Here is a 72089-nt window from a genome sequence, read left to right as displayed (position 1 = left end):
CCTAAGCCAGGATTCAGACACGGCAAGGACATCAGGGTTGGCAGAGTGTGCTAAAGCGGTGAGTAAGACAAACTTAGGGAGGAGGCTTCTGATGTTGACATGCATGAGGCCAAGGCTTTTTCGATCACAGAAGTCAACAAATGAGGGTGCCTGGGGACATGCAGGGCCTGGGTTTACCTCCACATCACCCGAGGAACAGAGTAGTAGGATGAGGGTGCGGCTAAAGGCTATCAAAACTGGTCGCCTAGAGCGTTGGGGACAAGGAATAAAAGGAGCAGATTTATGGGCGTGGTAGAATAGATTCTGGGCATAATGTGCAGACAGGGGTATGGTGGGGCACGGGTACAGCGGAGGCAAGCCCAGGCACTGGGTGATGATAAGAGAGGTTGTATCTCTGGACATGCTGGTCTCAATGGGTGAGGTCACCGCATGTGTGGGAGGTGGGACAAAGGAGGTATCAGAGGTACGGAGAGTGGAACTACGGGGTCCATTGCAAACCAAAACAATGATAACTAGCCTGAACAACAGTATACAAGGCATATTGATATTTGAGAGAGACATACAGTAAGGCATGAAGTGATTGCAGGTCTTGATTGGGAGAGCTAGCTAAAACAACAGGTGAGATAACAGCAGCTAGTCAGCTAACACAGCAACAGCAGGTAAAAATGGCGACGACTAGGCAGAGAGGGTCGGATTAACTACACACAGAGCCTGAGTTAAAACACAGAGCCGACAGATAAACACAAATAAACAGAATGGAGTACCGTGAATTAATGGACAGTCCGGCAGGCATCAGCTATGTAGCCAAGTGATCATAGTGTCCAGGGGGCAGCCGTAGATGGAGCAGGGAAGCCGCCACTAAGCTAGCACGCAGCGTTTAAAGTTAGTAGCCCGGGGGGTGGTCTGCTCAGACGGAGGGGGTCTGCTCAGACGGAGGCCGGCTGAGGGCACAGCGGATGGGGTATTCGTCTGCAGACCAGACGTGGTCGTGTCGACTGAGAATCCAAGCCGGATGGCGATGGCGAAAGAGAGGTTGTGATTGTAGAATTGTGTTTGCTAACTGGTGCTAGCTTCGTGGCAGTGGCGCTAGCTGAGCTAGCTGCGCTAGCTGCAAGCTAGCTGTGAGGATCAGAAGTAGTGGCTCAGGGATTACGGCAGGAATCCGGCGTTGTTGTCGAGAGACAGTCCGATGCTGGTAAATTGGTGAGTAATATCCAGGCTAATAACAGGGCTGGTGTCTGTGCAGAAGGTAAAAGCTGCTAGCAGCGGCTAAAAATGGCTAAATAGCTTGTAGCTGATTAGCTGGTTAGCTACTGGGGGTTCTTGAATGTGTTCCAAAGTTAAAAAATAATAGCGATTCCGTATCACATTGGGTGAGGTAGGTTACCGGAAGGTATAATCGAATTAAAAATCGATTTTTATTTAAATATATACAAGAAATACGAAAAATACAAACGTACACGAGAGGACTAAACAAACACGTCTACATTGCTACGCCATCTTGGAACCAAGTTATAGCGCATCTGTTAGCGTTACTTTTGGCCATACAAATGTGCACATTTTTGAGGGACAAGTGAGGAGTAAGTGTAACACATGCAGTCAGTGACATTAGTTATCAAGATTGGCCTATACATTAATTTAGGATTTGGGTCCACCATTGGTCTAAATCTATCGAATTGAATGACAAGCCCACAAGCAGTTATTTAGGAATAAGTAGAAGGACTTTGAAGAGTTAAGACCTCCTTGGCAATGTCATAGAAAAATGTATTCCCAAGACAATGCTCATAAAAACAATAATATGTTCACAATGTTTAGATTGGCTCAGATAGAGAAAGGAGTCAAACTGTCGCTAGATAAATTACATTAATGAGAACCAAACAGACTTGAATCTATCCCTCTAATGACCTTGTAGTAACACCACCATACAGGTGTGTACCGTACACAGCTGTAGCAGAGGCTAGCTAGTTGTGCAGCGGAGGCTAGCTACTTGTGTAGCGGAGGCTAGCTACTTGTGTAGCGGAGACTAACTAGTGGTGTAGCTGAGGCAAGCTAGTAAGTGGTCTTACTGCCTTTTGCATCAACTTACTGAGATCAACCTCAACAGAACAGCAGCTTGACTGTTGTGGTTCTGAGATATTGTGCTGAAGGCAGTTAGCTGGAGTACATTGTGTTGATGTGATTCAGTATTGTGTTGTAGAATTTGCTGAAGTCGTTGTGTTCTTGTGGTTCATTGTTGTGGTGTATAGTTGGCTGGAGTCATTGGGCCTATTGCAACCATTATGGGTCACCATATCACCACGTGGTGATCTCAACGTGCTCCATTACCCCAAGGTGAAGACAAAGCGCTCCGTTCAAGTTCGGTAAACACAAATGTTGTACTATATGTGCTGTAGTGGTAACTGAAGCCCTAAAACTGTCATTGATTTCAAATGTTAGAGAATCTCCTATATTGTGTTCCCTACATACCGACCCAGAGCGGATTTTCAAACATAACCTTTTAAAATATGCATGCCATTTAATTCTTATGGCTGCAGGGGCAGTATTGAGTAGCTTGGATGAAAGGTGCACAGATGTGCCCATAGTAAACTGCCTGCTCCTCAGTCCCAGTTGCTAATATATGCATATTATTATTCGTATTGGATAGAAAACACGCTGAAGTTTCTAAAACTGTTTGAATGATGTCTGTGAGTATAACAGAACTCATATGGCAGGGGAAAACCTGAGAAAAAATCCAAACAGGAAGTGGGAATTCTGAGGCTGGTCGATTTTCAACCAAGACCCTATTGAATTCACAGTGAGATATGGATGAGTTTGCACTTCCTACGGCTTCCGCTAGATGTCAACAGTCTGTAGAACCTTGTCTGATGCCTCTACTGTGAAGTGGGGCCGAAGGAGACAGGAATTAGTCAGGTCTATCACGACCTGACCATGCGCGTTCACATGAGAGGGAGCTATGTTCCATCGCACATCTGAAGTCAATGTAATTCTCCGGTTGGAACGTTATTCAAGATTTATGTTAAAAACATTCTAAAGATTGATTCAATACATCGTTTGACATGTTTCTACTGACTGTTACGGAACTTTTGGACATTTCGTCTGCTTTTAGTGAACGCGCTTCCTGACGTTGGATTTGTTTACCAAACACGCTAACAAAAATAGCTATTTGGACATAAATTATGGACATTACTAAACAAAATGAACATTTCTTGTGGAAGTGGGAGTCCTGGGAGTGCATTCCGACGAAGATCAGCAAAGGTAAGTGAAGATTTATAATGCTTTTTATGAGTTTTGTTGACTGCACAATTTGGCGGGTAACTGTATGGCTTGCTTTTGTGGCTGAACGCTGTTCTCAGATTATTGAATATTGTGCTTTTGCCGTAAAGCTTTTTTTGTTGTTGTTTAAAAAAAAATCTGACACAGCGGTTGCATTAAGAACAAGTGTATCTTTAATTCTATGTAAAACATGTATCTTTCATCAAAGTTTATGATGAGTATTTATGTTATTTGACGTGGCTCTCTGCAATTTCTCCGGATATTTTGGAGGCATTTCTGAACATGGCGCCAATGTAAACTGAGGTTTTTGGATATAAATATTAACTTTATCGAACAAAACATATATGTATTGTGTAATATGAAGTCCTATGAGTGTCATCTGATGAAGATCATCAAAGGTTAGTGATTCATTTTATCTCTATTTCTGCTTTTTGTGACTCCTGTCTTTGGCTGGAAAAATGACTGTGTTTGTCTGTGATTTTGCGGTGACCTAACATAATCGTTTGTGGTGCTTTCGCTGAAAAGCCTATTTGAAATCGGACACTTTGGTGGGATTAACAACAAGATTACCTTTAAAATGGTATAAGATACATGTATGTTTGAGGAAGTTTAATTATGAGATTTCTGTTGTTTGAATTTGACGTCCTGCACTTTCACTGGCTGTTGTCATATCATCCCGTTAACGGGATTGTAGCCATAAGAAGTTAATTAAAACATGTATACCTACCTGCAGTGACCTATTATAAAATACATTTTTTTAAATGTGACTATTTTCTCACCCAGCTATACACAATACCCCACAATGTCAAAGTGAAAAAATGTTTTTAGAAATTTTAGCAAATTTGTTGAAAATGAAATACAGAACTATCTCATTAACAAAAGTATTCACACCCATGAGTCAATACTTTGTAGAAGCACCTCTGGCAGCATTTACAGCTATGTCTTTCTGGGTAACTTAAAAGCTTTCCACATCTGGGTTGTGCAATATTTGCCCATTATTCTTTTCAGAATTCTTCAAGATCTGTCAAATTGGTTTTTAATCATTGCTAGACAACCATTTTCAGATATTGCCACAGATTTTCAAGTAGATTTAGTCAAAACTGTAACTCAGCCACTCAGGAACATTCACTGTATTTTTGGTAAGCAAATCCAGTGTAGATTTGGCCTTGTGTTTTAGGTTATTGCCCTGCTGAAAGGTGAATTTATCTCCCAGCATCTGGTGGAAAGCAGATTGAACCAGGTTTTCCTCTAGGACTCAGCCTGTGCTTAGCTCAATTCCGTTTCTTTTTTATCCTGAAAACCCCTCAGTCCTTAACGATTATAAGCATACCCAGAACATGATGCAGCCGCCACTATTCTTGAAAATATGGAGTGGTACTCAGTAACGTGTTTGGCCCAAACATAACACTTTGTATTCAGGACAAAAAGTGAATTGCTTTGCCACATTTTTTGCAGTATTACCTTTGTGCCTTATTGCAAACAGGACGTATGTTTTGGAATACTTTTAATCTGTACAGGCATCCTTCCTTTCACTTTGTCATTTTGATATGACATTATGACATTGATATGACAACAGCCAGTGAAAGTGCAGGACGCCAAATTCAAACAACAGAAATCTCATAATTAAACTTCCTCAAACATACATGTATCTTATATCATTTTAAAGGTAATCTTGTTGTTAATCCCACCAAAGTGTCCGATTTCAAATAGGCTTTTCAGCGAAAGCACCACAAACGACAAAGGGGTTGAATACTTTTCAGCTTTTCATTTTAAATTAGTAAAACTATAATTCCACTTTGACATTATGGGGAATTGTGTGTATGCCAGTTACCAAAAATCTAAATGTAATTCATTTTGAATTCAGGCTGTAGCACAACAAAATGTGGAAAAAGTCAACGTGTCTGAAAACGTTTTGTACTTAACCTGAAAAGCCTTGAACAGGAATACCTACCCAAATTTACCTGAGGTACAATCAGCCATCCACTATTTTTCTAGTTCCAATAAAGATATTAAATCCCTCCCTCCCCCAACCCAACCCCTCCATCTTTTTTATTTTGCTTCTTTACTTTTAATTAACCAATAAAGTTTGTTTTAATTAAAATAAAGTTTCAGAAGAGAAAAGGAAACTTTAACACCTCTCCCTCTTTAACACCTCTCCCTCTTATCTAAAAGGGGTAGGCAAAAGAATGGTCGTGGACAGGCAAACGGTCAAAACCAGTTCAGAGTTCCAGAGGTACAGAATGGCAGGCAGGGTCGAGGTCAGGGCAGGCAGAATGGTCAGGCAGGCGGGAATGAAGTCCAGAAAAACAGGCAAAGGTCAAAACCGGGAGGACTAGTAAAAGAGAATAGAAAAGTAGGCGCACGGGAAAAACACGCTGGTTGACTTGAACATACAAGACGAACTGGCACAGAGACAGGAAACACAGGGATAAATACACTGGGGAAGTTAACACCTCTACGGACCCCCCCTCCCGGATCCAGGATCATCCTCATCAGCTGACTAGCATAGCCTAGCCTAGCGCCACAGGGATATCATATAATATAATTTCATGAAATCACAAGTCCAATACAGCAAATGAAAGATAAACATCTTGTGAATCCAGCCAACATTTCCGATTTTTAAAATGTTTTACAGCGAAAACACAATATATATTTATGTTAGCTCACCACAATAGCCAAACACACAACGCCATTTTTTCACCGCAAAGATAGCTTTCACAAAACCCACAAATAGAGATAAAATTAATCACTAACCTTTGAACAACTTCATCAGATGACAGTCTTATGACATCATGTTATACAATACATTGATGTTTTGTTCGAAAATGTGCATATTTATAGGTATAAATCGTAGTTTTACATTGCAGCCATAGTCACAAATGGCACCAAAACAGCCAGAATAATTACAGAGAGCAACGTGAAATACATAAATACTCATCATAAAACTTTTATGAAAAATACATGTTGTACAGCAAATGAAAGATAAACATCTTGTGAATCCAGCCAATATTTCCGATTTTTTAAGTGTTTTAACAGCGAAAACACAACATATATTTATGTTAGCTCACCACAATAGCCCAAAACACAACGCCATTTTTTCACCGTAAAGATAGCTTTCACAAAACCCACAAATAGAGATAAAATGAATCACTAACCTTTGAACAACTTCATCAGATGACAGTCTTATGACATCATGTTATTGTAATGCCCGGGGTGTAGTGGAGGAAGGAGTCAGACGCAGGAGACAGAGAGTTCAGAGTAGCGTTCTAATTTAATACCACAAACAGGTGAACACGACGCCACTCTAAAATGAATGCTCCACCACATAAACGAGAACACGAAATACCATGAGACAACGTACACGAACCGTGACACACAAGCATGTACAACCTGTACACAAAACAATCCCGCACACCCAGCAGGCCGGGCTGCTGGGTAATAAAGCCCCATTAATCACCCTAACCACAAACAGGTGTAACCACTAAACAAAAAAGGAGGGGGAGGAAAAGTCAGTAGCAGCTAGTAGGCCGGTGACGACGACCGCCGAGCGCCACCCGAACAGGAAGGGGAGCCACCTTCGGTAGGAGTCGTTACAGTACCCCCCCCCCCCCTGACGCGCGGCTCCCGCAGCGCGCCGACACCGGCCTCGAGGACGACCTGGAGGGCGAGGCGCAGGGCGATCCGGATGGAGGCGATGGTAATCCCTCAACATTGATGGATCCAAAATGTCCCCCACCGGTACCCAGCACCTCTCCTCCGGCCCGTACCCCTCCCAGTCCACGAGGTACTGCAGGCCCCTCACCCGGCGTCTCGAGTGGGGAGCCACCTTCGGTAGGAGTCGTTACAGTTATACAATACATTTATGTTTTGTTCGAAAATGTGCATATTTATAGCTACAAATCTGGGTTTTACAACGCAGCCATCGTCACAAATAGCACCAAAATTTCCAGAGAAATTTTGGAGAGTCACGTAATCTAACAGAAAAACTCATCATAAACTTTGCTGAAAAATACATGTTGGACAAATAATTAAAGATACACTGGTTCTTAATGCAACCGCTGTGTTAGATTTAAAAAAATAACTTTTAATAAATAATAAGCCATTCTCCGCCATGTTGGAGTCCACATATTCAACAAAAATACGAAATAACATCATATATATTCTCTTACCTTTGATGAACTTTCATCAGAATGCAGTGCCAGGAGTCCTAGTTCCACAATAAATCGTTGTTTTGTTTTAGAATGTCCATTTCTTCTGTCGAATTAGCAACTTTGGCTAGCATAATGGTGCTCACGTGTCCATGAACGTTTGGCGCATGGAACGAAAAATTCCAAAAGTCATAATAAAAGTCGAATAAACTGGTCAAACTCAGTTGAAAATCCATCTTTATGATGTTTTTCTCATATGTATCCAATAACGTCCCAGACGGAGCATTTCTTCGTGTCTACCTAACGCATTGCAGAAAATGATATGGTGCTCCCAGGTGCGCAGCAAAATACTGCCAATATGGCTGACCTGTCACTCCAAAAGCTCTCATTCGGTCCCACATCAGGCCAGACACCTCATTCAACATTCAACTGCCTGTTGACATCTAGTGGAAGGCGTATGAAGTGCATACATATCCATAAATACAAGGCAATTGAATAGGCGAGGCCTGTCACAGAGACCCATTTCAGAATTTTCACTTCCTGTTTGGAACTTTGCCTGCCAAATGAGTTCTGTTTTACTCACAGATATAATTCAAACAGTTTTAGAAACTTCAGAGTGTTTTCTATCCAATAGTAATAATAATATGCATATCATATGATCTAGAACAGAGTACGAGACCGTTTAATATGGGCACTATTTTTTCCCAAAGTGGAAATGGAGCCCCCTATTAAGAAGAAGATAAGCGACACCTGGAGGGGGTGGAGATAATCACAAGGACAGGTGAAACAGATCAGTGCTTGACAGTACACCACCCCCCTAGGGACGCCATCTGGTGTCCTACCTGGGCGCATACCTGGCTGAACGGGGTGTCGGCAGTGAAAATTGGTGATGAGGGCCAGGTTCAGGATGTCTTTAGCCGGAGCCCAGCACCTCTCCTCCGGGCCATAACCCTCCCAGTCAACCAGATACTGGAAACATGGTCAAACCCTCAGAAGGCGTCTCACCGTATACGCTGGCTGGCCATCGATGACACGGGGTGGAGGATGGGCCTAGAAGCAGAAGACAGAGGACAGTGAGGCAAGTGTTTAATCCTGGAAGCATGAAAAGTAGGGTGTACATAGAGGGTACGGGGCAACAGCAGATGGACAGCAGTGGGACTAATGACTCTAAAAATGGGGAAAGGACCAATGAAATGGGGGGAAAGTTTTCGGGATTCTACCCGGAGGGGTAGGTCCCGAGTGGACAGCCATAACCTCTGCCCGACAGCGAGGAACCAGAGTCCGGTGGATGTTCGCTTGTCGACAATACCTCGAGGTGGTCTTGAGATGAGTCGCCCTAGCTCTTTTCCAGGTATATTGCCAGCGGCAGACGAACATCTGGGCTGAAGCTACGTTGACCTCAAGTTTTTGCTCTGGGAAGAGCGGGGGCTGACACCCAATGGAGCATTCGAAAGGGGATAGTCCAGTAGTCGAGCAAGGGAGAGTGTTCCTGGCATATTCCACCCAGACCGGTTGCTTACTCCAGGTGGTGGGGTTACTGGCAACAAGACACCAGAGTGCCATCTCCATATCTTGATTGGCTCGCTCCGACTGGCCGTTAGATTGGGGATGAAACCCAGAGGACAGGCTGGCTGACGACCCAATAAGAGTGCAGAACGCCTTCCAGAATTGAGAAGAGAAATGAGGACCCCGGTACGTCAACCGGGAGTCCGTGGATACGGATGACGTGCTGCACCATAAGCTGGGCCGTCTCCTTGGCTGAAGGTAACTTAGGAAGAGGAATGAAATGGGCGGCCTTGGAGAATCTGTCCACCACTGTCAGAATGGTGGTGTTGCCATCTGACGGAGGAAGCCCAGTGACAGAATCCAGAGAAATATGGGACCAGGGGCGATGAGGGACAGGAAGTGGCTGTAGGAGGCCAGATGGAGCATGCCATGGAGTCTTGCTTTGCGTGCATACCATGCATGCAGCGACAAAGGCCGAGACATCAGGAACCATGGTAGTCCACCAGAAGCATTGGCGGAGGAAAGCCAGGGTCTGACAAGTACCAGGATGAAAGGTAAGCCTGGAGGAGTGAGCCCATTCCAGGACCTTAGACCGGACCGCATCAGGCACAAACAGACAGTTATCCGGGTCCCCCCAGGGTCCGACTGGGAACGCTGAGCCTTGCAGACTAGAGCCTCAATTCCCCAAACAACAGAAGTCGTCAAACAAGAGGCAGGGAGGATGGTCTCAGATTCAGAGGGAGTTGCAGAGGAACTGCATACACGGGAGAGTGCATCCGGCTTCACGTTTCTGGACCTTGGGCGGTAGGAGATAGTGATATTGAACCTAATAAATAACAGAGCCTGCCTGGAATTAAGGCACTTGGCTGTGCGGAGATATTCCAGATTCTTGTGGTCGGTCCAGACCAAAAACGGATGTTCAGCTCCCTCCAGCCAGTGTCTCCACTCCTCCAGTGCCATCTTGACCGCCAGAAGTTCTCGGTTACCCACGTCGTAGTTTCTTTCTGCAGAGTTGAGTCGATGGGACAGGAAGGCACAGGGATGAAGGTTTTAGTCCTGGGACAGGATGGCCCCCACTCCAACATCCGAAGCATCCATTTCCACCACAAATTGACGGAACGGGTCTGGATGGATGAGAATGGGTGCTGTTGTGAACCGATGCTTCAGGTCCACAAAGGCTTTGTTGACAGCTGGAGACCATGTAAACGGTACTTTGAAAGAGGTGAGTGCAGAGAGGGGGGCCGCCAGGATGCTGTAAGCGACACCTGGAGGGGTGGAGACAATCACAAGGTCAGGTGAAACAGATCAGGGCGTGACACCTCATCCTCGACTCAACAGACACAATGAGAAGTGGGGTAGAAAAGGACAGGAAGCCCTGAGCTGTTTACTTACTCACTACGTGTCACGCCCTGATCTGTTTCACCTGTCCCTGTGATTGTCTCCACCCCCTCTAGTTGTCGCTGATTTTCCCCAGTGTATGTATCCCTGCTTTTCCTGTCTCTCTGTGCCAGTTCGTCTTGTATGTTTAGTCAAGTCAACCAGCGTGTTTTTCCCATACTCCTTTTGCTATTCTCCTTTTCGTAGTCCTCCCGGTTTTGACTCTTGCCCGTTTCTGAACTCGGTGCCCGCCTGCCTGACCAGTCTGCCTGCCTTGACACAAAGCCTGTCTGCCACTCTGTACCTCCTGGACTCTGATCTGGTTTTGACCTTTTGCCTGTCCACGACCATTCTCTTGCCTACCCCTTTGGATTTTTAAACATTGTAAGACTCCAACCATCTGCCTCCTGTGTCTGCATCTGGGTCTCGCCTTGTGCCTTGATACTACGTGTTATAGAAGAGTGCAGAAGATTTGAACTATCCTAAAGGTTATGGAACATTTGCCCTTTGAGTATTTTGTCCAGTAGGTTTCCTCTAGGAGAAAGCCCCCACTGCTATGTAAAAGATAATCAAATGAAAACACCATAGCAAATATTACAGTAATGTCTGCAAAAACACTACAGTAATACTACTGTTTTTTTAATACAGTATTTATACTATAGTAAACTGTAAATACTACAGTATACTACAGTCATGTCGACAACACAACAGTGAATACTACAGTAAAGTCAGCAAAAACACTACAGCTAATACGAAACGTCCTCTCAATGTCAACTGCGTTTATTTTCAGCAAACTTAATTTGCGTAAATATTTGTATGAACATAACAAGATTCAACAACTGAGACATAAACTGAACAAGTTCCACAGACATGTGACTAACATAAATGGAATAATGTGTCCCTGAACAAAGGGGGGGTCGAAATCAAAGTAACAGTCAGTATCTGGTGTGGCCACCAGCTGCATTAAGTACTGCAGTGTATCTCCTCCTCATAGACTGCACCAGATTTGCCAGTTCTTGCTGTGAGATGTTACCCCACTCTTCCACCAAGGCACCTGCAAGTTCCCGGTCATTTCTGGGGGGAATGGCCCTAGCCCTCACCCTCCGATCCAACAGGTCCCAGACGTGCTCAATGGGATTGAGATCCGGGCTCTTTGCTGGCCATGGCAGAACACTGACATTCCTTTCTTGCAGGAAATCACGCACAGAACGAGCAGTATGGCTGGTGGCATTGTCATGCTGGAGGGTCATGTCAGGATGGGCCTGCAGGAAGGGTATCACATGAAGGAGGAGGATGTCTTCCCTGTAACACACAGCATTGAGATTGCCAGCGATGACAACAAGCTCAGTCCAATGATGCTATGACACACCGCCCCAGACCATGACGGACCCTCCATCTCCAAATCGATCCCACTCCAGAGTACAAGCCTCGGTGTAACGCTCATTCCTTCGACGATAAACGCGAATCTGACCATCACCCCTGGTGAGACAAAACCTCTACCTGTCAGTGAAGAGCACTTTTTGCCAGTCATGTCTGGGCCAGCGACGGTGGGTTTGTGCCCATAGGCGACGCTGTTGCCGGTGATGTCCTCAGTCCAGCCCTCAGTCCAGCCTCTCTCAGCCTATTGCAGACAGTCTGAGCACTGATGGAGGGATTGTGCGTTCCTGGTGTAACTAGGGCAGTTGTTGTTGCCATCCTGTACCTGTCCTGCAGGTGTGATGTTTGGATATACCGATCCTGTGCAGGTGTTGTTACACGTGGTCTGCCACTGGGAGGATGATCAGCTGTCCGTCCTGTCTCCCTGTAACGCCGTCTTAGGCGTCTCACAGTACGGACATTGCAATTTATTGCCCTGGCCACATCTGCAGTCCTCATGCCTCCTTGCAGCATGCCTAAGGCATGTTCACGCAGATGAGCAGGGACTCTGGGCATCTTTCTTTTGGTGTTTTTCAGAGTCAGTAGAAAGGCCTCTTTAGTGTTCTAAGTTTTCATAACTGTGACCATAATTGCCTACTGTCTGTAAGCTGTTAGTGTCTTAATGACCGTTCCATAGGTGCATGATCATTAATTGTTTATGGTTCATTGAACAAGCATGGGAAACAGTGTTTAAACCTTTTACAATGAAGATCTGTGAAGTTATTTGGATTTTTACGAATTATCTTTGAAAAACAGTGTCCAGAAAAAGGGACGTTTCTTTTTTTGCTGAGTTTATAATATTTATGCCATAGTATACTATAGTATTTTTCATGTCAGAATCCCCTCAAACCTGGGTACAACAGACACAGACAGAACAGGGCCTCTTGGTCTGATATGAGGTCTTACTGCACAGGGGATGATATCTTTGAAACCTGCTCTGTCTACATCAGACACTCAGGTTCTCAGAGAATACATTTATCTCAGCTCTACACAGGCCAGGAAATCCTTACCGTCTCCAGAGGAACTCAAGGAAGAGGAGGAACCCCAGAGTTCCTCTGAGAGGAGAGGCAGGAGTAGAGGGAGAGGAGGAGGAGAGGAGAGACTCTGGAGAAGCTCTAAGAGGACAGGAGGAGATGGGGGAAAAATTATGTAACAGGATACAGCAGTAATGATTTGTGCAAACTGTTGGATCCACTTCAGGGAAGACATATCTTTGAAAAAAGTTGCTTTCCTCTCTAAGGTGCAAAATAGTTCTCAGTGGATGGTTACTGAACATATGTCATATACAGTATGGATATCACTTACTGTAGGTGCAGACTTGCCGAACAGCACATTTCAAAATATTGCTGGCCCTTAGGCTATATAGTGTATATATGGGCCCTATTCAGTCGCAATCTATTATCAGGTTTCCAGGGTAAGATAAAAGCCTATTTTTAGCACTGCAAGAGAACATATTTCAATTCCAAATGAGCACAGTGTAAATATTTGTCTTCCCAGAGACAACCGAAGTACAGTGTTTCACCAGTAAGAAGTTGTGGTTGAATATGCCCTGTGTTGTCTCTACTGTTACTGCACCCAGACCTCCTTTCATCGTCTAATGTCTATTCTTAAAAATTCTCTGTATACAACCCAAATGGTCTAAATGCACTGGAATACTGAATGAACCCCTTTAAACGAAAGGCAATATAATAAATATAATTATTGTCTGTCTGTCTGTCTTTTGTTTAGGTCTCTGGTCAAAAGTAATGCATTATACAGTATAGGGAATACATACCATATCTGTGTCAAGATGACAAAGTGTGTTTTAGCCTAAACATGACAGAGGGATGCTTTTATGACCTGACCTGGGAAACAAGAGATGATGACCTACATAGAACCATCCCTGTTCAAAGGACAGTATAATAAACAACACATTTTACTTTCTCATTCTCACACTCCTCCACGTGCCTCGAATGGGCTCGATTTTTTATCAACATGTTTCCATTTCTTAGTGCTTAACAGAAGAATGTATGTCCGCATCACAGTGTGGCTCCACAGTACACAGAGTTTAGATTTACTACAGCTTCAATGTGTCTATTTTTTAAAACTCCACCAGGAGGAATCCCTTCCTCGTCCATAGACTGTTTCCTACTACAGCCAGCTATATAGCACAGCTACAAGTATCATGACACAAGGTGAGACCCAGATGCAGACACAGGAGGCAAATGGTTGGAGTCTTACAATGTTTAATAATCCAAAAGGGGTAGGCAAGAGAATGGTCATGGACAGGCAAAAGGTCAAAACCAGATCAGAGTCCAGGAGGTACAGAGTGGCAGACAGCCTCGTGGTCAGGCAGGCAGACTGGTCAGGCAGGCAGGTTCAGAGTCCAGAAACAGGCAAAGGTCAAAACCAGGAGGACTAGAAAAAGGAGAATAGCAAAAAGCAGGAGAATGGGAAAAACACTGGTTGACTTGGAAAACACACAAGATGAACTGGGACAGAGACAGGAAACACAGGGATAAATACACTGGGGGAAATCAGCGACACCTGGAGGGGGTGGAGACAATCACAGGGACAGGTGAAACAGATCAGGGCGTGACAACAGGCAGCCATGGACTCCATGTTAGCTTCCTGAGGACTTGCCTGCTCAGCTGAAGCCTGGTTTGAGGCTTTATCATAATATACATTACAACTCTACCAGGAGGAATCACTTCCCCTCAGACTCATTGTCGTTCCTACTATAGCAGGCTATATGACACAGCGAGAGCTAGTCACGGAGTCTACAAGTGCGTCCCAAATGGCACTACTTTTCACCCGAGCCCTATCAGCCCTGGCCAAAAGTAGTGCACTAAATAGGGGAATAGGGTGCCATTTGGGACAAAACCATCATTAACGTCTTGAGGGCTCGTCCTGCTGAGCTGAGATCTGGTTTGAGGTATGTGAGGAAGGCTTGGGTCAGAGCTGAGGGCCCTGGTCTCCTCTACTCATCTAGGCTCAAATGACACCATATTCACTACATAGTGCACTACATTTGACTAGAGCCCTGGTCAAAAATAGTACACAATATAGGGAATAGGGTGCCATTTGGGATGCAGACCTACAGTCTTAATTACATTACTATCCTCCTCATCACCACCTGTCATCACCTGGATCGCCGTGGAAACATTTCACTCAGAGCCACCTGACATCATGCTGTTATTATAATATCATGTCATAACTTTACATTTACCAAATATTTTTAGGGAACACTTGTTTCTATTGAGTCACTTCAACAGCATTACCACAAATGAGAAACAATAATACAAAATGTAAAATCCTCCCTCCCACCCCCTATTAGCCTGGTCCCAGATCTGTTTGTGCTTTTTCTTACTCCATTGTCATTCCCAAGCCAAACATGTTTGGCATAACACTTTCATAATAAGAATTTGGTAAGGAAGCTAACAACCCATCCTTTGATTGATCTGAAGTTGAATTCTAGTTTAAGTTTTGTTTACACTGTAATGTGTTATGTAGGCTGCAAGTATGTACAGGTAAGGGTTTGGACAGGATGGATGAGAGCCTGGTGAGATTCTCCTCATAAAGCATAATTTTCTTGACTGATGTATTGTCAAGTCCTATCAACAATATTTAATTGCAAAAGGATTAAGCCATACCATTGTTGAAATAGTTTCTGATAAAGACTAAATGCCACACACACAATCAAAGCAGTTTGTTTGACACTTGTCAATACATAACAATATTTATGGTGTAGTCTTCAGGGAGTAAAATTACCAGACAGATTCAACCCAGATAATTGGATCACTGCATGGGCTTCAAACATAAGATCATGATGAAAATGATTATAAGGTTTTTATGTGTATATTTGTTAGTAACAGTTTGAATTCCTTGTATGACTTATCAAAACAATTGCAATGTATTGCTAATCATACACATACTGCTATAAAGCACTATAATACATGATTTATTTCATAGTACATTACGGACTCCTTTGAAACAACAGCTTGGATCGAGATTTTGGATTGAGGCTAATATCCAACACAAAGTGAAGGGAAATCATAAAACCCATTGTGAACAGAGATGTGTACAAGAAGCCAACAAGTTTCTAAAAAAGGAACAAGAAAAGTTTTTTTTTAAAACAACGGATACACCATTGTTTTCAAGAATATAAGTTTTATAGAAATTGACATCATCTGTTATTTACATAAAAATATCCATGTACGTTTGCAAAACTACAAGTAATTTACCAAAGTTCCCGGAATCTTCAGTAATTTTGATAATTAACAGGTAATCTATGGCAATCTATGGTAACTGGATTCATATAGTATTATTTTTATATCTGTGTCCATATTGTCCATGAGTTTCTAGTGGATAGACCATATGGTTAAAGAGAAAATTGCCTAATTAATGAAAAAAGCATCTAATCAACAATGGCATTATTTCAATTAAATCTGAAACTATTTACTTTTTCACAACTTAGTGCCAAAACATTTACAACAAAGACATATTGACATAGTAACATAAATAATATTGTACAAAAAAAAGAAGTATATTTAATTCTGAAACCCTCATATTAAACACCAATGGTATTCACTAAGTTGATGGTTTATATTTAGGATAATGTTTTACAGCTTTGTCATTCCATTTTGATTTAATAATCAAACTATTTGATTAGGTTATATGCAGTATTTAACGTGTTATAAGGCCACACAGAGGGCCAGAGATGATTACAGACACCTGTGATAATCTGAAGTACCCAAAAAGGCCATATAACATTTTGAAAGTTACTAGTAATATACCCTCCTTTTGCAATCCTACATCCATGATAACTTAATAAATATTCCAACATGATCTACAATAGTGTTTTATGAAATACAGCATGGATAGGAATATTGCATCTTCAGTAAGAACAATGATGCGTGTTGGACACATGGGATGGATCAATTCATTCAACTACCCAAGAGAATGAACAACACTCCAATAAGGTTTCAAAATAGCAAATTCACAAGCTTTGTTAGAGTTTTGTAGAATTATGTTATTATGTTAAACAACCAAAAAGTACTTTGACGCAAATCATTGATTTATACAAACAGTTATGCCCTTTTTTTGGAAAAAAATAACATTAGAAAAGACATTATGATTATTCAGTGCCAGTATACAGTACTGTACATCTCTGGAGGCACCTCATGCATACAGTGGTAGGTATACAGGTCTACAGCAGGAGCTGATGATTGAACCCCAGTGAGTCTAGTCCCTATAGGCTATAGTCGCTGAAACCTCCACTGAGCTCTTTTCTTCTGAGCTCCTCAGAGGAAATCTGAGTTGGATCTGTCTTCCACTCTACATCCATCAAAGCATTTGAACAGCCGTAAAAAAAAAAAATTGCAACACACGCTTTCCAGAGTTAAAAACTATTTCCAGACCAACGTTACGTAACTCTTTGGTCTCCATTATTATTGGAGCGTCACCTGGATTTAAATGAATCATGTGTCCATGCACGCTGGCTGACATTGAAATAAGATGGATGTGTCTGTGATATCATACTGTAGGATTATTGCATCTCTGAACTTCACTTTCAACCACTGCCTGTTCAGAATGCTTTGGGACAAGATACTGACAACAGTACTGTCTCCAAGTGGATACAAGTTACATACTGTGAACAGATTCCCATAGGGGAAGTATTGCAAATCAACGACAGTATAACTAAAAAGTGGCGCTTTCAAATATTTTGTTTGATCCAATAATTTTCTTGTGTGACATTGATTAAGACTTAACAATGTTTCAAGTTAAAAACACATAAATCTGTAACCTGTCCAGAAGCAGAAACTTATCTTGATAAGTAAACAGAAGTAGATATGTCTCAAATACTTTGAGAAACATGAACATTGGTCTAACAGGGAAAAATAAAGAAAAACACACGGCCTATAGTAAACCACATTTTAAGCCACGTAGCATAAGTTAAAAAAAAAAACATTTCTGGCACCAGCTTACCTATTAAAGGGCCGCAGCTGAGCTGAGGAGGATTATTTATTGGGTTCCATTTATGTTGCACTTGCGATGCCTTTTGGCTTCCTGTCAGTGCACGAAAGATTGTGCAACTGTTGAATCAGTTCCTCTGTGTGACACCATGCACCAATGGAATGGTAATGGAAAACTCTCTGTCTTAACAGATGATAGGTTGGGGCTGGGAGAGTACTATAGCAGCTGGGAGAGACTAGGAGAGTACTGACTCTGAGGGAGTCCATTCAGTTATGTCAAGCTTGAGAACAACTGTTATTGCAATTACCTAATGATAGACATGCTCTGTGCCATGGCTCTTATAGGAAGATACTCTCTCTGAACAATACAATGCTATTTCTCTGTAAAAAAAAAGAAGATCAACAGACATTCAGCATGGTTATAGAGAAGGGCACTCAACATGTACTACCCTGACACAAATGACTGATGATTGGTTTAAAGAAATTGATAATAAGAAGATTGTGGGAGCTGTACTGTTAGATTTCAGTGTAGCCTTTGATATTTATTTCAATTACATTTTTTTTACCCCTTTTCTTGGTATCCAATTCGTATTTACAGTCTTGTCCCATCGCTGCAACTCCCGTACGGCCTTGGGAGAGGCGAAGGTCGAGAGCTGTGTCCTCCGAAACACAACCCAGCCAAGCTGCACTGCTTCCTGACACACTGCTCGCATAATCCGGAAACCAGCCGCACCAATTTGTTGGAGGAAACACCGTACACCTGGCGACCGTGTCAGCGTGCATTGCACCCGGCACGCCACAGGAGTCACTAGTACACGATGGGACAAGAACATCCCTGCCGGCCAAACCCTCCCCTAACCCGGACGACGCTCGGCCAATTATGTGCCGCCCCATAGGTCTCCCGGTCGTGGCTGGCTGCACCAGAGCCTGGACTCGAACCAGGATCTCTAGTGGCACAGCTAGCACTGTGATGGAGTGCCTTAGATCACTGCGCCACTCGGGAGGCCACCTTTGATATTTTTGACCATAACCTGTTGTTGAGAAAACGTATGTGTTATGGCTTTTCAACATCTGCCATATTGTGGATTCAGAGCTAACTATCTAATAGAACTCAAATGGTTTTCTTTTATGGAAGCTCCTCTAATGTCAAATATGTCAAGTGTGGTGTACCGCAGGGCAGCTCTCTAGGCCCTCTACTCTTTTCTATTTTTTACCAATGACCTGCCACTGGAATTAAACAAAGCATGTGTGTCCATGTATGCTGATGATCCAACCATATACGCATCAGCATCCACAGCTAATGAAGTCACTGAAACCCTTAACAAAGAGTTGCGGTCTGTTTTGGAATGGGTGGCCAGTAATAAATTGGTCCTGAACATCTCTAAAACTAAGAGCATGGTACAAATAATTATCTAAGTTCTAGACCTCAGCTGAATCTGGTACTGAATGTGGCTGTTGAAAAGTTGAGGAGACTAAATTACTTGGTGTTAACTTAGATTGTAAACTGTCATGGTCAAAACATATACATTACGAGTCAAATGTTTAGACACACCTACTCATTCCAGGGTTTTTCTTTATTTTTACTAATTTACTAATTTCTACATTGTAGATTAAAAATATGAAATAACACATGGAATCAAGGAGTAACCAAAAAAGTTTTCAACAAATGAAAATATATTTTATATTTGAGATATTTGTGAATACAATGCTCTTAGTTTTAGAGATGCACAATGCAGAAAGTAATAAAAATCCCGAAAAACCCTTGAATGATTAGGTGTGTCCAAACTTTTGACTGGTACTGTAGATTTAATGGTTGTAAAGATGGGGAGAGGGCTGTCCGTAGTAAAGAGATGCTCTGCTTTTTTGACACCACACTCCCAAAAACAAGTCCTGCAGGTTCTACTTTTGTCTTATCTTGATTATTGTCCCGTCTTGTGGTCGAGTGCTGCAAAGAAATACCTAGTTAAGCTGCAGATGGCCCAGAACAGAGTGGCACATCTTGCTCTTCATTGTAATCAGAGGGCTGATATAATAATCCTATGCATGCCAGTCTCTCTTGGCTAAGAGTTGAGGAGAGACTTACTGCATCACTTCTTCTTTTTATAAGAAAGATTGTGTTGAAAATCCAAAAATGTTTGCATAGTCAATTTACACACAGCTCTGACACACACACTTACCCCACCAGACATGCCACTAGGGGTCTTTTCATAGTCCCCAAATCCAGAACAAATTCAAGAAAGCGTACAGTATTATGTAGAGCAATTATTGCATGGAACTCCGTTCCATCTCATATTGCTCAAATGAACAGCAAACCTGGTTTAAAAAAAACAGATAAAGTAACACCTCACGGCACCACGCCTTTCCCCTATTTGACCCAGATCGTTTTTGTGTATGTATTGATATGTAGGCTATGTGCGCCTTTTTTAAAAATGTATGTACTTCTGTCCTTGAGCTGTTCTTGTCTATTAATGTTCGGTATTATGTCATGTTTCATGTTTTGTGTGGAACCCAGGAAGAGTAGCTGCTGCTTTTGCAACAGCTAATGGGGATCCTAATAAAATACCAAACATGACTACATGGGTTCTCTCTGCATCTAACAGGCATGTTACACTTGATGTGTAACTTTTGCAGAGCCTTACACTTGAGAACACTTGATGTGTAACTTTTGCAGAGCCTTACACTTGAGAACACTTGATGAAGTGGCTCAAGCTCTGCTCACGGCAGAAAAAGCTATACGTGTCCAGTGAAAGCGCCTAAAAACCTACTGTTTTTGGGACACCCCAGAGTAGTTCCCCTGTAGTACTACTACATGGGTTGAGTCATTGTGCTGTAGGTAAGACTCATAAATGGCCCTACCTACCTCAGTAAAAGCCCACAGTCAGTAAAACCCTGCTCAGATTCCAGAACTGTAATGTTGCAACCAGCTGACTAATCACATTCACACTGAGGATGCAAAGCCAAGGCATTCAACGAGGCAGGCAGCGCACCCGTAACATCTTTATAAACTGATACACACTCTGGATCGTAAAATAGCAAGGCTGGTATTTGGGACGCAGCACGAGGCTTTCTCTGTGATGAGCTGACACGGGGGATGTGTGAGTAGGAAAAAGCAGGTTAAGTTTCTCTGTAAGAGGCCCATCTCATAACTATGTCAGTGGGGGGCTCAGTGGACAGCAGGTTACAATGCAACATAGTGATTTCTTATATATATATCGTATATTTGTTACACTAAGAATTTCTGCCAGCATTTTTTATCTTACAGACATTGCTCTGGATTTAGCCTAGCTGAGTTGACATGTGAAGGCAGGAACAGCTGCTGGTGACACAAACTATTCCTTGTTGAAGGAATACCACCCAAATGAGGAACTCTGACTGAGGTGATGGTTTAGATAAGGAACAAAAACAGTATACTCATACATTGTATCGTGAAAGCATATGATAGTGAGGTTTAGGAGGAAAACTGAGTCCCAGGATGATTGTTGCCTACTACTACTCACTCAGAGTCCACCCATTCTTGTTTTCTGTTGTTCCTTCGAACCGGATGTGAGGGTTTTGCACACTCTGGTCGAAGAGCTCAAACATCACTGAATCTGGACCGCAGATGCCCCATTGAGGAAGACCCTGATGAGAAAGTGTGTGCTTGTTGATAAGAACAAAACATGCCAGCTGCCCGACTCAAAGACAGACCCTAAACCTCACCGAATTGTGACAGAACTATAGACTCACAGCAGGAATCATTCCAAGTCAAGAAAGGCAGCGAACACTGCAGATTTCAGGTCTAAAATACAGACACTTCATAGTGAAAAACTGGCATTGAGTTTTGACAACAATGGAGGTTTTATAAGTTACAGTCTCTTTACAAAGACCTATACGTATAAAAGTCAGTTCAGTCCTGAAAACATCTTTCTGTATGACAACTAACATCCACCCATACAGTTCTAAACACACATTTTCCCTTCCCATATCTCCAAGGCTTCATTCAACCACGCCTATAAAAGCCTTTTTAGTTGGTAATAATGAGACATTCCCCACTAACTGCTCATAAAGAGAATATAATGCCTGAGGGTATGTGTGTCATTGAACTCAATGAAGGGTTGCGTCCCAAATGTTACTCTATTCCCTATTTAGAGCACTACTTTTGACCCAGGCCCACTATGTAGGGAATAGGGTGTAATTCGGGACACAGCTATACTTTTGCCGAAAGGGGATTTAATTGTATTATTGCCGTGTGGTAAGAAGGTGCATGCCTTTTCAACAAGGAAAAGGTCAGGACGAAGGTTGGCATTAATGGTACATCAGACTGGCAGCATGGAACCGAATGCGTCTGTCACGTTCCTGACCTGTTTTCCTTGTTTTTGTATGTGTTTAGTTGGTCAGGGCGTGAGTTGGGGTGGGCATTCTATGTTATGTGTTTCTATGTTGGGTTAAATGTGTTGCCTGATATGGTTCTCAATTAGAGGCAGGTGTTTGACGTTTCCTCTGATTGAGAACCATATTAAGGTAGGCTGTTCTCACTGTTTGTTTGTGGGTGATTGTCGCTGTGTCTGTGTTTTGTTGCACCACACGGTACTGTCTCGTTCGTTCATTCGTTTTTCCTGTTCGTGCGTTCTTCGTTTTATGTAGTTCACAAGTTCAGGTCTGTGTAACGTCGTTTGTTGTTTTGAAAATTATCAAGTGTTTTTCGTGTCAGTGTTCGTCTTGTTTAATTAAATCATTATGTATTCATCACCCGCTGCGCCTTGGTCCGCTCATTCACCACAAGACGACCGTTACAGAATCACCCACCAACGAAGGATCAAGCAGCGGGTTAACGGGCAGCAGCAACAGCGCAAGAAGGAGGAATGGACATGGGAGGAAGTTTTGGACGGCAAGGGTTGCTACACATGGGAGAAGATCCTGGCTGGAAGAGATCGCCTCCCATGGGAACAGCTGGAGGCAGTTAGGAGAGCAGAGGCAACCGGAGAGAGGAACCGGCGTTATGAGGGTACGCAGCTAGCACGGAAGCCTGTGAGTCAAGCCCAAAAATTTCTTGGGGGGGGCTACAAGGGAGTGTGGCGAAGTCAGGTAGGAGACCTGCGCCAACTCCCCGAGCTTACCGTGGAGAGCGAGAGTACGGGCAGACACCGTGTTATGCGGTAAAGCGCACGGTGTCTCCTGTACGTGTGCTTAGCCCGGTGCGGGTTATTCCACCTCCCCGCACTGGCAGGGCTAGATTGAGTATTGAGCCGGATGTCATGAAGCCGGCCCAACGCATCTGGCCACCAGTGCGTCTCCTCGGGCCGGCATACATGACACCAGCCTTACGCATGGTGTCCCTGGTTGGCCTACATAGCCCAGTGCGGGTTATTCCACCTCCCCGCACTGGTCGGGCTACGGGGAGCATACAACCAGGTAAGGTTGGGCAGGCTCAGTCCTCAAGGGAGCCAGTACGCCTGCATGGTCCGGTATATCCGGCGCCACCTCCCCGCCCCAGCCCAGTACCACCAGTACTTACACCACGCACCAGGCTTCCTGTGCGTCTCCAGAGCCCTGTTCCTCCTCCACGCACTAGCCCTGTGGTGCGTGTCTCCAGCCCATTACCACCAGTGCCGGCACCACGCACCAAGCCTCCTGTGCGTCTCCAGAGCCCTGTTCCTCCTCCACGCACTAGCCCTATGGTGCGTGTCTCCAGCCCATTACCACCAGTGCCTACACCACGCACCAAGCCTCCTGTGCGCCTCCAGAGTCCTGTGCGTCCTGTTGCTGCTCCCCGCACTAGCCTGAAGGTGCGTGTCCTTAGCCCGGTACCTCCAGTTCCGGCACCACGCACCAGGCCTACAGTGCGCCTCAGCCGGCCAGAGTCTGCCGTCTGCCCAGCGGCGCCTGAACTGCCCGTCTGCCCAACGCCGTCTGAGCTGTCCGTCTGCCAAGCGCCGCCTGAACTGCCCGTCTGTCCTGATCCTTCAAAGCCGCCCGTCTGTACTGAGCCTGCAAAGCCGCCCGTCTGTACTGAGCCTGCAAAGCCGCCCGTCTGTCCTGAGCCTTCAAAGCCGCCCGTCTGTCCTGAGCCTTCAGAGCCGTCCGCCAGACAGGAGCCGCTAGAGCCGTCCGCCAGACAGGAGCCGCTAGAGCCGTCCGCCAGACAGGAGCCGCCAGAGCCGTCCGCCAGACAGGAGCAGCCAGAGCTGTCCGCCAGACAGGAGCAGCCAGAGCCTTCCGCCAGACAGGAGCAGCCAGAGCCTTCCGCCAGACAGGAGCAGCCAGAGCCTTCCGCCAGACAGGAGCAGCCAGAGCCTTCCGCCAGACAGGAGCAGCCAGAGCCTTCCGCCAGACAGGAGCAGCCAGAGCCGCCAGCCAGCCATGAGCAGCCAGAGCCGCCAGCCAGCCATGAGCAGCCAGAGCCGCCAGCCAGCCATGAGCAGCCAGAGCCGTCAGCCAGCCATGAGCAGCCAGAGCCGTCAGCCAGCCATGAGCAGCCAGAGCCGCCAGCCAGCCATGAGCAGCCAGAGCCGCCAGCCAGCCATGAGCAGCCAGAGCCGCCAGCCAGCCATGAGCAGCCAGAGCCAGCCAGCCAGGATCCGCCAGAGCCAGCCAGCCAGGATCCGCCAGAGCCAGCCAGCCAGGATCCGCCAGCCAGCCAGGATCCGCCAGCCAGCCAGGATCCGCCAGCCAGCCAGGATCCGCCAGAGCCAGCCAGCCAGGATCCGCCAGAGCCAGCCAGCCAGGATCCGCCAGAGCCAGCCAGCCAGGATCCGCCAGAGCCAGCCAGCCAGGATCCGCCAGAGCCTGCCAGCCAGGATCCGCCAGAGCCAGCCAGCCAGGATCCGCCAGCCAGTCCGGTGCTGCCCCTCAGTCCGGAGCTGCCCCTCAGTCCGGAGCTGCCCCTCAGTCCGGAGCTGCCCCTCAGTCCGGTGTTGCCCCTCATTCCGGTGTTGCCCCTTAGTCCGGTGCTGCCCCTTAATCCAGTGGGGTTAATTTGGAGGGTGGCCATTTGGAGGAAGATACAGAAGCGGGGTTTGACTATGGTGGGGTGGGGACCACGTCCGGAGCCGGAGCCGCCACCGTGGACAGATGCCCACCCAGACCCTCCCCTAGACTTTAGGTGGTGCGCTCGGAGTTCGCACCTTGAGGGGGGGGGGGGGGGTTCTGTCACGTTCCTGACCTGTTTTCCTTGTTTTTGTATGTGTTTAGTTGGTCAGGGCGTGAGTTGGGGTGGGCATTCTATGTTATGTGTTTCTATGTTGGGTTAAATGTGTTGCCTGATATGGTTCTCAATTAGAGGCAGGTGTTTGACGTTTCCTCTGATTGAGAACCATATTAAGGTAGGCTGTTCTCACTGTTTGTTTGTGGGTGATTGTCGCTGTGTCTGTGTTTTGTTGCACCACACAGTACTGTCTCGTTCGTTCATTCGTTTTTCCTGTTCGTGCGTTCTTCGTTTTATGTAGTTCACAAGTTCAGGTCTGTGTAACGTCGTTTGTTGTTTTGAAAATTATCAAGTGTTTTTCGTGTCAGTGTTCGTCTTGTTTAATTAAATCATTATGTATTCATCACCCGCTGCGCCTTGGTCCGCTCATTCACCACAAGACGACCGTTACAGCGTCACAAAGAAGTGGCACCCTATTCTCTATATAGTGCTGATCTTTGACCTGAGCCCTATGGGCCCCCGTCAAAAGTAGCGCACTATATTGGGAATAGGGTGCCATTCTGGATGCACATTGAATGTAGGTAATTTGCCCCTTGAAAATCACTGTGTTGCTGTTTGTCAGATTTTGGTATTGTCTGTTGGTGATCTCCCCCATCTCTTCCACAGTCTCATAAAATATAAACTGAATGATAGAAAGATCAGGGCTAAGCATTTTCTGTACTTCCAAAACCACATGGAAAAGCAATAGGAATCACTTTTACATGGTTTCTACGTACATGTACTTTATTACAATACAGAGAATGCTGTAAACACTTCTGAATAGGCTTCTGACTGGAAATGACATTTAATTGTCAGTATTGTGAAGCATGGAACACTTTGTCAGCCTCTTTGTGGTCAGATCTCGCCAATTCCCCGATTCCCATCAGGAAAAATAAAAAGAATAATATGTCCATAACTTCTATAAATGTTAATACCATAATATAGAATGATGAACAGAACACAGCAGACTCAAACAGGCCGACGGCAGCCTATTGAATTGATGTTTCAAAATACTGGTCTTTCTCGGAAAGCAGTGGCTGAATTTTAGTCAAAGGGTTTTCACCACGTGAAGTAGGGGTGCTGGCAGTCTATGGAGTACATGTGTACATGTGTACTAATAAATTGCTAACGGGGTGCTAGGCTTATTCCTGAGAGGGCTTCAGCACTGGCAAACCCCTCCCTGGAGCTGCCAATGTCAGCTATCCATTAAAACACTTATGGTGTCAGAGGAAGCGTCGCCCAGAGGATTTCAGCCATGGCAGTTAAAACCACTTCTAGTCCCATACTTCAAACTCACTCTGGTCTGAACAAGTTACTCTAGCGATCTGCAACATGATTGGTTAAACAAACATTTATTTGCATTTATCGTGTGCAGGTTTATTTTGATTGACAAGAGCTACAATTATTTGATACAAAGCTTTCCTTTGCCACAGCATGCAGTCACCCCTTTTGAGAGTGATGCCCTCTAGCGTTGAATAGATTTGCATAAACCAGGCTCAGTTCATAATTCTGTTCACAAACATGTCTGTAATTTCATAGGACACATTCAACATCAATCCTTCAGACCTTCAGGATATTTACAGTGCCTTCAGAAAGTATTCATACCTCTTCAAATGTTTTTGTGTTACAGCCTGAATTGAAAATGGATTCAAAAAATCATCTTTTAGCAAATTTACTGAAAATTAAATACAGAAATATCACATTTACATAAGTATTCACACCCCTGTGTCAATACTTTGTAGGTGCACCTTTGGCGGCAATTACAGCTTCGTCTTAGGAAAGGCAGTCGTCTTAGGAAATTCTATCTAGATCTACGTATCAGCTTTTCACATCTGGATTTGGGGATTTTCTCCCATTCTTCCCTGCAGATTTTCTCAATCTCTGTTAAATCAGCTGGGGAGCTGCAGGGAACAGCAAGTATTCAAGTCTTTCCAAAGATTTTCAATGAGATTCAAGTCGGCTTTGGCTGGGCCACTAAAGGACTTTCATATTCTTGTTCTGAAGACATTCCAGTGATGCTTTGGCTGTATACTTAGGGTCATTGTCCTGTTAGAATGTAAATCTTCGCCCCCAGTCTAAAGGTTGTTTGCACTCTGAAGAAGGTTCTCATCAAGGATTTTGTTCTCTCATTGCTATCTCTTTCCTTACCAGTCTCTCAGTCCCTGCCACCGAAAAACATGCTCACAGCATGATTCTGCCACTACCATTGTCACGCCCTGGCCTTAGTTATCTTTGTTCTCTTTATTATTTTAGTTAGGTCAGGGTGTGACATGGGGGATGCACGTGTTTTTGTTATTGTCTAGGGGTTTTTGTATTTCTATGGGTGTTTGCTAGTCTAGGCGTGATGTATGTCTATGGTTGCCTAGATTGGTTCTCAATTAGAGGCAGCTGTCTATCGTTGCCTCTGATTGGGAACCATATTTAGGCAGCCATATTCATTGGGTAGTTTGTGGGTTATTGTCTATGTGTAGTGTTTGTGTCAGCACTAGTCTTCATTAGCTTCACGTTCGTCGTTTATTGTTTTGTATAGTTTGTCAAGTGTTCTTCATTTTCATCTTCGTTAAATAAATCAAGTATGTATTCATTTCACGCTGCGCCTTGGTCCTCCTCTCTTCAACGTTATGACGAGCGTGACAGAATAACCCACCAAAATCGGACCAAGCAGCGTGAAAGAGAGGAACAGCGCGTTGTGGAAAAATTGACTTGGGAGGAGATTCTGGACGGTAAGGGACCATGGGCACAGGCTGGTGAATATCGCCGCCCTAAAGCTGAGCTGGAGGCAGCGAAAGCGGAGAGGCGGCGGTATGAGGAGGCTGCACGTAAGCGCGGCTGGTAGCCAGAGAGGCAGCCCCAAAAATTTCTTTGGGGGGGCACATGGGGAATGGTGTTAAGCCAGGTAGGAGACCTGAGCCAACTCCCCGTGCTTACCGTGGAGAGCGTCGTATCGGGCAGGCGCCGTGTTATGCGGTGGAGCGCACGGTGTCCCTGGTGCGTGTGCATAGCCCGGTGACGTACATTCCAGCACCTCGTATCGGCCGGGCTAGAGTGGGCATCGAGCCAGGTGCCATGAAACCGGCTCTACGCATCTGGTCACCAGTGCGTCTCCTTGGGCCAGGGTACATGGCACCAGCCCTAGGCTATTCCACCTCGCCGCACTGGCCTGGCTAAGGGGAGCGTTCAGCCAGGTAAGGTTGGGCAGGCTCGGTGCTCGAGACCTGAAGTGCGTCTCCACGGTCCGGTTTATCCGGTGCCTTCTCCACGCACCAGTCCGCCTGTGACAGCTCCTCGCACCAGCCCAGTACCACCAGTGCCTACACCACGCACCAGGCGTCCTGTGCGTCTCCAGAGCCCTGTACGCCCTGTTTCTCCTCCCCGCACTCGCCCGGAGGTGTGTGTCCCCAGCCCGGTACCACCAGTTCCGGCACCACGCTTATAGTGCGCCTCCACAGCCCAGTACATCCTGTTCCGTCTCCCCGCACTAGCCTTGAGGTGCGTGTCCCCAGTCCGGTACCACCAGTTCCGGCACCACGCACCAGGCCTACAGTGCGCCTCGGCAAGCCTGAGCTGCCCGTCTGCCCAGCGCCGTCTGAGCTGCCCGTCTGCCCAGCGCCGTCTGAGCTGCCCGTCTGTCCAGCGCCGCCTGAGCTGCCTGTCTGTCCAGCGCCGCCTGAGCTGCCCGTCTGTCCAGCGCCGCCTGAGCTGCCCATCTGTCCAGCGCCGCCTGAGCTGCCTGTCTGTCCAGCGCCGCCTGAGCTGCCCGTCTGTCCAGCGCCGCCTGAGCTGCCCGTCTGTCCAGCGCCGCCTGAGCTGAAATAGACTCACACTGAATCAAACATGCAAGTGCTGAAAACAACATAGTGGAAAATTCATCGATTTATCTCTACACCATTTGAATCATAGGCTGCATCCCAAATGCCATCCTATTCCCTTTGCTGTGCACACATTTTGACCAGGACCCATAAGGTTTTAGTCAAAAGTAGGGCACTATATAGGGAATAGAATGACATTTGGGATGCAATCAGTGTCTCAGTGGGTGTGCATCTAAAGATCCTAGTGTCAGGGCTCTAGTCTGGCATAGCAGTACACTCTTAGTTCCAACAGAGTTCTGTGGCAGTCCTCTAGAATAACCATTTTTGGTTCCAAGTACAGTAGAAGCCTTTTTGATTCCAGGAAGAGCTATTTTGGGTTCCATGTAGAACCCTATGTGGAAAGGGTTCTACCTCAGAGGAGGCTGGTGGATGGAGCTATAGGAGGACAGGCTCATTGTATTGCCTGGAATGGAATAAATGGAACGGAGGCAAATAGGGTTTACAGTTGTTTGGATGTGACCCAAAGGGTTTCTACCTGGAACCAAAAGGGTTCTACATGGAACCAAAAGGTTTTTTTCAAAGGCTTCTCCTATGGGGACAGCCGAAGAACCCTTTTTGGTTTTAGTACCTTTTTTTCTAAGAGTATATGAACAGTGTTAGGGCTCTTGTTAAACCCAGCAGTAATGACTATTACTGACTTCCTCCTCATGTGTTGTGTCCTGCTAGCACACTAAATCAGAGGCCTGTGGAAAGCCTGGACGGACTAGGGACAGGCGACGGGTGCAGGGGCGTAGAGGATGGGGAGAGGAGATGAGAGAAGAGGAGAGGATGGACGGGGGTGGAGAGGGATGGGGGAAAGAGGGGGAAAGTCCTGTCAGTGGAATAAGAAGTACTGTAATACAACGGAAAAAGGCCTTTACTGCAGTACATATTACGACATGTGGTGGTTGCTGATGGTCTCCATTAAGACAACAAAGACTGAGACACTGAAATGATGGAAAAGATCCTGCCAATGATACCTCTTGCAGGACGGTTCCATACGAGTATGGGCATATAGACCAGTTGACTCTGAGGTTAGAATACAACACTTCAGTGGTACTGTAGTCCTCAGCTGCAGGGAGATGTAATCACGGAACTTGCCTCTGCAAGTGTGCATGTCAATCTGTTGTTAACTTGAACTGAACTGAAACTCTTTTCAGGTTGATAAAAAAAATAACTGAAGAACCTGAGAACCTGAAGAATAACTGAGAACCTGAAGAAGCTGTACAAGAAACACATTGTTTGTTGATGCAGAGCAGAGGAAAAATGAAAGATAAATATACCTAAAGTAAACTCTTTTCAGGTTGAGGAATAAACAACTGCTGTACAGTAAACAAAGGAACCTGAAGAAGTTGTTCATTGATGCACCACAAATGAAAAATAAATAGAATAAAGAATAATAGATGGTCGGTTGCCTGTCTTGTGGGAGGTTTTTACACTTGTTTTTGGATGGAAGATTGTGTCAGGGCTCCTTCTTATTATGACTTCCCTGTCTCTGTAATAATAAATCAAATCAGTAATAACAGAGAGTATCAGCGGCCTAAAAGAGGGGAGAAGGGGGGGGGGTATGTGCAATGCAAATAGTCTGGGTAGCCATTTGATTAGATATTCAGGAGTCTTATGGCTTGGGGGTAGCTGTTTAGAAGCCTCTTGGACCTAGACTTGGTGCTCCGGTATCGCTTGCCGTGCGGTAGCAGAGAGAACAGTCTATGACTTCGGTGGCTGGAGTCTTTGACCATTTTTAGGGCTTTCCTCTGATACAGCCTGGTATAGAGGTCCTGGATGGCAGGAAGCTTGGCCCCAATGATGTACTGTGCCGTACGCACTACCCTCTGTAGTGCCTTGCGTTCGGAGGCTGAGCAGTTGCCATACAGGCAGGATGCTCTCGATGGTGCAGCTGTAGAACCTTTTGAGGATCTGAGGACCCATGCCAAATCTTTTCAGTCTCCTGAGGGGGAATCGGTGTTGTCGTGCTCTCTTCACGGCTGTCTTGGTGTGGTTTATGGGGTTGTACACAATCACTGCAGCCAGAGAAGAATATAAGAACCTCCTGATCTGATCTATATTTCTACCAGATCAATGCATCTCCTTTTCTGGGATCAGCTGGTTGTGGTTATAGTCTGGATGGAAGCAGATAGTTGACGTACCAATCATATAGCAAGTACACTATCACCCTTCAAACACTCACAAGGTAAATTTTATTCTGGACCTCGAGGCCAGTTCTACTTCTGATTTTCATCCTTCCCCTCTAATCAAGGACTGATTCAGAACTGGGACAGCAGGTGAGTGCAGTTAATTATCATGTAGAACAGAAAACCCGCAGTAATCTGGACCTCCAGGCTTGGATTTAAATACCCCTGCTCTAAACCATACATTTCACATCGTTGTCTTATAATACCACCACCTTAAACCCCCATCATACCATCATATGTGTTTGTATAGTGTAATAACATCAAACTAATGTTGTATCAATGGACTTCACTAGCTAAAGCTCTGGCCCTGTGTGTCTAGCTGTCATGTGTAACACTGTATTTTAACATGTACGTCATCGGATAATCCCTGTGCATCCCAAATGGCACCCTACTCCCTACATAGTGCACTACTTTTGACCAGAGCCATTTGGGCCTTGGTCAAAATTAGTGCACTATATAGGGAATATTGTGCCATCTGGAATACAGATTTCTTCTCACTGTAGCGATTCCCAACATTTTGGTTTTGTTTAGCTAAGAACACATGGAGATACTTCCCATCCAGAGAATTGGAACATTCAGCAGAGTGCAAATTAGGGGGTTGCTGAATGAGTCATGAGTTCTCCTAAATGCAACAAAGTCAACATTTTGGGGGGTCTCTAAATAATGTTAATTTAACCATTCTCCTATTTGTTTAAAATGCAATTTGTACTTCTACAGTGGTAAATATGAAAATAAAAGTTTTTTCCTCCTCCCCTCCGGCGTTCGACGTCGCCGGTATACTAACCACCGGTCCTGGGATCCATCATTATACGCACACCTGGCATTACTCATTACGCGCACCTGCACATAATTAGGCACGCCTGGACTCCATTACCTCATATATTACCTCACTTATGTCTGGCACTCCCTTAGGATCTTTCCCCAGTCAGTATTGTTTATGTGTTTCATGTCTATACGCTACTCGTGTTTGTTATATTGTTCGATGTTCTGTTTGTTATTAAACTCACCACCTGCACTTGCTTTCCCGACTCCCAGTGTATACGTTACAGAATACTGACTCAAACAATGGAAGCAGCAGGAACACAGAATGTCTCCCAGACAATCAACGAGCAGGGATACCTTCTGCGTCAACATCATGACCAGCTGGCACAACTGGGGACGGCTATGGAAGAGGTTCTTCACAGTGTGCAACGTCTCGAACATACCCGGAAGGCGTGGCCGTCAACTAGCGGAGGATACTCTACAAACAGTCGACCCAGCGAGCCAGCACAACAGCCCATTCAGCAACCCGATCTGGTCAGCTATGCCCGTTTGTCCCTCCCGGATAAATATGATGGTACCCCATCTAAATGCCGTGGCTTCCTACTTCAGTGCTCCCTCTACTTTACACACCAGATAGGAGCCCACACCACCGAGAGGTCCAAGGTTGCCACGGTTAATTCTCTGCTGACTGGGCGGGCGTTGGAATGGGCCACGGCCATCTGGGAGCGAGGAGAGGAGCTAGATTCATATGAGGGGTTCATGGCTCTGTTCAAGTGCATCTTCGATCATCCCCCAGAGGGCAGAGAGGGAGGTGAGAGCTTACTTAATTACAGCAGGGGGACCAGACGGCTGCCAAGTACACGTTCACCTGCTGGATAGTAGCAGCATCCAGTGGATGGAATGAGCCGGTGTTTCGTACGCTATTCAGAAGAGGTCTGCGCAAGGAGGTCCAGACGGAATTGGCCTGTCGAGACGACAATCTCTCCTTGGACGCACTCATTGCGATGGCCATCTGTCTGGATAACCTACTTCGGGAGTGTCAGTACTTTTATCGCTTCTCTCCATCACTGAACACTCTGGCTCAGAGCCTGAACCCATGGAGGTAGGGGTCACACGCCCCGCAGCGGAGCGACATAGATGGTGGCAGCTGGGGCTCTGTCTGTATTGTGGTCAAGGAGAGCTCCAGCGGTGTCTGGCACTTCCCAATCCGGGATTCACAAGAGCAGAGGGACGGTCGTGTGTTTTTCCACCTCCTGGTGTAGGAGTGAGTATTCCATCTTCATCACTTCCTGCTAAACACTTTTTGGTGTCCATCACACTAGTTGACTGTCCCTCATGTACTGTGTCTACAGCGTTAGTGGATTCCTTTGCCAAGGGGAACTTTATTGACCAGACCCTTGCCTCCTCTCTTAACATCATCTCATACCCGCTCTCTTCTCCTTTCCCGGTTCAACTCCTCGATAGTCGGCCATTAGGATCCGGAACCATCACACACATCACCCAACCCCTCACCCTCACCGTGGAATCCATTCATCAGGAGAACATACCCTTCATCACCAGTTCACAAGATCATCCTCAGCCTCCCTAGGCTTCAACTTCATAACCCCACCATCTTATGGTCGAGGATGAGAATCACAGACGGGTCACACGAATAACGGAGGACCTGCTTCCCCATCCCCTGTGGTTCCACGTCGGTTGAGAGTCCTATGGTTGCCCTTCAGCCCAACATCCCGGAGGTATACCAGGACCTGCGGGAGGTTTTCTTCAAGACCTGCAACACCTGTCTTCCTCCTCATTGCCCCTGGGACTGTGCCATTGACCTGCTGGTAGGGTCTGCACAGATGAATCTACCTTCTGTCGGTGGCTGAGACCCAGGCCATGGAGGATTACATCCAAGAGGCGCTCCAACAAGGTTTCATCGGCACGTCCACTTCTCCTGCATCGGCAGGAGGGATGGAGGGTTACGTCCATGTATTGATTAGAGGACTCAATGAAATCGCCACAAAGTACCGTTACCCTCTCCCGTTGGTGCCAGCAGCCATAGAACAGCTCCGCAGGGCCCATTTCTTTACCAAACTGGACCTGCGGAGTGCATAAAATCTCATCCGCATCCGGGAGGGGGATGAATGGAAGACGGCTTTTAGCACAATGTCTGGTAACTACGAGCACTTGGTGATGCCGTTTGGTTTAGCCAATGCTCCGTCAGTGTTCCAGGCATTCGTTAACGAGGTGTTCAGGGACATGCTCGGACGCCAGGTGGTTGTCTATATCGATGACATCCTGGTCTACTCGGCAACCCTGGAGAATCACGTCACTCACGTTCGAGCAGTCCTGGAACGCTTCCTGGCTAACCACCTGTTTGTGAAGGCTGAGAAGTGTCAATTTCATCAGAAGGCCGTCTCATTCTTAGGCTACTAAATCAGCCCGCAGGGAGTGAGGATAGAAGACAAGAAGGTAGATGCGGTCAGGTCATGGCCAGTCCCAATCACCCTAAAGGGGTTACAATGGTTTTTGTGGTTTGCCAACTTCTATCGCCGTTTCATCAGGAACTTCAGCTCCGTCGCCGCCCCTCTCACCTCTCTCAAGGGTGGTCCCCATAGGTTAGTGTGGAGCCCAGCAGCTGACGGGGCCGTCCGTCTACTCAAGGAACATTTCACCTCCGCCCCATTGCTCAAACACCCAAATCCCACGATATCCTTTGTGGTGGAGGTTGACGCTTCAGAGGTAGGCGGGGGGGCAGTTCTGTCTCAACGACAGGGTAATCCACAGAACTTGTATCAGTGTGCATATTACTCTCTCGTGTTTGTTATAGTGTTCGATGTTCCATTTATTATTAAACTCACCACCTGCACTTGCTTTCTGACTCCCAGCGTATACGTTACAATAGTCCCCTATCTCAGACCCTTTTTAGTTGCCCCAATTAATTTTTCTACAAAAAAGTTCCTTTTGTCAGTCAGCAAGATACATCAATTCATTTAGTCTAGAAGAGTATAGACAATCGCTGAATGTCATTACACTTTTTGGTGTTTAGTAACCATGTCTATTTCCATTCATCAAATGGTGTGGAAAAAGTCTGACATTCTGGGATTTTTTTTGACTGGACCTCCTATGCGTGCACGAACTTGCATGGCATTTTTTAATGGACTTAAGAGTAAATATGTAATTTAACGGTATTTTTTATTTATTACCTTTTAATTTGGGCATGAACACAACCAGTCATGATGTTTTAATCTTATAGTCAAACAAATCGCTTAAGGTAGTCTACCTGTGCATATTTGTCCACTCCAAAAACATTACAGCATCTAAACAGTGCACGGTGACTTGTTTGACAATAAGATAAAAACATCACGACTGGTTGTGTTCATGACAAATTAAAAGATGAATTACATGTCTTTACTATTAGGCCCATAAGAAATGTCATGCAAGCGCATTACATTTTTGGAGGTCAAGGCCCCCCAAAAATTGAGACCCCGACAATCATGGTATAATTTGCACTCTGACCTTTGACATTTGCTTTAGATTTGACTTCATTCTCACTTTAGGAGTTTCTCTTTAGAGGGAGCTAGGTTAAAGCGTAACAACTGACACATTTAAAAGGACACAGATTGACATTTGTAGCATTGTCAAACTCTTTCATAGATTTTAAGAGAACTAAAAAACAGACAACCCCCTTTCCCCTCCCCAAACAACTAGCGTTATACAAAAAAATGGGATTCATTAAGTAGGCAGGGCCCAGTAGACAGGTGCACAAATTAGATTGCGATCATACATCTTCTCCTCAAATTGGGTAAATATGATTCTAAAATGTAACTTGAATTGAATTCCTTATAGCGATGGACTACTAACACGTTTTTCAACTAAAAAAATTCTCCTGGCGAATTATGCACTTCATATCCAAGAATATACTTTATTGAAAAAGGTTTGAAAACTGCAGTTAAAAAAAGCTATTGAGAATATGTGAAAAGTTAAGTTTGTCAGAGTGTTGCACATTTGAAACTTCTAAAAGCAAAGACAAGCTCAATATCTGAATGGTTAGCTAGGTAGAATAACAGACAGTCAGACAGAAAGGCAGAAAGAGAGAGCAAACACACTACTGTGAAACTCAGATCAGAGCTAAAATTACATCTGGTAGAAAAATATAAACATTTGCAGAAATTAAGGTACAGTCAGAAAACAGCAATCACATTTTATTTTTTATTTTTATTATTTTTATGTGAGCACCACAAACTCGATATCATGCAGAGGTAAATTACAAAATCTTCCTAAAAATCCTGTTTTATCACCTCAACCAATGGTCAAGGCTTCAAATAGATTGGTTTCAAAGATTATTTTGCTACCCCTGGCTAGCTTCTAAGCTTTCATCTCTAATATACACCGAAAACCCACAAATATGCGTACGCTATTTACATATATTGATGGCTTTTAGTTATCTTTAGATACATGCATCAATGATTTTTGTTTTGTTTAGCAAATGGCTTTACTGGTCTCACTAAGTTCAAGTTCTGTATGTCTACACACGCATCATTTGGAGTGTAGAGCTTTTATGGGAGACCATTCATTGACATTATCTCTGTTGTTCCTCTCTGGTCGCTGGTGCATCTTTAGTCACCTGGTCTGTCCATGTTTATGCTCTTTGTCCCTCTGGTCTGACTCTCCTCCTGGCACCAGCTAGGGACAGAGACAACAGAAAGATCTTCATACACTCAAATAATAGAAATAAAGTTCAAGTCAATGTTCAATGATAGGTGGTCATTCTATTTCTATGGTCGCAATTACAGATCCTCATAGGATGACATTACCCATCATTTGAATCCCCAACACGGTCAAACAGTATGTTATGTTATCAAGGAATCATGGTTTACCTGGAATTTTCCTGCCAGTTACTCGTCTCGGGTTTCCCTCTGTGAAGACAAATTTAAACCTCGGTCATTATAGAACCTTATAGAACCCAAATGTTGGTCACTACAGAACCTTAAAGAACCTAAACCATAGTCATTATAGAACCCTACAGAACCAAACCTCTGTCACAATAGAACCCTACAGAATCCAAACTCCAGCCATAACATAAATCATATCTTAATCACTACAGATCCTTACAGAACCCAGTGAGGATGAGTAGGGTTTAGATGTGTCTCTTACCTTGGATGAACTTGGTGATTTTTTCAGAGTCCATGTCGAGCATTGAGGGGTTTCCCTCGATGGTGGTGATACGGGAGAAGTCAGCACCTACAGGACGGAGACAGGGATGTTACTGTATATGTCACACTATTATGTATTCTAATGAAACATGCAATTATGTTGGACAATTGACTAATTCTGCCGACTATGCCAAATATCACAGGGTGGAAATGTAACAGTTAGTTTGAATCCTGATTGTCAGTCTCTCAACCCAGATTCTAACAGAACCTGTCACATGTTTACCCAGTGACATGCATATACGTGATTTTCAATTTAACATTGCATTATTTCCTCTATATTAAGCTATCTATCTACGACCAAAGGGGTGATGTTACTGACCTTCCAGCTCAATGTTGGAGATACCACTGCTGGAGCCACTGCTGCTGGCCGAGTACTGAGGACCTGTGGATGACAACATATTGAAACATTACATCAGTCTTCACATAGAAACATAATGTTTTCACAGAGTGGCAGATGTAAGAGTCATGATCCAGGGGTGACGTGAGTAAAGGGAATTCAATACAACACATTAACATCTGTAGACCTGTGTCTCACCTCAGCAACCCAAACATTCACTTCTTTGTTTCATATAGTGCATCAATACACCATATAGCAACTATAGACCAAAACAGGTTAATTTTACTATATGTTAATATGTACCCAGAGTTCTTCAGACCTCATGGATAGGAGTCAAGAAAGACCTGTGTGTCTGTGAGGTACGTACCTGAGACCACTCTGGTAACTTTGGTGACCTTGGGCTCTCCCTCGATGACTCTGGTGACTTTGGTGACCTTGGGCTCTCCCTCGATGACTCTAGTGACCTTGGTGAACTTTGGCTCGCCTTCAATGACTCTAGTCACCTAAAAATCATAATCATGTATTAGATTTATATAACGCTTTTCCCGGTGCTCAACGTGATTTGGTGGTTACATGGGTGGATACAACGGTTGAAACATGGTTTGTTACATTGGTGTTACCTTGGTGATGGTAGGCTGTCCCTCAATCACCCTGGTCACCTTGGTGATGGTAGGTTCCCTTTCGATAACCCTAGTCACATGGGTCACATCAGGCGCTTTAGAAAGAGAGAGAGGACAACAAGTTTAACAACTGGAATAAATAACAACAAAAGCATCATCAAAGAACATGACGTTTAAACGGCAAACTAGTAAGATCTGAAGGTCCGAATGAACTTAAAAACTCTAGACACATGTAGTGTGTCAGTGGTTCCTCTACTCCTTGATTAAAATATTGTAGTTTATAGGTTTTATCGAATTAGACTGAAGCCCAACCTTTCACTGGCTTTAAAATAATTCATATGACAGGAATATATTGCATAATCAAAGGACACGTGGATATGTGCTTTGCAGATACGTTCCAAGTAAAGGCTTTCTCCAAGACATCAGTTTTCCCCTTAGAGTAGCAAATACCTCTTTCAGAATCTTGACTGGAGATAATTGCATAAACAGTAACTTGAACTTCTGTGCATATTTCTCTTTCACATCAAGAATTAACCTTACAAGTCAAATCCCAATAAAGAACGGTAATTTTATCCAGAACAGATAAAACCTTCCCAGGTGTCTGCTGCTATGGCAAGTCTTCTCTTGTTGCTGTCTGTACTGTAATTATCTGAACAACCACAATGGTTTTTCCTCTTGAACGTGGGTCATGAATCTCATGGAAGACAGAGATCCTCCTTATCTGAACTGTGCCAACTATTCTATCAACTCTTGTAGCACAATGTCTTCAAGTCTTTCCAAGACTACCCATGATATATCATGTAAAATGAATATACACGGAGTGTACAAAACATTAGGAACACCTGCTCTTTCCATGACATAGACGAACCAGGTGAATCCAGGTGAAACCTATGATCCCTTATTGATGTCACCTGTTAAATCCACTTCAATCAGTGTAGATGAAGGGGAGGAGACAGCCACCAATTTGAGTGTGTCAAGAACTGCAACGCACTGGGTTTTTCACGCTCAACAGTTTCCTATGTGTATCAAAAATGGTCCACCACCCAAAAGACATCCAGCCAAATTGATATAACTGTGGGAGTCACCATGGGCCAGCGTCCCTGTTGAATGCTTTCGACACCTTTTAGAGTTCATGCACTGATGAATTGAGGCTGTTCCGAGGGAAAAAGGGGTGCAACTCAATATTAGGATGGGTGTTCCTAATGTCTTGTACACTCAGTGTACTACACAATGCTAAGATGTATGCATGAAGGACGTTATTACGATCCTTTAACTGTAACTTACCCGACTCAATGACGCGTGTGACGATCGTCCTCTCTGAAGGGAACAGAAAACACACAGCAGTTAATCACAGGACAACAACAAAGTTACAAATAGTTGCAACACAAAAAGGTACAGCAGACATCTAAGACTTGGCCTGATACAGTTGTACTCACTCATGAATGTGAGAGGGATTTCCTTATATCTGTATCCTGACACGAACTATGAATGAATAGAAAGAAGGATTAGAGGCTGTAAACCGTATTATTGTAGGTCTGTGTACACATCGTTCTGCTCAACTCCAATGTGGTAGGTACTGTATTTGTTCAAGGCTTTACATAGTGTCTTGTCATCTTAAGGTAATTTTGTAACAAACACTTAGACGTTAATCTCATCTTGCTATCTCAGGGTTCTCCCTAATTCCTTTATGTGGGTGTGGCCTGGTACAGTAACCTTGATCTCCATGTACTTGATGAGTCTTCTCAGCAGCCCCAGAAGGTCAGAGTTTCCAGCAGGCAGCTCTACAGGACAATACAGTACAGAGTGTTAGACATACTGGTAACACTTTATACTAGGGCACATACAGCACAGCACAGTACAGGGTGTTAGACAATCTGGTAAAACTTTATTTTAGGGTACATAAAGGTTACTGCCAAAGTAATGGAAACACTTGAGGAAATGAGGGATACAAGATATATTGAAAGCAGGTGCTTACACCATCATGCTTAGGGTCATGTATAAAAATGCTGGGCAGGCCATTATTTTGGCCAATATTTTGGCTACCATGGCTTTGCCCCCATAGGATGACATCCACAGGGCACAAGTGATCACGTAATTATTTGATGAGCATGAAAACAAAGTAAACCATATGGTATGGTTTACATGGCATAAAACCATGTTTGGGCTCGTGGTGGCCTAACACCCTACACTTTATGTTGGTGTTTCCTTTATTTTGGCATTTACCTCTACATACTGGTAACACTTTACATTAGCGTACATACAGCACAACACAGGTTGTTAGACATACTGGTAACACTTTACATTAGCGTACATACAGCACAACACAGGTTGTTAGACGTACTGGTAACACTTTACATTAGCGTACATACAGCACAACACAGGTTGTTAGACATACTGGTAACACTTTACATTAGCGTACATACAGCACAACACAGGTTGTTAGACGTACTGGTAACACTTTACATTAGCGTACATACAGCACAACACAGGTTGTTAGACATACTGGTAACACTTTACATTAGCGTACATACAGCACAACACAGGTTGTTAGACGTACTGGTAACACTTTACATTAGCGTACATACAGCACAACACAGGTTGTTAGACGTACTGGTAACACTTTACATTAGCGTACATACAGCACAACACAGGGTGTTAGACATACTGGTAACACTTTACATTAGTGTACATACAGCACAACACAGGTTGTTAGACGTACTGGTAACACTTTACATTAGCGTACATACAGCACAACACAGGTTGTTAGACGTACTGGTAACACTTTACATTAGCGTACATACAGCACAACACAGGTTGTTAGACATACTGGTAACACTTTACATTAGCGTACATACAGCACAACACAGGTTGTTAGACGTACTGGTAACACTTTACATTAGCGTACATACAGCACAACACAGGTTGTTAGACGTACTGGTAACGCTTTACATTAGCGTACATACAGCACAACACAGGTTGTTAGACGTACTGGTAACACTTTACATTAGCGTACATACAGCACAACACAGGTTGTTAGACGTACTGGTAACACTTTACATTAGCGTACATACAGCACAACACAGGTTGTTAGACATACTGGTAACACTTTACATTAGCGTACATACAGCACAACACAGGTTGTTAGACGTACTGGTAACACTTTACATTAGCGTACATACAGCACAACACAGGTTGTTAGACGTACTGGTAACACTTTACATTAGCGTACATACAGCACAACACAGGTTGTTAGACGTACTGGTAACCCTTTACATTAGCGTACATACAGCACAACACAGGTTGTTAGACATACTGGTAACACTTTACATTAGCGTACATACAGCACAACACAGGTTGTTAGACGTACTGGTAACACTTTACATTAGCGTACATACAGCACAACACAGGTTGTTAGACGTACTGGTAACACTTTACATTAGCGTACATACAGCACAACACAGGTTGTTAGACATACTGGTAACACTTTACATTAGCGTACATACAGCACAACACAGGTTGTTAGACGTACTGGTAACACTTTACATTAGCGTACATACAGCACAACACAGGTTGTTAGACGTACTGGTAACACTTTACATTAGCGTACATACAGCACAACACAGGTTGTTAGACGTACTGGTAACACTTTACATTAGCGTACATACAGCACAACACAGGTTGTTAGACGTACTGGTAACACTTTACATTAGCGTACATACAGCACAATACAGGTTGTTAGACGTACTGGTAACACTTTACATTAGCGTACATACAGCACAACACAGGTTGTTAGACGTACTGGTAACACTTTACATTAGCGTACATACAGCACAACACAGGTTGTTAGACGTACTGGTAACACTTTACATTAGCGTACATACAGCACAACACAGGTTGTTAGACATACTGGTAACACTTTACATTAGCGTACATACAGCACAACACAGGTTGTTAGACATACTGGTAACACTTTACATTAGCGTACATACAGCACGACACAGGTTGTTAGACGTACTGGTAACACTTTACATTAGCGTACATACAGCACAACACAGGTTGTTAGACGTACTGGTAACACTTTACATTAGCGTACATACAGCACAACACAGGTTGTTAGACATACTGGTAACACTTTACATTAGCGTACATACAGCACAACACAGGTTGTTAGACGTACTGAACCATTTAGCACTGCTAAATATATATAATATATCAAGAAATGATTCCCTGCACAGTGCGTCTCTCAACACATGACAATATAATTAGTGTATAATTTGTTTCTCCAACAGAGGAGCTGGCAGTCAGAGATGTTTGAGTCAGTCTTACCTCCGGGGTAGAGGAGGGTTTTGACAAAGTGAATGACTCCATTAGTGGCCATGATATCATTTTCAGGGACCTCAATAGTGTTCACTCTGATTGTGTTGTTAGCCTGGAGGAGAGGAGTAGAGAGGATTAAGATCCAAACACTGATGGGATAATTACAGATAAGACAACCACAAGCTATGAGTACAAGCTGGTAATGTGCCATATGTTTCTCAATTATTATTTTTTTCTACTATGTTATTGACTTGTTTATTGTTTACTCCATGTGTAACTCTGTGTTGTTGTCTGTTCACACTGCTATGCTTTATCTTGGCCAGGTCGCAGTTGTAAATGAGAACTTGTTCTCAACTAGCCCACCTGGTTAAATAAAGGTGAAATAAAAAAAATAAAAAAATGTTTCTCAATTAGGTTGGCATTTACTTTTTCCACATTTTGTTACTTTACAGCCTTTTTCTAAAACGGATTAAATACATTTTTTCCCTCATCAATCTACACAAAATACCCCATTATGACAGAGCGAAAACAGGTTTTTAGAAGTTTTTGCAAATGTATAAAAAAATGTATACTTATTTACATAAGTATTCAGACCCTTCGCAATGAGATTCGAAAAATTGAGCTCAGGTGCATCCTGTTCCCATTGACCATCCTTGAGATGTTTCTATAACTTGATTGGAGTCCACCTGTGGTAAATTCAATTGATTGGATATGATTTGGAAAGGCACACATCTGTCTATATAAGGTCCCACAGTTGACAACGCATGTCAGAGCAAAAACCAAGCCATGAAGTTGAGCAATTGTCCGTAGAGCTTCGAGACAGGATGGTGTCGAGGCACAGATCTGGGGAAGTGTAGCAAAAACTGCAGCATTGAAGGTCCCCAAGAACACAGTGGCCTCCATCATTAAATAGAAGAAGTTTGGAACCACCAAGACTCTTCCTAGAACTGGCTGCCCGGCCAAACTGAGCAACTGGGGGAGAAGGGCCTTGGTCAGGAAGGTGACCAAGAACCTGATGGTCACTCTGACAGAGCTCCAGAGTTCCTCTGTGGAGATGGGAGAACCTTCCAGAAGGACAACCATCACTGCAGCACTCCGCCAATCAGGCCTTTATGGTAGAGTGACCAGACGCAAGCCACTCATCAGTAAAAGGCACATGACAGCCTGCTTGGAGTTTGCCAAAAAGCACCTAAAGGACTCTCAGACGATGAGAAACAAGATTCTCTGGTCTGATGAAAACAAAATTGAACTCTTTGGCCTGAATGCCAAGCGTCACGTCTGGAGGTAACCAGACACCGCTCATCACCTGGCTAATACCACCCCTACGGTGAAGCATGGTGGTGGCAGCATCATGCGGTGGGGATGTTTTTCAGCGGCAGGGACTAGGAGACTAGTCAGGATCGAGGGAAAGATGAACGGAGCAAAGAGATCCTTGATGAAAGCCTGCTCCAGAGCACTCAGGAAATCAGACTGGGGTGAAGGTTCACCTTCCAACAGGACAACAACCCTAAGCACACAGCCAAGACAATGCAGAAGTGGCTGAAGTCTCTGAATGTCCTTGAGGGGCTCAGCCAGAGACCGGACTTGAACCCGATCGAACATCTCTGGAGAGACATGAAATTAGCTGAGCAGCGACGCTCCCCATACAACCTGACAGAGCTTGAGAGGATCGAGGCTGTAATCGGCGCCAAAGGGGCTTCAAAAAAGTACTGAGTAAAGGGTCTGAATACTTATGTAAATGTGACTATTTCATTTTTTTTTTAAATAAATTTGAGGTATTGTTTGTGGATTGGTGTGGAAATAAAACAATTTAATACATTTTAGAATAAGACTTTAACGTAACAAAATGTTGAAAAAGTGAAAGGTTCTGAATACTTTCTGAATGTAGATAATCTCTTCAGGATCTTTGTGATACTTGTTTGGTTTTGTTGCAGCCATGATGCCTTGATTTCTTATATTTACAGCCCTGTTGAGTGTTGAGAGGTTTGGACTCACATGCAGCACTCGGAGGTTGTTTCCCTGCAGAGACTTGAGGAGGTTGGTCACCCCAGTCTCCAAACCTCCGCCGATGAACACTCCGTTACTGAAGTGGTAGAGCAAGATGGTACGCAGGGCGTTCATATTGCCTGGCCAGAACAGACAGGGTTTTAGATGGAAGACTATGGATCCATAGTACATATCGTACATACATCTACTAACTCTAAGTCTTATGGATGTTCCTTTGACATTACAACCTTTAGGAGATAGCTTGTATGGTAGCTATGGTTAAGGTAAGCAGTTTTTCCTGACCACCACGATGTGGCCTGACAAGAAAAACCTCTGGCTGTGATATTTGTTTGAGAGACTGAGACAGACTAACAGGGACGGAGAGAGAGGGAGAGTCTGAGAGATGAACCAACCTCTGAGCAGAGCCATGTCACTGTCGCTGACGCCAGCGAAGGCCTCATCACTGGGAGCGAACAGAGTGTATTCTCCTTCCTGTTTGAGCAGGTCAGTCAGACCAGCCATCTCCATCAGTGACAGGAAGATCCTACAACCAAAACATGATGAAGGAAACAGTTACCTGGCTCTCATGACAACCACTGAGGGTAGATATAACCGGTGCCAGTGTGATAGCTTCGCATATAGAACTCCTTCCTGAACTTGTCTCTGACTGGGATTTAACTAGGGTTCTCTACCTTGCCAACACATGTGACCACCCGTACGAACCGATTGAGCTTTAGAAAAGGATCCTCTACAGTGATGAGATCCTTGGTATTATTTAGATAAAAAGATCCCTTGCAAGAGGTGTACATGATTTGGAAAGAAGTTGGCCCACTGGTCTGTATAAACTCTTAGTACATTTCTCAGCCTGCTCCCAGGTCTGTATAAATTTGATTGAACTCTGCCTGATTAGTGAACTCTCTGACTCTCTGGCTATTGGGTTGGCTAAAGAACATCCTTTCTCAAGCAGGAGTAGGGGGTGAGACAGGATTGTACTCCAAATCCAACACTGTTTAATATACAATATATTCATGAGTTGGCCACAAAATCGGAACAATCTTCATGTGCCCCTTGATCCTTCAACTAGTCTGATCTCAGATCTGTATGAGCTTGAGCTAACTTATCTGATTATTTCATTGGCTGGAGCACATACAGATCTGGGACCAGGCTAAAGCGCACACAGTCTATATGTCCACAAGCAGCTTACTTGAATCCTCCGTTGTCAGTGAGGATCTGGAACATGGTGGTCTCAGCTGGCTTCATCAGAGTCCTCATCAGGTGGAGGGCTCCGTTACTGCCCTCCTTGCTGCCGCGCACCAGGCAGGAGTTCTCTATGCACACCGCCTACAGACAGACAGGACACAGGGTATACAGGTTAAAGAACCACTTAAGTGAAAACTTTTTTTATCCTAATAATGTAACTCTAGTCCTAATATCCTAATTTTAGCTAAATTATGACCTATGTGGGCATTTTGGTATGCTAGCATAAGCACCTAACTAGTTAGCTAGCCAGATAGTAAGCTAGCTAGGCTAATTGGTTCTCCAGCCAGCTAACTTCTTTTTTGAGCATCTTTAAAACTGAAATTTGAGTTGGAACATCTGCTGAAGTAGCCCTTAATAAGACATGGAAATTAATAGTCTACTAGCTACTGAATTAACAGACTCTTAGTCAGTCCAGTGGATAGCCCAGTGAAAAGGATATGTGTTGTATGGCAGACAGCCATTGTGTTTGACCAGCTGTTCAGAGACAAGAGATGGACTTGCACCCACGCACACATGCACGCACACACACACATGTGTATACTCACACAAACTCTCTCACAAACACACACATACTGTATGCACACGCATACACGCACACACACACACACACTCAAACACACACACACAGAGACTTACTGTGCGGTAGATGAAGACTCTGAGAAACTTCCCGGCGATAGTCTCCAGGCGCTGTCCGTTGTACAGCTGTCCCAGAGTGATCTTCTCCTTCAGGATGTGGTTCTCCAGAATCACCTTCAGAAAGCTCTGGTCAATGGCCATCACCTCATCTGGAGGATGAGATATTTCATATAGATACATTGTAAGAGGTCAAAAGATTACATTAAATCTGTTTGTAAACAATACATTTTTAGAAACTAGCCCCAATTCTGCAAAAATGGAGATACAAGTTTTTCCCAGGACCTTCACCTCCACTGGGTGGATGGTGTACATGATAAATATACACATGGTAAACTTCTCTATTAAAGAAAACCCAGATGTGTCGACACCTCGTATGGAAGGGTGATATACATGGAATATATGTACAGTACAGTATATACTACATGGTTAATAGCATATTTAGATAAACAAAAAGACACAATTAACTACAGCCAAATGCAGGGGATCTTGCGGTATTGGGCAAAACTCAGACGTGTACAGATCAAAAGATTACAATAAATCTGTTTGTAAACAATAACTTTTCTAGGAGCTAGCCCAAATTCCGCAAAAATGTAGATCAAAGGTTTTCCTTGGACGAAGACGATAAAAAAGTTAAATTGTGATTATTATCGTCATTATGAGTCATAATATAGGTTAATGATGCAGTCTGGTGGTCTAGTTGTAAAACGTCAACCTTATTTTCCAGGAAATCTCCCGGGTTCTGTAGCTTCCCCACAGACAGATTGATCAGCCACATTGTAACAGTGTCTGCGTCACAAATTGCACCTTATTCCCTTATTCCCATAGGGCTCTGGTCAAAGGTAGTGCACTACTGTATATAGGGAATAGGGTGCCATTTGGGACATAGACAGTGACTGTTCCAGTCTGCATTTCCCGTACCTAATATACTGATATCCCGTCGGGGGAAGTGCTACCTCCTCCAGGGAGGAAACTGTGGCTCTAATAACAGAGGACGTTTTAACAAGTGCTGAGCTGTCTGAGATACAGAGCTGTTCTGTTCTGTTCTGTACTGTACCGTGCCGTACGTCGACAATGGACACATCATGTAGAGTCTAAATTAGAGAACAATTTAGTGGAGGAATTTATAGGCCGTAACTCAGCTATTCCAGCCTGGGACTCTTTCCTTTCCTGGAGCATGCAGCAGGCTAGTGTATCATACTACTGATTAATATACTTCGGTTCAGTTTATCACACATGCGTTACAAATGTTGGATTCAGGTAGGAGATATCTCTCCCCACACCTTGTGAGGTCTAGAATGTTCCTATGCTGTGTATGTGTGTATGTGTGTGCGCAGTGGTAATTATGTATTCTTAGGGTTTTCACGGCATAAAGCTCCAGCTAATCATTCCAGCACTCTTCCCTCAGGAGACCAGTATGCAGTATGTATAGTATATTGCTCACTAGTGAGTCCGCATGACAGCAAGACTAATGTCACAGTTTGGAGATCAGTGTGCATTATCCAACTGTGAGAAAGAGCAAGAAGGAGAGGAGTGATAAAGTGGTGACAGAGGAGCTAGAGAGAGGAAGAGGGGGACAGAGAGAGGCACTAGAGAGAGGAAGATGAGGACAGAGAGAGGAGCTAGAGAGAGGAAGAGGGGGACAGAGAGAAGAGCTAGAGAGAGGAAGAGGGGAACAGAGAGAGGAGCTAGAGAGAGGAAGAGGGGGACAGAGAGAAGAGCTAGAGAGAGGAAGAGGGGGACAGAGAGAGGCACTAGAGAGAGGAAGATGAGGACAGAGAGAGGAGCTAGAGAGAGGAAGAGGGGGACAGAGAGAAGAGCTAGAGAGAGGAAGAGGGGAACAGAGAGAGGAGCTAGAGAGAGGAAGAGGGGGACAGAGAGAGGCGCTAGAGAGAGGAAGATGAGGACAGAGAGAGGAGCTAGAGAGAGGAAGATGAGGACAGAGAGAGGAGCTAGAGAGAGGAAGAGGGGGACAGATAGAGGAGCTAGAGAGAGGAAGAGGGGGGCAGAGAGATAGAGAGAGGAAAAGGGAGAGGGATAGACAGAGAGAGAGATAATGACCAAGAAAGGAAAGAGTTCAGGACGTTCAAGAGTATTTAAGGGGAACGAGGGATGTGTTACAGACAGAATTGAGCGGGGCCATGATGTGTACTCACCAGTGAAGACAGAATTGAGCGGGGCCATGATGTGTACTCACCAGTGAAGACAGAATTGAGCGGGGCCATGATGTGTACTCACCAGTGAAGACAGAATTGAGCGAGGCCATGATGTGTACTCACCAGTGAAGACAGAATTGAGCGGGGCCATGATGTGTACTCACCAGTGAAGACAGAATTGAGCGGGGCCAGTAGTGTGTATTCTGCCTCAGCTGCCATGGCTGCAGACAGACCCAGCTCTGACACCATGTCACTGAAGGTGGACTGGGAAGGGGCGAGCAGCTCCATCACCTGCTTAGCTTAGAGGACACAGACAACACCATTAAAAGCTTCTCTACCACTGAAGGATCAACACTTCTACACTTATTCAGAGTTTTCAGATTTGATCTTAGTCTTGCCGTCATTGTGTCATTGTTTCCATCTATTTTCCTATGTGTATGGTTGACTTGTATAATAGTGTAACAGCAAAGGGAGATTTAAATAAAGGTGTTGTGTATTTCGTGAAACAGTTCATGCCATTTTACATTCCAACAAACAAATGCAAATGCAAAAACACAAACTGTGTGTTAGGAGCACAGCTCTGTAATGAAAGCACTATCCAAATGACATGTATAATTATTAGGTGGGTCAAGATGGGGGAGCTAACCTGAGTCAGGCATGAGGACCTCGTCGATGAGGTGGATGACTCCGTTGGCGGTGACAATGTCTTTCTTCAACACCATTTTGATGCCGTTGACCGTCAGGCTGTCCCCGTCACAGCCAATCTCGATGTTGTGGCCTTCCAGGGTCTCAAAGGTCTGGCCGGACATGATGCCCTCTGAACACTGGACAGAGTTCAGCATGTGGAAGTTCAGCAGAGCTGGAGGGAGAGGAGAGGAGAGAGGAGAGGAGAAAAGTGTCAATCGGTCCCACACACTCAGATACTCCTACATACAGTATATCCTTATTGATTAACAGCATTTTCGTTTGGTTGGGTTACTACATTACGGACATGACTGGACCAGCATCCCGGGAAAAGTGATATGTGTTTGACTGTACTAGCCAGGCGTCATTTTAATCCTAAATAACATAAAAATCCCCATCAAAACCTGTCAGTTTAAGCTAGAGATATTTTGCATTGGCTCCGTCTCAATCTACTGCATCGCATTTGTCGGCCATCCACATCTGAGGTGAAAGGTGGCCGAGCTACAGCGGTGTTTGTCAGAGCTTCTCATGAGACATCCCGAAAATCGGTCTTGTCATGAATACGTCCCGTCGGACACGTCTGAAGTCGGTAACGCTGATCTGCCAACTTCTGTCTGTAGCGTCCAAACATTTTGGGCTACAAACTAGTTTGACCTCACTGTGGAAAGGGGAGACACTCGTTTTACTCTACATCCTCCACAAGTGTCACAGGGTTCTTCTGAAGGTAACCAATACAAATGACTGGTAGTAGAGGTGCCTATGCATGGGATTATGTCATTTCCAGCATGGCTTCAGAATAGCAAATGAATCACAGGTTACGTCCCAAATGGCAACCTATTCTCCATTAAAGGTTCAATGCAGCCATTTTTATCTCAAAATCGAATAATTTTTGGATAACAATTAAGTAACTTAGTGTGATTGTTTTTGAGCAAGAACTTTGCTAGGACTGTCTGTGAGTGGTTTGAGTGGGGAGGGAAAAACTTAAAATGAGCTGTTATTGGCAGAGAGGCTTGGAACTCTCTTTCTTGTTGGTCTATTAGCTAATTTAGCTCATGGTGATTTCACGATGGAAGGGCAAAACTCCCTCCCACCAAAACTTGCAGAAATTTCAGGCGGTCATTTCAAACAACTCTAAAGGGTCAGATACATCGAGAAATCTGACTGCCAATAAGTACTTAGCACCTCTGCCCAGTGTCGACAGTTAACTTTTTGTTGTTCACATAGAACAATTTGAACATCTTGGCCATGTTATGTTATAATCTCCACCCGGCACAGCCAGAAGAGGACTGGCCATCCCTCATAGCCTGGTTCCTCTCTAGGTTTCTTCCTAGGTTCTGGCCTTTCATGGGAGTTTTTCCTAGCCACCGTGCTTCTACACCTGCATTGCTTGCTGTTTAGGGTTTTAGGCTGGGTTTCTGTACAGCACTTTGTGACATCAGCTGATGTAAAAAGCGCTTTATAAATACATTTGATTGATTGATTGAGTTTACCTCCGATTTGCTTTGTTTAAATAAGGCCATTTTTTGGCTTGGGGCCTGCTGTAAATAATGTAAGATAACTAGCAAGCTGCGCTAATGGGTCATCACTAGTTACCACAGCCACAAAGTCATAAACCCCGCCTATTTCTACAATTTCTCTTCGTAAAATGCGATTTTAAACCTAACCTTAACCATACTGCTAACCTTATGCCTAACCCTAAACTTAAATAAAGACACAAAAGCAAATGTTTGTTTTCATACATTTTTACAATATAGCCAATAGTAAGAACCGCGCTAATGTTGTTTCTAGCTAGAATTTGTAGTAAGCCCTTGTTGATACTAACCAGATGGCCACAACTAAATGACTAGTGTAGATAGCAACATAAGTAAACCACAATGGATTCATTTTTTGTATGAAACAGCTGCCTTTTATGCAGTCAAGATTCGGTGGAGTAGCTACTGTATGTTGTGCTAAATGGAGATGCTAACCGTTTAGTTAACGTTAGCTAACAAGGGAACTGGCACTGGAAGTATGGGAAAATGGAGAGTGAATAAAATGATTTCTTCATCATCTTGCTAGATAGCTAGTTTGGTAAAGCATTTAGCATTGTGTGCATTGTGCTGCACTTACCACCCCATTTGTTTCATATGAAGTGTGTGTGACTGCCTGGCTCAGTTAGCAAGCTAAAGTTAGTTAGCTAGTTAACTAATGAGCAGGTGCACATTATCAAACTGAACCTAACAAAGGTAAAATATGTAAAGATTAAAAGAGCATTATCATAATTTTCACATTTTCCAAAATACTGTATATGGAAATATACACTCAGTGGACAGTTTATTAGGTGCACCACTCCATTCACGGAAATAGTTTGTTCCTACAGACAGTGAGTCATGTGGCCGTGGCTTGCTATATGAAGCAAGCAGACAGGCATCGAGGCATTCAGTTACTGTTCGATTGAACGTTCGAATGGGCAAAACAAGTGGCCTAAGCGACTTTGAGCGTGGTATGATTGTCGGTGCCAGGTGCGCCGGTTCCAGTATCTCAGAAACAGCCTAGGGTTTGCAGAGAATGGTGCGACAAACAAACAAGCAAATAACGGCGCAGTACAAAAGTGATGTGCAGAACGGTACCTCGGAACACACAACTCGGTGGTCCTTGTCACCGATGGGCTATTGCAGACCAGGTTCCACTTCTATCAGCTTAAAACAAGAAGAAGTGGCTCCAGTGGGCACGCGATCATCAACACTGGATAATTGAGGAGTGGAAAAGCATTGCCTGGTCCGGCGAATCACGGTTCTTGTTGCCTCATGCTGATGGCAAAGTCAGGATTTGGCATAAGCAGCATGAGTCCATGACCCCATCCTGCCTGATGTCAATGATACAGGCTGGTGGCGGTAGTGTAATGGTGTGGGGAATGTTTTCCTGCCACACGTTATGTCCCTTGATACGAATTGAACAGCTTTTTAGACCCGGTACTAGATGGGTGTAGGTAATAAACTGGCCACTGAGTGTATATAAAACACAGAAAAATATTTTTTTGGACTGCACTGGGCCTTTAGGTGCTCAACTTTTGACCAGATCCTTATGGGCCCTGGTCAAAAGTAGTGCACTAAATAGGGAATCAAGTGCCATATGGGACGCAGACTATGAAACTCGGGAGACCTGGAGATCCCTTAGATCCCTTGGGTCCTGGTGTTGGGAGACGAATGAGTGCAGGGAGAACGTTTTACTGCTGTGTTTGACTCTGTTTGACTGTGTGTGAAGTGGCGGGATCTCACAGCTCAGGGACGTTAGGGATCATCACCCCACTGCCAACCCTCCTAATGCTCTGGACCTTCTGAACCTTTCCAGTCCCAGCCCTTTGACTGGGATGTGTCCCAAAATGACACCCTATTCTCTAAATAGTGCACTACTTTTGACCAGAGCCGTACGAGGTAGGGAATGATAGGTTGCGATTTGGGACACAGGCAGAGCCAGCTGCTTTCTGCTTCCTGCCCTGTGGTGTTTAGCACCATATGAACGACACCTCTTTGGAAATATTTTTGAACAAGTTAGAGTGTTTATTATGGGAGTGCCACCCAGACAAAAATTATAGTGTGACGGTAAATGTTTAGATTGTAAACTTGTCAAATTATCAAAAAGCTTCACCATATGAAAGTGTATGTCTGAATAGCCATTATTTCGTAGGCCATATGTGATCCAACATCTGAAACAAGAGCTCTTTTCTGTTTCATTACTCACTCTCACAACTGTGGTGAACGCTCAGTTTGCCAACTGCCTGAGGATTACAAATCCACAGCACAGACTGTAACTAGTTGGCTCCATTTTTTTTGAGTAGGAAAAAGCGCTTACATGAAAAACTCTGCGGTTACTCAGCCCTGCAAACATGGCGAGCAGGATCCATTGAGTTACTTTTCCTGCACCTTCATCTCATTAAACCCGGATATGGCCTGAGGTTGGAGATCTATATAAAGTCTCTATGTCTCCCCTCTGCTTTAAAGTACTCTCCTGTGAGCTGCTCTCTGTATTTCTAGAAGGCATTCCAGAGAGGTGATGGAGCTCTGAAGCCTGGCCCAGCGGTTTGGTTTACCTTGGAGGACACCCTTGTCACCCATCAGGCGTTGAAGCACATCTGAGTCCAACTTGGCGAAGGCATCGTTGGTGGGGGCGAACAGGGTGTACTGGCCGGGTTGTCCCAGCTTGTCCAGCAGGCCTGAGGCCAGAGCCACTTCCTGTAGGGAGAAAATACATCATATCCTCCATCATATGCTCCATTAATACTGTATGAATCGATAAATCGAATAAAATAGAATGAAACAGATGAGATGAGAAGAGAAAAGGAGAAAAGAGGAGAAAAGATATAGATGAAAAAGGTAAGAAAGGAAAGGTAGGAAAGGAAAGGTAGGAAAGGAAAGGTAGAATATGAAAGGTAGATCAGGGCAAAAAGAGAAGAGAAGACTTACACTGAGAGTGGTGAGGTCATCGTCAACCTCGATGACATCCTGGATGGTGTTGCCCACGGCAGTGATGACACGGTCGATGATGTGCACCACCCCGTTGGTGGCAACCTGGTTGCCATGGATAATCCTGGCACAGTTCACCGTCACGATCTTCATACATAACAACACACCACATAGGACATGCACAGCACAGTCAGTATCTGCACACAACACACAACAGCATACTGTCCTTAACTCTCCAATGTGCACTCAACACAACCTTCAACAAATAACTACCTGCACACAATAAAGCCTTAGCTATCCATGATGGCAACTTTTCTATCTCATGGCATGGAAACCATCGGATTCCCAATACATTCCATGGGCGCTGGTCAAAATAGTGCACTAAAAATGGAGTCGGGTGCCATTTGGGATGCATAAGATGATGTTGTGTAGGTCTAGTGGGATGCTTACCCCGTTGGAGTAGTGGTTGATGTAGAGTCCCAGGTCGTTGTACATGGAGTCGACCACCAGGCCGTTCTTCAGGTCTTTGGTAAGCAGGCGTTTGTTAGCCATGTGGTAGTGCAGAGCATTGTACAGCTCAATGTTAACGTTGCTCACCAACGCGCTACGCACTTCCTGTTAAAGAAATGCAGAATAGAAAGGCTTAAGATAACATAAATACTTAACATAAAGTGATGACAAAGACTTACAGCAACTGACTGTAGGGTTCAGGTCAATCAACCACACATTCTGGTGTTTTATGTTGTAGCTCTTTTAAATGGTCACATTACAAGCACAGAATGGTTTTGGCACTGAAAAAACCTAAAACTATCGCTGGTGGATTCAACTGATTGTGTGACTTACCTGGAATTTTCCAGATGTAAGAGATTACACTTATCCTGACTTACCTCATCTAACAAGTCCCAGGCATCGTTGCTGGGAGCAAAGAAGGTGTATGACCCAGATCCCTCTATCTCCCCCTGCAGCTTGGAGATGTGAGAGTATTCCTGGGTGGAGATGGCCTTGACCAGGCCCAAGGTACCATACACATTGTCTATAGGGGCCACTGTGGAACAGGGAATAGAAGGTACCATGATGACTACATCTCCCTACATACCGGGGGTAATCCCAAATGGTATCCTATAACCTATACAATGCACTACTTTTACCAGAGCCCTAAAGTAGTGCAGTACATAGGGAATAGGGGGGCACTTGGGATGCACACAAGTCTCATTGAAACAACTCTAACAACCCTAAAGAACCCCAAAAACAAACGGATGAAGCTAAAAGGAAACATGCAGGGGTAGGACGATGTGCCAGCGGAATCTTTATGTTGGTGTGGCGTTGTGACTCGTGAATTTAATGAGAAAACGTAATACCCCTTGGTATGTCTTCGTTGAACCTCTTGTTTAACCTTTGAAGTACACTATAACATTAAGTGCACTACAAAAATAGATTGCGTATCTTGTACCCTGTAACATTACATATACTGTAACCGACTGTAGCTACATACCTGCAGGACATCCTTTCATTCCTTCCAGCTTCATGTAGCCTGGACAGCACTCATACAGCACCGTCCTATAGACAGAGAGACACAGATAGACTAAGTTCAGAGACATAGACAATGTACCACAGACAGATCACGCATAAACAGATCACTCATACAGCACCAGCACCAGCACCGTCCAGAGACACAGAGACACGCACCAGAGACACAGATAGACCAAGTTCAGAGACATAGACAATGCATCACAGACAGATCACGCATAAACTCATACAGCACCGTCCTACAGACATTGACACACAGACACGTCATGTTTAGGGACAGATCACTCATACAGCACCGTCCTACAGACAACACAGGGACACACACGTTAGAGACAGAAAGGAGGGAGAGATGGAGACATCCCACACAGATCACACTTTAGAGACAGAGACGACACACAGACACAGACAGACGGACAGGTCACAAGCTAGATACAGACATACCCTATCCTCTGTTTGAATATTCAGAGCCGGGGTACATAAACAGTGATCCCCACATCCCATGTAATTACAGTGTTCTAGAAGATCTTTCAGTACAACAGAGCACATCGTATATTTATCCTGGAGTTCATCCTAGTATATTTCAGCTGAATCATCACTAATGTCTTTATTGAAAGGCTGTTTCATGCTCCTGTGTGTGTGTATGTGTGTGTGTGTTCCACATGGTCCTCATTATCTGTTTTATTACCCATAAGGCCATGTGGTCCCAGGGCCCAGGCCAGCACGCCTCCAGGGTAACGCTACCACATTGTATGCATACATAAACTATGTCTGCCTCCAGAATGGCACCCTATTCCATATATAATGCACTTTGTAGGGAATAGGGTGCTATTTACCAAGCACCCTGCCCCTTTGCAACTAAACAATTAGTCTCGCACTCTAGTCCATGAATCAGCCTTGGTTAAGCTCTAAGACATTATGTTTAGGGCCTTGAAGTAGCGCGTTGCAATCAAATCCATAAGCAGTCGGAAACCTTGGTTATGAAATTGAACTTTTCAACTCCCGCATTTACCACAAACTATTGAATGGGCTGTGTGGAAACTGTAACAGACTAGCTCATTAGAAATGACTCGGGGGGAAATGATGGGAGGAAATGGCACTGTAATCTTTCATCTAAATCAAACAGCTTTTAAAAGCAATCGTAACCACAGAGACACAAACACAGAACAGGCCTCATTAGGTTTTCAGAGACTCTTTAATTAAACTCCATGACGTTACAACCCAGCTAACAACAAGCATTCCCACAACTTTAAGTCATTAACTAACATTTTCATAGGAACGTTACCATGATATACAAGGAATGTTTCCAAGAGACCATTGCCTTAATCCTCTAGAGCAGCGTTCCCCAAACTCGGTTCTCAGAACCCCAAAGGGAACACGTTTTGGTTTTTGCCCTAACAGTATACAGCTGATTCAAATGATCAAAGCCTGATGATTAGTTGATTATTTGAATCGGCTGTGTAGTGCTAAGGCAAAAACCTAAACGTGCACCCCTTGGGCTCCCAAGGAGAGAGTTTGTTCTGAAATGTTTGTCCTATATCTGAGAGATACAGTACAAGAAAGATCAGGAAAAGGCTTTTGATAAAGTACGACTGGAGTTTATATATAAATGCCTAGAATATTTCAATTTTGGGGAATCTCTTATAAAATGGGTTAAAGTTATGTATAGTAACCCTAGTTTAAAACTATCTAGAGGAGTAAAACAAGGTTGTCCACTATCGGCATATCTATTTATTATTGCCATCGAAATGTTAGCTGTTAAGATTAGATCAAACAATAATATTAAGGGATTAGAAATCCGTGGCTTAAAAACTAAGGTTTCATTGTACGCTGATGATTCATGTTTTCTTTTAAAACCACAATTAGAGTCTCTCCAGGGCCTCATAAAGAATCTAGATACTTTTGCTATCCTCTCTGGATTAAAACCAAATTATGATAAGTGTACTATATTATGCATTTGATCACAAAAAAATGCAAATTGTACATTACCATGTAGTTTACCAATTAAATGGTCTGACGGAGATGTGGACATACTCGGTAGACAAATCCCAAAAAGACAGAAATTATCCAATACATTTTTATAGAAAGTTAGCAAAAATAGATAAGATCTTGCTACCATGGAAAGGAAAATACCTGTCTATTTGTGGAAAAATCACCCTGATTAACTCTTTAGTCATATCACAGTTTACCTATTTGCTTATGGTTTTGCCTACACCTAGTGACCTGCTTTTTAAATTATATGAACAAAAAATATTCAATTTTATTTGGAACGGCAAGCCAGATAAAATTAAAAGGGCCTATTTATATTACGAATATGAATTCGGAGGGCAGAAATGATTAAATATTAAAGCATTAGACCTCTCACTAAAGGCATCAGTCATACAAAAGTTATACTTAAATCCAAACTGGTTCTCCAGTAAATTGGTAAGAATATCTCATCCTATGTTCAAGAAGGGCCTTTTCCCCTTTATTCAGATTACACCTGCTCACTTTCGGTTGTTTGAAAAGGAAATAATCTCCAAAATATCTTTATTTTTTAAACAAGCCTTAGAAAGTTGGTTGCAATTTCAGTTTAATCCACCTGAAAAGACAGAACAATTAATACAACAAATATTGTGGTTGAATTCAAATATACTAATTGATAAAAAAAAATGTATTTTTTGAAGAATTCTTTAAAAAAGGTATAATTTTAGTGAATGATATCATAAATAGGACTGGTGGAGTTATGTCACACATGCAGCTAACACAGACATATGGAAATGTCTGCTCTACCCAAAATTACAACCAATTAATTGCAGCATTACCACAAAAATGTAAGAGGCAAGTAGAAGGGGGAAAAAGTAAGGAACTTGTATGTCGGCCCTGTATTAAAGAACATAAATGGTTAAAGAAAAGTGTGATAAATAAAAACATATACCAATTTCATTTAAGGATCAAAAAACTGACAGCTGTGCCATATAAATTGCAAAATAGTTGGGAAGAGATTTTCGATGTACCCATTCCATGGCACATGGTTTATGAATTGATACGCAAAACAACGCCGGATTCAAAACTTCGAATTTTTCAATTTAAATGACTATACAAAATTATTGCAACTAATAGAATGTTATATATATGGGGGATACTTCCCAGCTCTGCAGATTCTGCTGTGACGAGGCAGAGTCATTAGATCATTTATTTTGGCATTGTCCATATGCAGCTCGTTTTTGGTCACAGGTCCAGGAATGGCTGAAGAATTGCAACATTTGCCTAGAACTAACGCTACAGATAGCAATACTGGGTGATTTGAAAAGCCATAGTCAATCAATCAATAATATAATAATTATTTTAGCAAAAAATGTTATTTTTAATTTACAATCTGTAGAAGCTATGAGAATAGAAAGGTTCAATTATTTTGTGAAGCATCACAGCACAGTTGAAAAATATATGGCAAATAGATAGATGGGAGGGGTTGAATGGAGCTGAAGGGTGGGACTAATAACAAGATAAACAATGTAAAACATACGGGATCTGTAAAATATATATAGGTTCCGAACTTTTGTGAAATAGCACAGTTACAAATAGAACTGGATGGACATCAGAAATAGAGGAAGGACTAAGGACAAACAAGAGAGAACTATTGTAAAGTAGCCTGTGTCTGTAAAATGTGTATAAGATGTATAAATTGAAGGTAAAAGCCGAAGTGTTTATCAGTTTACTCCAATTGGGGGATCGGTGGTAGGGTTTGCGGGGAATAATAATAAAGGGATATTCTTCTAAAAAGTATGTATGTCTATATATGTATGTGTATGTATATATGTGTATATGTATGCATGCGTGTATGGATATATTTAACAAAGAAATATATGGGGGATTGGAAATGATGCAGACAATTACATTGATGGAAGCAACATTCTTTCCGCAATATTAAGCTGATCCACCCCTTAAGAAAAGAAAAAAGAAAAAAAGAAAAAGAAAAGAAAGAAAGAAAGAAAGAAAGATCAGGAAACTATAAATACATTTTTTGACATGTATTCAACCCCTTATTTTAGGCACTGAACTATCTCCATATATATATTGAGCAAAAATATAAATGCAAAATACAACAATTTCAAAGGTTTTACTGTTACAGTTCATATAAAGAAATCAGTCAATTTAAATAAATTCATTAGGGCCTGATCTATGGATTGATTACACATGACTGGGAATATAGATATGCATTTGTTGGTCACAGATACCGTAATAAAAAGGTAGGGGCGTGGATCAGAGCATCCCAAACAAGCTCAATGGGTGACATGTCTGGTGAGTATGCAGGCCATGGAAGAACTGGGACATTTTCAACTACCAGGAATTGTGTACAGATCCTTGCGACATAGGGCCGTGTATTATCATGCTAATACATGAGGTGATGGCGGCAGATGAATGGCACGACAACGTTAACATCAGCAAAACGCTCGCCCTCACGTTGCCGTACACATGGTCTGTGGTTGTGAAGCCGGTTGGACGTACTGCCGAATTCTCTAAAACGAAGTTGGAGGCAGCTTATGGTAGAGAAATTAACATTACATTCTCTGGCAACAGCTCTGGTGGACATTCCTGCACTCAGCATGCCAATTGCACACTCCCTCAAAATTTGAGACATCTGTGGCATTGTTTTGTGTAACAAAACTGCATGTTTTAGAGGGGCCTTTTGTTATCCCCAGCACAAGGTGCACCTAATAATCATGCTGTTTCATCAGCTCCTTGATATGGCACACCTGTCAGGTGGATGGATTACCTTGGCAAAGGAGAAATGCTCATTAACAGTGATGTAAACAAATGTGTGCACAACATTTGAGAGAAATAAGATTTTTGTGCATATGGGAAATTTCGGGGATCTTTTATTTCAGCTCATGAAACATGGGACCAACACTTTACATGTTGCGTTATATTTTTGTTCAGTGTATTTCCATTAATTCTTTAAACTGGTACTGGGGACCTTCAGATGAGGCTTGTGAGGCTTGTGGGCATCCTAGAGCAAAACAACCGATATGTGCAGTAATGTGTCTGTGAGAGACACATATTATTTTGTAGCCCAAACTGTTCGGACGCTACAGACAGAAACTGTCAGAAGAGGCTGTATCGAGTTCAGACAAGTTCCTTGATGCTTGTGGGGGTCGTAGAGCAAAACAGAGAGCAGCATGGTGAGAGTCTCTTCTTACCACAGAGGGGTAGGCCAAAACATTCAGATGCTTTAGATGTTTTCGTGAGAAGACTTACTTTCAGCATGTCTTATGGTTTGACAAACATTGCTCTAACTCTGCCAGAGAGATATCGGTGGATTGAGATGCAGACCATGCAAAAAACTGATGTCTCTAACTTCTTAAAAAAAAGGTTCCAAAAGGGTTATTTGGCTGTTCCCATAGGATAACCCTTTGAAGATCCCTTTTTGGTTCCAGGTAGAACCCTTTTGGGTTACATGTAGAACCCTCTGTGGAAAGGGTTCTCCTATGGGGACAGCCAAATAACCCTTTTGGGTTCTAGATAGCACTTTTCTTTCTAAGAGTGTAGCTTAAACAGACGTATTTTGATGAGGATTTTTTAATTATTTTAATTAGTTTTCCGCTGGGCCACGGAAATTGTAGGAAAAGGGTTCTTGTGTCACGTTCCTGACCTATTGTTCCTTTTTCTTTTATTTATTTAGTTGGTCAGGGCGTGAGTTGGGGTGGGTTGTCTTTGTGTGTTTTTGTATTGTCTAGGGCACAGGTGTCAAACTCATTCCACAGGGGGCCGAGTGTCTGCGGGTTTTCGCTCCTCCCTTGTACTTGATTGATGAATTAACATCACTAATTAGTTAGGAACTCCCCACACCTGGTTGTCTAGGGCTTTATTGAAAGGAAAAACCAAAAACCTGCAGACACTAGGCCCTCCGTGGAATGAGTTTGACACCCCTGGTCTAGGGTGTTGTATGGTTTAGGGGGTTAAGTAGAGTAGATGGTTTAGTGTTCAGTGTAGGTGTCTAGGAAAGTCTATGGTTGCCTGAATTGGTTCTCAATTAGAGACAGCTGGTTATTGTTGTCTCTGATTGGGAGCCATATTTAAGGCAGCCATAGGCTTTAGCTGTTTGTGGGTAATTGTCTATGTCATTGTGTAGTGGTCAGTACCAGCAACATTTTGTTTATATAGCTTCATGGTCGTCAGTTTGTTGTTTTGTTTCGTTCGTTGCTCTTCTCTAATAAAAAGAGAATGTATTTCTCACACGCTGCGTTTTGGTCCTCTCTTCAAAGTCAAGACGATCGTGACATCTTGTCAAATAGAACTTGGTATGTTTGGGGGAACTTTTGGGGAATATTAATGGAATATTCTCCTAACCCAAAGAAAACTGGACACATTAATGTTCTTGCAACATCCCATGAATTTTTTATTTAGCTTTATTTAACTAGACAAGTCAGTTAAGAACAAATTCTTATTTTCAATGATGGCCTAGGAACAGTGGGTTAACTGCCTGTTCAGGAGCAGAATGACAGATTTGCACTTGCAACCTTTCGGTTACTAGTCCAATGCTCTAACCACTAGGCTACCCTGCTGCCCCGAATCGTGTCTAGAACATTATCATTGTACATTCTGAGAACATGGTAACCACATTATTGGTATTTTCTTTTTGACTTTAAGGGAATGTTCTAACTCTACCACCAAAACATGCCCAAAAAATTATCCGAAGGTTTTTGCTAACATAGATAGAATGTTCCTCTAACTAATGGAAAACTGGACACAAACATTATGGGAACATTACGGGTAACATTACAAATCCCTTTTCGCTCCCTAGAATTGTTAGCTGAGAAACTGTTTGATATCATCATCTAGTGGTATGACACTTCTGCAGTACACATTAACTGTATCAAAGACTGACGCTTTCAGACTATAGCTATAGCTAACAGCTGCAGGTTGGATTTCCACCTCTTTATATCTTAATAATTCTTTGTAGTAATGTATAGCTACGGTGTCCTGTCCTGTGTAATCAGCTCCTATAACGGTATTCAAACTGTTAACAGTACCACATTGGCACCAAGTTGGCGTCAAAGTTAAAATACATTTATTATAAGCAGAGCCCTACCTTGTTTTAATAGACAAAAACCACAGAAGGACACTATCTGCGTCCTAAATGGCACCCTACTCTATATATTGTGCCCTACTTTTGACCAGAGCCCTATGGGCACTGATCAAAAGTAGTGCACTATAAAGGGGAAAGGGTGCCATTTGGGACGTACTCTAGAACCACCTAGCTAGTCCATTTCATAATCCCACACCTCATAAACCATGACATGACTTGTTAAAGCAGAACAAGTATGCTTCAATTTGTGCAGAGCCAGAGGTATTGTTGAGAGAGGAGAACTCACAGACATAGCTTTATGATATGCCAGTAAATGCCACAGGGTGTATTCCACTGTTTAAGAAGAAGAAATGACTAAAATGTCAAATGTAAGTAAGCCTTTTCTGAGCCAGAGGCAGACGTGAGGCAGCGTGATGTACAAGTACACCACTGGACAGCACGCTATTCCACTGTTTCCAGCTGCAGAAATTCTAAACAGTACCACAAACCAGCAAATGCTGAATATACAAATACAATGATACATGAAGTAGGCTATAGTAGTAGATGGATGTCCAGTTTGAAGTGGACCAGACCTTACATGGTTGTGAAATTGAAATATGTATTGTGGGTTACAGATCTCTGTAGAAAGCTTTATGGTGTATGGACACTCCCGCTGAGCGCACACTGGTTGAATCAACGTTGTTTCCAAGATATTTGAACTAAATTAGATGTGGAATTTATATCTGTGCCCAGCGAGCTGACCCTGCATGATGCTGATCCCAGATAACTCACTAACTCATGTCTGGATGATGCTAGTTGGGGGTTTAGTTCATTTTTTCCAGAGTAATGGTTTTTGAATAATGGTTGCTTGTTGCTCAGTCTTTGGTGGCTTGGAACTTAAGTCCAGCTGTGCTTCTTCATCAGCGGTCCCCCTGGGACGCCTGCAAACCAGAAAAACATTTCCACATGCTCTCCAGTGTTCCAGTGGTAGCTGGGTCCATAATAGGACAAGACAGCCTTGTCTAAATCAACAGAGTTTGACTGGAGAGAGAGGGGGTCTAGGGCAGGATGGAGTGAGGTTTACAGTGGCTTGTTTCCTTCATAGCGACAGACGATGACGTATGTTGGGTTGTCATCCCCGGCTCCTCCCTCAGACATACATGCACGCACAGAGCTATCATTCCTCAGTAACAGTCAGCAGACGGAAACAGAGATATCATCCCTCAGTATGAGTCAGCAGAGGGAAACAGAGCTATCATCCCTCAGTATGAGTCAGCAGAGGGAAACAGAGATATCATCCCTCAGTAAGAGTCAGCAGAGGGAAACAGAGCTATCATTCCTCAGTAAGAGTCAGCAGAGGGAAACAGAGCTATCATCCCTCAGTATGAGTCAGCAGAGGGAAACAGAGATATCATCCCTCAGTAAGAGTCAGCAGAGGGAAACAGAGATATCATTCCTCAGTAAGAGTCAGCAGAGGGAAACAGAGCTATCATCCCTCAGCAGAGGGAAACATAGCTATCATCCCTCAGTAAGAGTCAGCAGAGGGAAACATAGCTATCATCCCTCAGTAAGAGTCAGCAGAGGGAAACAGAGCTATCATTCCTCAGTATGAGTCAGCAGAGGGAAACAGAGATATCATCCCTCAGTAAGAGTCAGCAGAGGGAAACAGAGCTATCATTCCTCAGTAAGAGTCAGCAGAGGGAAACAGAGCTATCATCCCTCAGCAGAGGGAAACATAGCTATCATCCCTCAGTAAGAGTCAGCAGAGGGAAACAGAGATATCATCCCTCAGTAAGAGTCAGCAGAGGGAAACAGAGATATCCTTCCTCAGTAAGAGTCAGCAGAGGGAAACAGAGATATCCTTCCTCAGTAAGAGTCAGCAGAGGGAAACAGAGATATCATCCCTCAGTAAGAGTCAGCAGAGGGAAACAGAGATATCATTCCTCAGTAAGAGTCAGCAGAGGGAAACAGAGATATATCCTTCCTCAGTAAGAGTCAGCAGAGGGAAACAGAGCAGATCAAGGCCTGCCGTATGAGGAGAGGGGCTATGTCCCAAATGGCACCCTATTTTCTATATAATGCACCTCTTTGACCAGGACCCATAGGGACCCATAGGGCTCTGGTCAAAAGTATTGCACTATATAGGACAGATGTATTCAACTCTTACCCTAAGAGGTCCAGAGCCTTCTGGTTTTCTGTTCTACCTGATCATTAATTGCATCCACCTGGTGTCCGAGGTCTAAATCAGTCTCTTATTAGAGGGAAACTATGAAAAAACGCAGTGGAACTGCCTTCGCGTTCCAGATTTGAGTTTGAGGGAATAGGCTATGGTGCCAGATGAGGAGAGGTCATGGCTCATGGCTCATGGCTCATGGCTGACTGCCATAGTTGCCTTCTTTTGAACTTAGCCCCTGGAAACACAGAGAAGAGAAGAGGAAGAGTGGGGGGATGAGCCAGGCATGAGATCACACATGCCCTGATGAGGCACAGTCAGCAAAACCACCTCCACTCTCCCACGCACATACAGGAGAACCAAGACTCCCTCTGGCCTGGCTTCGGGGTTGGAAACTTCCCTCTGTATTGTCAGCAGCTCTACTTTAGACTGGAGATCTCTGTATGTCAGCTAGCCAAACCAATACTACTGTAGTACTGGCATCTGGTCAATGGAGAAAACTGTGCTGTTTCCAATAAACAGATCATTACTAATGATGTGGCCTAGTTGTTTGGTTGTTTTTTGTGAGGGGGTTCTATCCAGCATTATCCATTAGGCTTGCTGCAGGTAGAAAATGCTAGGAACTGTTCCACACCTCACTTTGCTCAAAATGATCCTCTCCAACAGACTCGGACGTTGTAGCTTAAAATGGGTCAATTAGGGGCAGTTTAGGGGACAGTCAATGAAACCAACCATGGAAGAATGTTGTAGCGAATTCGGAAGGTAGCCCTGACCGGGACTCGAATCCTGATCCAGCGAATGTCAAGCCAACACATTAACCGTTACGCCAAGAGGTTTGGACCTGTTGGTGTAAACGTTAAGGTGTTGGCTTGACAGTCGCTGGACCCAGGTTTGACAAATACTATTATTTGTCAGGGAATACTATTTGTAGATCAGTGATACTACACATAATTTTGCTCAAGCTGATCCTCTCCAAAAGACTCAGAAGTTGTTAAGGGCAGTTTAAGGGGAGAGTCAACGAAACCGACCATGGAAGTATGTTGTAGCGAACACTACTCAGCATCCAGGAGCATAGAACACTACTCAGCATCCAGGAGCATAGAACACTACTCAGTATCTAGGTGCATATAACACTACTCAGCATCAAGGAGGATAGCTATTATAGAACACTACTCAGTATCCAGGAGGATAGAACACTACTCAGCATCCAGAAGCATAGAACACAACTCAGCATCCAGAAGCATAGAACACTACTCAGTATCCAGGAGCATAGAACACTACTCAGTATCCAGGAGCATAGAACACTACTCAGCATCCAGGAGCATAGAACACTACTCAGCATCCAGGAGCATAGAACACTACTCAGCATCCAGGAGCATAGAACACTACACAGCTTCCAGGAGCATAGAACACTACTCAGCATCCAGGAGCATAGAACACTACTCAGCATCCAGGAGGATAGCTAGCATAGAACACTACTCAGCATCCAGGAGGATAGCTACATAGAACACTACTCAGCATCCAGGAGGATAGCTACATAGAACACTACTCAGCATCCAGGAGGATAGCTACATAGAACACTACTCAGTATCCAGGAGCATAGAACACTACTCAGCATCCAGGAGCATAGAACACTACTCAGCATCCAGGAGCATAGAACACTACTCAGCATCCAGGAGCATAGAACACTACTCAGCATCCAGGAGCATAGAACACTACACAGCTTCCAGGAGCATAGAACACTACTCAGCATCCAGGAGCATAGAACACTACTCAGCATCCAGGAGGATAGCTAGCATAGAACACTACTCAGCATCCAGGAGGATAGCTAGCATAGAACACTACTCAGTATCCAGGAGGATAGAACACTACTCAGTATCCAGGAGCATAGAACACTACTCGGCATCCAGGAGGATAGCTAGCATAGAACACTACTCAGTATCCGGGAGGATAGCTAGCATAGAACACTACTCAGTATCCAGGAGGATAGAACACTACTCAGTATCTAGGTGCATATAACACTACTCAGCATCAAGGAGGATAGCTATTATAGAACACTACTCAGTATCCAGGAGGATAGAACACTACTCAGCATCCAGGAGCATAGAACACTACTCAGTATCCAGGAGGATAGCTAGCATAGAACACTACTCAGTATCCAGGAGGATAGAACACTACTCAGCTTCCAGGAGCATAGAACACTACTCAGTATCCAGGAGCATAAAACACTACTCAGCATCCAACAAAATAGAACACTACTCAGCATCCAGGAGCATAGAACACTACTCAGTATCCAGAACCATAGAACACTACTCAGCATCCAGGAGCATAGCTACATAGAACACTACTCAGTATCCAGGAGGATAGAACACTACTCAGTATCCAGGAGCATAGAACTCTACTCAGTATCCAGGAGCATAGCTACATAGAACACTACTCAGTATCCAGGAGGATAGAACACTACTCAGTATCCAGGAGCATAGAACACTACTCAGTATCCAGAAGCATAGAACACTACTCCGTATCCAGGAGCATAGAACACTACTCAGTATCCAGGAGCATAGAACACTACTCAGTATCCCGAAGCATAGAACACTACTCAGTATCCAGGAGGATAGAACACTACTCAGCATCCAGGAGCATAGAACACTACTCAGTATCCAGGAGCATAGAACACTACTCAGCATCCAGGAGCATAGAACACTACTCAGTATCCCGAAGCATAGAACACTACTCAGTATCCAGGAGGATAGAACACTACTCAGCATCCAGGAGCATAGAACACTACTCAGTATCCAGGAGCATAGAACACTACTCAGCATCCAGGAGCATAGAACACTACTCAGTATCCAGAAGCATAAAACACTACTCAGTATCCAGGAGCATAGAACACTACTCAGTATCCAGGAGGATAGAACACTACTCAGTATCCAGGAGCATAGAACACTACTCAGTATCCAGAAGCATAGAACACTACTCCGTATCCAGGAGCATAGAACACTACTCAGCATCCAGGAGCATAGCTAGCATAGAACACTACTCAGCATCCAGGGGCATAGAACACTACTCAGCGTCCAGGAGCATAGCTACATAGAACACTACTCAGCATCCAGGAGCATAGAACACTACTCAGCGTCCAGGAGCATAGCTACATAGAACACTACTCAGCGTCCAGGAGCATAGCTACATAGAACACTACTCAGCATCCAGGAGCATAGCTACATAGAACACTACTCAGCGTCCAGGAACATAGCTACATAGAACACTACTCAGCATCCAGGAGCATAGCTACATAGAACACTACTCAGCGTCCAGGAACATAGCTACATAGAACACTACTCAGCATCCAGGAGCATAGCTACATAGAACACTACTCAGCATCCAGGAGCATAGCTACATAGTACACTACTCAGCATCCAGGAGCATAGCTACATAGAACACTACTCAGCGTTCCAGGAGCATAGCTACATAGAACACTACTCAGCATCCAGGAGCATAGCTACATAGAACACTACTCAGCGTCCAGGAGCATAGCTACATAGAACACTACTCAGCATCCAGGAGCATAGCTACATAGAACACTACTCAGCATCCAGGTGCATAGCTACATAGAACACTACTCAGCATCCAGGAGCATAGCTACATAGAACACTACTCAGCATCCAGGAGCATAGCTACATAGAACACTACTCAGCATTCAGGAGCATAGCTACATAGAACACTACTCAGCATCCAGGAGCATAGCTACATAGAACACTACTCAGCATCCAGGAGCATAGCTACATAGAACACTACTCAGCATCCAGGAGCATAGCTACATAGAACACTACTCAGCGTCCAGGAGCATAGCTACATAGAACACTACTCAGCATCCAGGAGCATAGCTACATAGAACACTACTCAGGATCCAGGAGCATAGCTACATAGAACACTACTCAGCGTCCAGGAGCATAGCTACATAGAACACTACTCAGCGTCCAGGAGCATAGAACACTACTCAGCGTCCAGGAGCATAGCTACATAGAACACTACTCAGCGTCCAGGAGCATAGCTACATAGAACACTACTCAGCGTCCAGGAGCATAGCTACATAGAACACTACTCAGCGTCCAGGAGCATAGCTACATAGAACACTACTCAGCGTCCAGCAGCATAGCTACATAGAACACTACTCAGCATCCAGGATCATAGCTACATAGAACACTATTACTGCTCATCATCTAATAGTGTAAGTGCATCACCTTGCAACACAACCCAGCAGCAGAGTCCATGCTGTCAAACTGATGATAGGGAACTAAGACATGACCTGAGTCCGGCATGGATCGGAACGTCAATACGAGAGCTGGAACCATGGGAACCATTCTGTTCTTTGATTAGATGTATTTTCTGGTAAAACAATCCATACAGTTTAAAACAGTTTAGAAGTAGAACGAAATGATAGATTTCACATGAAAGTACTTTGGAATAGACTTTTTTCCAATGTGGTCATTGAAATACTATGTGGTTGTTATAATATGTGGTTGTACTGTGTCTGTTTCGTGTGAGCAGCACTATGTGGAAACCTCTCTGTACTATGTGGGCTCTGTCCTTTCTGTCTGTACTCAAAGAGTTTCCACTGTTTCAACCTCCAACCAGTAAAAATGGCTGACACATTACTGCCTTATCAGAGCCAGGAACCAGCGGTGCACCACTGTGGCGTCCCTACGGCGACCACGCTCACCGTACCATAATAACCATCATAACCATAGTAACCAGGACCTTTATAATGCTTGGGATTGTGCATTGATGTAAGAGTTGAAGGCTTGCTTGGGTATAATCTTAAATCTTGTTCCTTTGACGTTCATTACTAAACCCTCTGAACTCTCCTTCAGAGTCGTCTTTGTTTCCCAACATACACTAGATGAAGAGATGGTATTTGATGGTCCGTCATCCTCCTAGATTAATCTTGACTGCTGTTCATGTTTATGTTAATTAAACCTATCCTTCTCAACTACTCCCCTCTCAAGTTCAAGTTCAGTCATAGTACCATTAAAGGTCTCTTTGTTTCTCAACATGGATGATGATGAGAGGGAATTTGATGGCAGGTCAGCCTTATACATTAGACATTCCTCTGATGTTTGTGGCAAAATTAGTCAAAGATAACACAGACCTTTTGTTATCTTTCCTAAAACTCCCTCTGCGTCCCAAATGGCACCCTATCCCCTATATAGGGGACTACTTTTGGCTCTGGTCAAAAGTAGTGCACTATATAGGGAACTCCCTGACTGGTTCTAAAGGGTGATCGTAAATCTACACATACTTGATTAACCCGTACCATAACATATACTCCGTATAATCCGTACCACAACACATACCCCGTATAATCCGTACCATAACACATACCCCGTATAATCCGTACCATAACACATACACCGTATAATCCATACCATAACACATACACCGTATAATCCGTACCATAACACATACACCGTATAATCCGTACCATAACACATACCCCGTATAATCCGTACCATAACACATACCCCGTATAATCCGTACCATAACACATACCCCGTATAATCCGTACCATAACACATACCCCGTATAATCCGTACCATAACACATACCCGTATAATCCGTACCATAACACATACCCCGTATAATCCGTACCATAACACATACCCGTATAATCCGTACCATAACACATACCCCGTATAATCCGTACCATAACATATACCCCGTATAATCCGTACCATAACACATACCCGTATAATCCGTACCATAACACATACCCCGTATAATCCGTACCATAACACATACCCCGTATAATCCGTACCATAACACATACCCCGTATAATCCGTACCATAACACATACCCCGTATAACCCGTACCATAACATATACCCCGTATAATCCGTACCACAACACATACCCTGTATAATCCGTACCATAACACATACCCCGTATAATCCGTACCATAACACATACCCCGTATAATCCGTACCATAACACATACCCCGTATAATCCGTACCATAACACATACCCCTTATAATCTGTACCATAACACATACCCCGTATAATCCGTACCATAACACATACCCCTTATAATCTGTACCATAACACATACCCCGTATAATCCGTACCATAGCCAACCCTGGAACTGATTCAAAGCCTCACGAAAGGCACATAAATCTGTTACACTGACTTCCAAGTGAGGGAATGTTACCCTTGGCTGTGAACCCACTCTCTGAGGGTGTCTCAGGGGGAGTTGGGATATGAAAAAAAAACACATTACCAATTCACACGTGTATTAATACACACTTGTACATGTGCGAAAAAGGACAAATATAAGCACCCACCAAATGATTATTATTATTGTTATTATTAAGCTTTGCTCTGAAGTTGTGTGGTCCATATGAGTTTCCATGGCACTAGGGATCACCCTGTGTCCATTTGAACATTTCTGTGTGGCACATGAGACTACATCATTCCTGGGTCCATGTCTGTGTCCTTAATGGCACACTATTCCCTGTATAGTGCACTACTTTTGACCAGAGCCCTATGACCCCCTATGGACCAAAAGTAGTGCACTATATAGGTAATACGGAGCAACTTGGGACATATGCTCTGTGGTCCGTACAGAGGACCCTAACCTAACAGTGTCATATTATTCATCGTTGAACCCAAAGGAAAGAATGTGTCCTGGAGGAACCCCCAAAAAACTAAACGGCGCTTACGCTTTCTTTCCACAGATGGCCCCTTGATACCAATTACGACACGTGCTGAAGTACTTCTTCTTGGTCCCCATGGCCTGCTGCAGAGCGCACACGTTGGGTCTAACAGTCGCCAGGGAAACAGAGGTAACAGATGGTTAAATGAACACATTTGGAATATCTAAAGTGTTCCGCACTCAGCATACCATGTAATAAATACTGTATGTCTGTTTGATTTCTTATCCTTATTTCATATTCACAGTATATTTCACTTTTGTTATTTCCCTTTTGTCCATTTGGTAATTTTGCTTTCATAAAAATGTATCTGACATAGCAATTTATTTACATTAGCTCTTAAATGTTATTTAGTGAACTTTAAAGCATGATTCATTTAGAAATTATGAAATAATCATATTCAGAATTAAAGTCTCTGATATAATTTGTTTCCGTAAATGATCATAAAAGCAGAAAAAGAGTAGTGTTTCAACTCAGCAAAAGTTTGGACTAAAAACAACTTTTGCATGACACATTTGTAGAGACTGTGCATGCATCAGCATAAATCAGTGAACGCAGATCAAGTCCTTCAGATAATAATAACAGTAATAATAACAATAATAATAATACAAATAATAATACCAATAATAATAATAACAAGTATACTACTACTACTAATGATAATAATAATAATAATAATAACAATACTAATTTAAAATAATTAACTTACCCCTCTTTTCTTGCCCTGACTTTACTGTGGTAGACTATCTTATCATAAGAAGAGGAGTCCGCCATGTCAAAGTTTGACAGGACAAACACAGCAAGGAGAGCTGCAAACAGGATCTTCATGATGATATCCCAGGAAGCTCCTCAAGGTACACAGAAACACTGAGAACTGGGAGCAGGCTGGGGAGAGGGAACTTATATAGTAGGAGAGACTCACTAGGCTGGCTGGTTGAGGAACTAAGAGGGAGGAATGGAACACACCAAAGCCAGACTCACGCCTGGACCACCCAGCACCCCTCCAAGACCATGTTACGCACTCTACGCTAAAACTGTGTGGTGCGACACGCTACTATACGGGGAAATAGTTGATATTTTTTATTTAGTAATAATTTTGATACTGATAATTTGCTCCCACTTCAGATTTTATACTTCAGATTCTGTTGAGATTGCGTTTAAATTGAAGGAAAAATCACACAAAAAATCACACGACAAGATCATACATATGGTATTCATTTATGCCATGGAAAACACCTGTAGAAACCACACTGGCATGTAGAAGACAGAACATACATCCAGCGTACCTTTCTGAAAACAAGTAGCTAGACAGAGAGTTATCTTGTTCTAGTCAGACAAGGTCCAGACAGACATAGTACCATATTG

At 43.7% G+C, this 72089-nt stretch overlaps 1 protein-coding gene across 1 annotated transcript; it reads right to left on the bottom strand.

Annotated features, from left to right (window-relative positions):
- Positions 1 to 35820: 35820 nt before the first annotated feature.
- Positions 35821 to 71552, bottom strand: postnb (periostin, osteoblast specific factor b). The gene is made up of 22 exons (XM_038974177.1): positions 71434 to 71552; positions 70734 to 70832; positions 54764 to 54828; positions 54159 to 54316; positions 53722 to 53886; positions 53272 to 53418; positions 52899 to 53040; positions 48792 to 49004; positions 48310 to 48444; positions 45993 to 46141; positions 45301 to 45437; positions 44510 to 44640; positions 44106 to 44236; positions 42120 to 42222; positions 39507 to 39574; positions 39230 to 39275; positions 37783 to 37888; positions 37541 to 37668; positions 37156 to 37218; positions 36778 to 36864; positions 36501 to 36539; positions 35821 to 36306 (listed from the first exon to the last, which is right to left on the bottom strand). Exons 1-22 carry the CDS (start codon positions 71550 to 71552, stop codon positions 36263 to 36265), a joined length of 2475 nt encoding a protein of 824 aa, XP_038830105.1. The 3' UTR covers positions 35821 to 36262.
- Between the last annotated feature and the right edge of the window lie 537 nt (positions 71553 to 72089).

This window comes from Salvelinus namaycush, chromosome 34 (genome assembly GCF_016432855.1).
Source record: "Salvelinus namaycush isolate Seneca chromosome 34, SaNama_1.0, whole genome shotgun sequence".
Taxonomy (NCBI): Eukaryota; Metazoa; Chordata; class Actinopteri; order Salmoniformes; family Salmonidae; genus Salvelinus; species Salvelinus namaycush.
This window is presented reverse-complemented; position numbering and strand designations above follow the sequence as displayed.

Bases quoted from the DNA above. Each gene is read 5' to 3' on its own strand.
- postnb (XM_038974177.1), bottom strand. From the start codon at position 71,552: ATGAAGATCCTGTTTGCAGCTCTCCTTGCTGTGTTTGTCCTGTCAAAC. The intron at 46,142-48,309 runs GTGAGTACACAT...CTCATCCTCCAG, and splicing joins GCTCAATTCTGTCTTCACTG to ATGAGGTGATGGCCATTGAC. The intron at 45,438-45,992 runs GTAAGTCTCTGT...GTCTGTCTGTAG, and splicing joins GAGTCTTCATCTACCGCACA to GCGGTGTGCATAGAGAACTC.